At 41.9% G+C, this 71,233-nt stretch overlaps 4 protein-coding genes, 1 long non-coding RNA gene and 1 pseudogene across 15 annotated transcripts in view; 4 read left to right on the top strand and 2 right to left on the bottom strand.

The window, feature by feature from the left end:
- Positions 1-10,591: 10,591 nt before the first annotated feature.
- Positions 10,592-16,383, top strand: LOC143886578 (labd-13Z-ene-9,15,16-triol synthase, chloroplastic-like; annotated as a pseudogene). The gene is made up of 3 exons (XR_013253874.1): positions 10,592-10,810; positions 10,957-11,423; positions 15,731-16,383. The product of XR_013253874.1 is annotated as a labd-13Z-ene-9,15,16-triol synthase, chloroplastic-like (transcript).
- A 7,322-nt stretch (positions 16,384-23,705) lies between these two features.
- LOC143877500 (labd-13Z-ene-9,15,16-triol synthase, chloroplastic-like) lies at positions 23,706-29,028 on the top strand. Its single transcript, XM_077379587.1, has 3 exons — positions 23,706-24,188; positions 24,515-25,030; positions 28,311-29,028. Exons 1-3 carry the CDS (start codon positions 23,709-23,711, stop codon positions 28,935-28,937), a joined length of 1,623 nt encoding a protein of 540 aa, XP_077235702.1. The 5' UTR covers positions 23,706-23,708; the 3' UTR covers positions 28,938-29,028.
- A 4,528-nt stretch (positions 29,029-33,556) lies between these two features.
- On the top strand, positions 33,557-35,623 carry LOC143892815 (uncharacterized). Its single transcript, XM_077397694.1, has 2 exons — positions 33,557-34,684; positions 35,036-35,623. The coding sequence occupies exons 1-2, from the start codon at positions 33,557-33,559 to the stop codon at positions 35,621-35,623; spliced, it is 1,716 nt and encodes a 571-aa protein (XP_077253809.1).
- Positions 35,624-36,376: 753 nt separating this feature from the next.
- On the bottom strand, positions 36,377-45,284 carry LOC143877462 (uncharacterized). 10 transcript variants are annotated; one of them, XM_077379569.1, is made up of 8 exons: positions 45,122-45,284; positions 44,879-44,968; positions 44,735-44,765; positions 44,547-44,578; positions 42,928-43,190; positions 41,662-41,765; positions 37,075-37,481; positions 36,377-36,987 (listed from the first exon to the last, which is right to left on the bottom strand). In XM_077379569.1, the coding sequence occupies exons 7-8, from the start codon at positions 37,477-37,479 to the stop codon at positions 36,514-36,516; spliced, it is 879 nt and encodes a 292-aa protein (XP_077235684.1). In that variant the 5' UTR covers positions 37,480-37,481; positions 41,662-41,765; positions 42,928-43,190; positions 44,547-44,578; positions 44,735-44,765; positions 44,879-44,968; positions 45,122-45,284; the 3' UTR covers positions 36,377-36,513. The 10 variants fall into 10 exon arrangements, 9 of the variants coding, with proteins under 9 accessions (XP_077235684.1, XP_077235624.1, XP_077235639.1 ...); XM_077379509.1 differs by having other exon boundaries at positions 44,547-44,765; positions 45,044-45,284; XM_077379524.1 differs by having other exon boundaries at positions 44,547-44,765.
- A 15,781-nt stretch (positions 45,285-61,065) lies between these two features.
- Positions 61,066-61,627, bottom strand: LOC143886574 (uncharacterized). Its single transcript, XR_013253873.1, has 3 exons — positions 61,431-61,627; positions 61,252-61,346; positions 61,066-61,153 (listed from the first exon to the last, which is right to left on the bottom strand). It is a non-coding gene; the product is annotated as an uncharacterized LOC143886574 (long non-coding RNA).
- Positions 61,628-68,710: 7,083 nt separating this feature from the next.
- Positions 68,711-71,233, top strand: part of LOC143877452 (flavonoid 3'-monooxygenase CYP75B137-like) — a 4,202-nt gene continuing 1,679 nt past the window's right edge. The window contains exons 1-2 of the mRNA XM_077379496.1: positions 68,711-69,245; positions 69,497-70,009. Of these exons, the coding sequence (XP_077235611.1) occupies positions 68,766-69,245; positions 69,497-70,009 (993 nt within the window). The 5' untranslated portion in view covers positions 68,711-68,765. The remainder of the gene's footprint in view (positions 69,246-69,496; positions 70,010-71,233) is intronic.

Below are 71,233 nucleotides of genomic sequence, written 5' to 3'. Positions count from 1 at the left end.
TGAGCAAGGCTAATCCATAACTAGTTATGGATAGCCAATTCAAGGTTGGACAAGTGTTTCATGACCAAAGAGATGCAATGTTCATACTCTTTACATCCAAAATCATAAAAGATTTCCAATGAAGCATAAATGATGAGTTTTATAGAAAACCAAGTATGCGAGAGAAAGAGGCTCTCACTTTCACATAAATGCAACAACCATTGGATGAATATAAGCCCAAACATTTTATCTAATGGTATTTCTCATTTGACTCAAATGCCATTTGTAGGGTTTGCTACATATGATTTCACTTTCATGCTTTAAATTCATTTTATCAAACTTGTGTCATTTGTCATGCAAAGATAGCTAAGTTTTATAAGCCAATGCACTTTCTTTTCATCCCTTGCTTTAAAGGCATATGATTTCATCTAAAATCATCAAGGATTTTATGTCATAATAGAGTATGCATATTAAGACAATATAGACATACATAATTTAACTAGTTCAATGAATAGTAATCAAGTCATGTGAGTCTGATACATTGAACCTAGTTTCAAGGGATAAACTAAGGATTTTGAAAGGTTTTCATTATAAACGAACATTTGGCTAATAAATTTCAGCTTATGGTTCAATTTTCAAACTAAGATTTTGAAATCCATATATATATATATATATATTTTTAATCCATCATGTTGTTCTAGAATGGATTTCAAAGACATTTAAATGCATTGGTTTCTTCAAAGATTTTTAGACATGTAAATCTTAAAGGATAGTTTTTCCCTTTTTTTGTTTTGTTTGGACATATCCTTTACCATGGCACATTATGTATCATCTTTCTTCTTTTTCCTATCTTAGATATGTAAATCTTAACAAAATTCTATTCATTCTAATTTGACTTCAAATTTCAAGGATCATTAAAATATATCAGTTGAACTTATGGGCAAGAAGTAATGTTGTTTGACAATTTGATTCAATCATGGTTTTCTAATGATTTTCTCATTGAATTCAATTGTGGATGTTTGTTCACAACAGCTAAGTGCATTCGTCAAGGTTCTATGAAATTCATGTGCACTTAGACAAATATCATCAAGTAATGATTTTCTATTAACCATAAGGACAAACATATAGTTTTTGTTCAATAATATTATCAAAGTAATGTATATATTTTGACATATTAATATATGTAAATCAAATAACACAAGTACATGTATAGATTTTCTAATGATATGGACAATTTATGCTCAAATATGGTTTCTTTTATGGATTTCACATTTAATTCCTATTTATGGATGATCGTAAGTGCATAGAAGCAATTGACACTTAGAGCTAATCTCATATCAAACTAAAAAGAGATATGTATCGTAATGATCAATCAAAAGTAAGCATATGGAATTTATTCAAACATGCTCTCAAAGAGATATAAACACGTTAAGGTACAACATATATCATTGCATGGAAGACATGCACAGTATTAGGGTATATAACCGTTTGATACACAAAAGGCAAGCATAGTTAAGCATATCTATCAATTTCATTACTTTAAAATGATGTGTTCATTTAAGCTCATCCCCTAGATCTAAGATTTTTAAGTTGGGAATTTTTGAACCCAAACCATCTTGGTTCCAACCATGTTTGTTCTATATAAATCATCTTTCTTAACCCAAACAAACTTTCTTGATTTTACAAATTTAAGCTTGCACCTAGATTTGTAATGTCCTAGTCTACCACAATAGTCACATGAAAATGATGCGTAGGTAGATGGACAAGATGATCTACAAGAATGATGATGATGAGCATATTTTACACTTTCTTGTAGCTCATGATTTTCTAATTCTAATATTTTATTCTTCAATCTCATCTCTTCAATTTCTTTTTCTAAAAGACTTATGTCATGAGATGAAGATGTTTTTAATTTTTCTTCTTCCACTTTTAGGAGTTGGTGTTCTTTTTCAAGATTCTTAATCTTTTCATTTAGCTCATTAATTTCATCACTAAATTTATCATTTTCTTTTGTGACTACTTGATGCTCTTTTTCCAGACCCTCATATTTCTTTTCAAGGCTAGTAATAATATTTTTAAGGATTTTGTTCTTTGATATTTGACTTTGCCATTGTTCATGTAATTCTTCAAAGCTACTAAGGAGTTCCTCATAGTTTTCATTTTCATCTTCCAAGGTATTTTCATTAGATTCTTCAAGTGTTGCTACTAAACATAGATTTTTCTTCGAACAAGTATTTTCAATTTTGTTCAAAATTTCCTTAGTATTTCTACACGATGATATTTTATCATATATGTTTGGTGGTAGAGAGCAACATAGAGCAATCAAAGCTTTTGCTTCTAATAAGGATAGTTTTCTATCACGATCTCTCAAATCTCTTGATTTTGAGTTTAACATAAACCCATTTTCAATAATTTTTACCATATCTTTATCTAGACTTTTTAGAAATGATTTCATATGAATCAACCAAGATTCATAATCAAATCCATTCAAAGAGGGTAGTCTAGATCCCATCTTGTAAGGTTGTCTAAAATATTATCTTTTAGCTCTAACCGGTTAAGGTTGCAAACTTAGAGCCCAAGCTCTGATACCAAATGAAATCCCAGTTGGGCAACCAAGAGGGGGGTGAATTGGTTGGGTATTAAAATTTCTACTTTTTTAGTATTTCTTTTCAAAAGATTACTAACACTTGTTAATTACTCTTTGGTTAATAAAGGTTAGCAAAAATAAAAGTAGAGAAATGAACAACCACAAAGCAAATAAGAAAAGGGGAAGAGTAATAGAAGAGATACCACACTAAGATTTATAGTGGTTCGGTCTTATAACTCCAAGACCTACTCCACTCTTCCCAAGTTTGTGTCCTTGAGGGAATCCACTAAAAGTATGATTCTTGGTACAACAAAGAAGGCTCCGCGTCTTCAACACTTGCCCACGAAGATGGCTCTGCGTCTCCGAGCACTCTCCAATTTCAAGGGGTTTAATATTGGTGCCCTTTCCACCTTTACAATGATTTTCAAATTACAATATGTGAATGCCTTCACTTAAGGCTAATACATCACTTCAATACAAGAAATCTTCTCCAAATGATTTGCAAGTGAGCTTGATGAGAACTTCTCCAATGATGGGATTGCAAGTGAGCTTGGGAGATCTTCAAAGATGTTGAAGGCAAGTGAGCTTGAGTGATTCTTTTTCAACTAGATTGCAAGTAGGCTAAAGGAAATCTTCTTCAAGGTAGATTGCAAGATTTTGGACAAAGAAGAAGAACTTTTTGTAAAGATTGCTTGAAAACTTAAATCACACTTAGGGCTCTTTTCTCAAGCTTGCAAAAGTCATAGAATGATGAAAATAAACTCATATATATAGCCCCTTAGAAGATATAACCGTCGGAGGACATATTGGGCATTTTTGGGTTTTGAAAAATAAAAAAAGAACCAGCCGCAACTCCCAACGGTCATATTTTCCCGACGCCAGACGTCTGTCTAGACGTCTGGTTGCTTCCAGGGATTAACCAGATGATCGGGCAGACCTCTGCCGCAAGGTCTGGTTTGCAAGTTCACTTATCAGATGAATGAGTTTTTCTCTGAATTTTTGTACACATATGTATTGATATTAGGGAAGATTATGTACCAAAATTTAGCTCATTTGAAAACCGTTTGGGTCCCTTTTTGATCCACCAGATGATCGGACCAGACTTCTGCCGCAAGGTCTGGTTTGCAAGTTTGGCTAGTAAATCAATGAGTTTTCTTCCCAAATTTTGTACATATCAAAGTAGGTATGAGATAAAGGTGTTGCCAAAATTTCAGCTCAATCGGAAAACATTTGGGTCCCTTCGTGATAGAAAAGCAAATGGTCTTAATTATGGTTTTCAAAGGATGTTTGGATTTTTGCGTTAAAAAACACTTTGGAAACACTTTGAAAATACTTGCAATCTTGTTTTAAAGATGATCTCCATTTGACCTATTTTTGAATAGTCCTCTTGAGTCCGGTGGTTGAATGAGCATGCTTATCCTTCCTTGTACATGCTTGTTCTTTGGTCTTTAATTTGACTTAGCTCTTAATGACTCCATTTTGATGTTGATTGCTCTTCTCTAAGGTTCAACTTGATTTGTCTTTGTCCTTCTTGGTTGACGGATCTTCACTATGCCTTTGATCACTATGTTCTACCTTGTTGTCGATCTTGGTAATTAAAGTTTCCTGTATGAGCTTATCATGGTAGAATCATTAGTACCAACATACTTCGATCAATGTGGGTTTGTTGTCATCAAAACAATGAGTAGGGGCACACATGGGAACCCTTGGGCTAACAAATATGGGCAGAACTGAGACCAAAACATGGGCTGAATTGTGCTAAAAACAGGACTGATTTGTGGGACAGAATTTGTGTTACACAGGGACAGATTCTAATCCAAAACATGGACAGATTTGGTGGACAGAATTGTGCCAAACAAGGGACAGATTTACATTTGATTCAAAATCCAAACTCTGGAAGTTCAAGAGATGAAACATTGCAGTGTTAACATGTGCAATCAACGACACCCTACTTGTGATCTTTGTACTAGTTTCACTTTAATTTATTTTCATAAAAATGATAATCCTCAAATAACACTATAAGAAACGGTTTGGAACATGAAACACAAGCTCACCTCATACAATTACCAAAGCTCAGCAACGTTAATGTCAACAAAACAGGGAAGAAAAATAACTTCTGAATCTAGAACAAAACAGGAAGTTTAAATTGGCAAACCTACTATTTACAAAATCATATAAAACATACATACATTTTTTTAACTCTTTTAATTGAAACACACAGGCTACTCAAGGTTTGAATGCAAGAAGCAATCCAAGCATTGAACCTTATACTATTGCAATTATCTAAAACAGTAGCCAAAATCTTAAGCAAAATTTCATATCCTTCTCTTCCTTCCATCTTTCATCATCATTTCATTTTTTTTTTACTCATTTTTAGAGAACACACTGTTCAATGGCTTATCCAAGGATAAACAAATCTTATAGAAAATCTTTGAACATTGAATCATATCAATTCACAGGCAAACAAGATAATCCACGGATGATAAATCAACAAGATAACAGATGTGAAAAATGAAATAAATCTTACCTTATTTGCTTTCTCACTTTGTTTAGATCTAAATTTGAGGTGTACGGATCTGAGCTCAGGATGCACAGATTTAAATTTGTATTGTACAGATCAGGGCTCTCAAATCTCGAATCCAACACTCGGTGATGCATATAAAGAGATATGATCGAAAAAGAACAAGAATCTCTATAGCTTTCCTTCTCTTTCTCAAAATCGGAGGAAAAAAAAAGAGGAAAATTTAAGGTTGGGGTTTAGGATTTCAAGATAAGAGATAAAGAGGAGAAAAGAGCATAAAGCCACAAGAGAAAACTTAGCAAAGGAAAATCATCCGCCGGCAAGAACGACCGGAATCTAGCCGGAGAAGATGACTCTTGGCCGGAAAAGATAAGAAAGTGAGGTTAGGGTTAGAGATTTGGGATTCCTCCTCTCTCTGTTAGGGTTTGCAAGAGAAATCTAGATTTTTCCTTTTTTTTTTTAAATGAGAGCTTAAGCTCCCTTTTATAGAAAATCTCAAAACTTTTTACCCCCATTATGTTATGGGACAACCCCATTAGTAGATTTGGCCTTGCTTTTGGTATGAAAGGGTGGTCCACTGAAAAAATGTTAAATGAAAATTAGGAGAACAAATTCGTGCCTTTTTAATTGCCCCGGGACACCTTCCTGCAACAAATTACCCACGTTTTATTCCCACCAGGCCACCTCCTGGTCAGGATAATGCACACCCCTTCTGCAACTCTAAATTCACACAACACTACCTACCTCTCTCGTTTGCTATGCAAACCGCGACGGATTTTTCTGAAATTTTAGAGGGACCTAAATAGGACCCTGACCTATGCTAGGACTGATTTTGGGACATCATATTCACCTATTTAAATGATTTTTTTAACAAAAGCAAGGGTTTAGGGTTCGGTCAAAATGGGGTGTCTACACCAGGCTATGTGCACATTGCCATTTTCTTTAGAGTGAGCAAAGAGGAAGTTTTGAAGCAAGGTCTCTTTGATGACAGATCTGGGTATCTTTAGCATAAGAGTGGTGCAGAGTGGAATGACTATGAGAATCTATTTGATGAGGACTTTACTGGCTCTTGTAAGAAAGTTTCAACACCACCCTTGCAATCTGTTCTTGATGGAAGATATGAGAGGATCAAAAGCAGATCTACGTAGATTTTTGGCAACAAAGGGGAACTGCAAGAAATTTGATGGGGAAAGTGCCGAAAGGCGTATACAGTAGATCTTTGATGGATCTTCTACTAGCTGGATTTATTTTGCGAAGATATAGCTTTTGGACTTGCTAATGAGCTGATTTGCTGCCATTTAGTAATGATTCAAGGTCAAGTTCCACTCAGGGAGCGCCACAGGAATACAAGCATATTGTCTGCTTTTGATATGTCTATCTCGAGGCAGAGAGACCTACTCGGTGCTTCATATTCATTCGATGTGTCAGTTCTTTAGCCAGATCAATATTGTCTCCAAATAATCAACCCTTTACAAATGGTAATTGGTTAGGCTGGGTGAGCTTTGGAAGTAGAGAAGGCATGCGATTTGCTAAAATTGTTGAGATAATTGCATAAACTGATCGGTCTGTAATCAGGTAAGTGATTTCCATTTTCTTTGGAATCAGACAGATGGGAGATGGCATTCCATACTTTGGCAAGGTGCTGATTGGTGGAAAAACCTTGGACTTCAGCATTGATGTCATATTTGATAAGAGGCCAGCAATCTTGACAGATTGATGTTGGGAGAACTTTTAGGATTGAGCTTCCCTTGCTTCTCGATGCCATTTTTTCTCGCATAAATTCTGACATTTTGATATATAAACAGGCCTCCAAGGTACTTTCAGAGGGCATGTCCCATTTGACTCTCTAAGTCTAACATCTCTAAATGCGATCCTCAGCAAGCTCAACACTGCAAACTGGTTAGCTCAATCACATTGCTGCCCGATGCTCCTTATGTAAATCGTTGTCAGAAACTCAGAATGCAATGATCACCTCCTCCGTACTTGAGTTTCTTAACTTGGATTTGGTGTCTTAGTAAATGAAGAAAGCTCCAAGCGTAACCTGAAGGAGGTCGAGACTCCTAACAGCAAGTAAATTGCCACCAACCTTGGTTATATGCTAATCCTCCTAAGCAAAGAGCACAATTTCTGCTCATGGATTAAGCCAGAACTTGGGATGATCAAGCTTAATTCAGATGCTGCTCTAAATAGGTTTTCGCAAGGCAATAACTGCTTACACTCTGAACCTCTAACATCTCTAAATGCGATCCTCGGAAATCTCAACACTGCAAACTAGTGAGCTCAATCACATTGATGCCCGGTGCTCCTTATGTAAATCGTTGTCAGAAACTCAGAATGCAATGATCACCCCCTTGTGTTTCTTAGCTTGAATTTGGTGTTTTAGTAAATGAAGAGAACTCCTAGCTTAACCTGAAGGAGGTTGAGAATCCTAACAGCAAGGAAATTGCCACCAACCTTGGCTATATGCTAATCCCCTTAAGCAAAGAGCACAATTTCTGCTCATGGATTAAGCCAGAACTTGGGATGATCAAGCTTAATTCAGATGCTGCTCTAAATAGGTTTTCGCAAGGCAATAACTGCTTACACTCTGAACCTCTAACATCTCTAAATGCGATCCTCGGAAAGCTCAACACTGCAAACTGGTGAGCTCAATCACATTGATGCCCGATGCTCCTTATGTAAATCTTTGTCAGAAACTCAGAATGCAATGATCACCCCCTCGTGTTTCTTAGCTTGGATTTGGTGTTTTAGTAAATGAATAAAGCTCCTAGCTTAACCTGAAGGAGGTTGAGAATCCTAACAGCAAGGAAATTGCCACCAACCTTGGCTATATGCTAATCCTCCTAAGCAAAGAGCACAATTTCTGCTCATGGATTAAGCCAGAACTTGGGATGATCAAGCTTAATTCAAATGCTGCTCTAAATAGGTTTTCGCAAGGCAATAACTGCTTACACTCTGAACCTCTAACATCTCTAAATGCGATCCTCGGAAAGCTCAACACTGCAAACTGGTGAGCTCAATCACATTGATGCCCGTTGCTCCTTATGTAAATCTTTGTCAGAAACTCAGAATGAAATGATCACCCCCTCGTGTTTCTTAGCTTGGATTTGGTGTTTTAGTAAATGAAGAAAGCTCCTAGCTTAACCTGAAGGAGGTTGAGAATCCTAACAGCAAGGAAATTGCCACCAACCTTGGCTATATGCTAATCCCCTTAAGCAAAGAGCACAATTTCTGCTCATGGATTAAGCTAGAACTTGGGATGATCAAGCTTAATTAAGATGCTGCTCTAAATAGGGTTTTGCAAGGCAACAACTGCGTATACTCTGAACGCTCCTACTGAAATGCACTTGCTAGAGTTAGTGGTGTTAATGTGCAGCAGAAGCGTGGTGGAATGCTGCAGTCCTAAGTGGGGGCCTGTCTAAGTATGGGAGTAGGTGTGACCCATCCTGCTATGGGACATGTTTAAAGGGCTTAATCTAACTCGTTCCGTCAGTCATGGGGCTTTTGGAGTATTGGTTAGGTTAGACCTTAAACCACTTACAATTGTAACATTCCACCACGCTTTGGAGTTGATGTCCTCGGCAGCTCACCCTTTGGTGGCTTTCACTCTAGTTGTTCGGCTAGTAGCCCTTTTCACAGGTTGACCCTGCCCTTTTCACAGGGTGACCCTTCCGTGACTCGAACACAAGATGTGGTGTTGGCTTTGATACCAAATGTTAGGTATTTAACCAATACGTCAAAAGCCTATGAACGCAGTAGACTAAGCCCTTGAATCACTTAGGGTCATAGCATTCCCCAAGATCGCAACATTCCCCCACACTTTGTAGCCAATGTCCCCTGCGGCCCGCTCTGTGACGGCTTGTACTCTGGTTGTTCTCCAGGTTGGCATTTTCATAGGTCTCCCCTTCCATGACTTGAACACAGGACATGGTGTTGGCTCTGATGCCAAATGCTAGGCATTTGCATACGTCACCCCTTTCATATACCCATTACCTGGGCTCCTGATATTGACATGAACTCACATTGTTTTATGTGTTTTAATCAACAGCCAAAAGCTGCATGTATAGAACTTCTGGGGAATTGTAATAGCTTTTTGACTACTGATTAAAGCATATAAAACGAGGAGAGTTTGATTATCAAAACATGGTCAGCCAACATCAGTAACCTGTATTTATAAGCTACTAATATTCTCACCACCACGTTTTGATAATGAGACAAACTCACCCTTTCCTTTCTTTTATTATTTAATCAGCTGTCAAAAAACGGTTACAGTTCCCAATTAAAAAATAGATGATTTTAAGGGCAAGGCCTATTTATATGATGTCCGCAGGTAGGTTCACGTGTTTAAAAAATAATACAGTGAGGCTTACCTTGTCCAAAGATCTAAACCATTCAGTTGTAAGGCCTCACCAAGCGTTTGCGTGTGTGTGTGAGAGAGAGAGCACTACAAAAGGTAAAAGAGGGGCTAATGGGGATTAGTAGGGGTGAATATATTAGCGACCTAAATCAACACCCTAGATGTATTCCTCTTTTCAATCGAATTATAGTGTTGAACTTTGACAGCCTTGATTAGGGCCTTAAGTCATATGATGAGGCAATTTGGTCCCTAAATCAGCTGATGCCAAAGAGTCATTGCTTTCCACTCAAATGACTTGTGCATCAACTGCAAATCGATAGAGGGCCCCTCTAATCGGAAAATCCACACCATCCATATATCTATTCTCTCCAAATCCCCATAAATATCTCTTTATCTTCTGCCTCTCTTTTTATTAATCTAATGTTATGAATATGGCTAATTTAGAGGGATATTATCTTAAATTGAAGGTCAGTCTAAGTGAAAATTGAATAGGATTGGTTTAAGCTATCTCTTTTCATGGGTAAAAAAGTAAGAAATTGTAGAAATAATTTCATTTCCAAACTTTCCAATAATTTCCACCAATCCTAACAGCTCTCATCACACCACACATCCGATAATGCCTAACATAATATTAAGCTTAACAATATAGCCAGAACAATATTACTTGGAAGGCCTGTCATTTAGTATAGTATGACATCAAATGGTTCATACATTTCCCTGTCATTTTTCATTTATGACAGTTAATAAGAGTTTTTTATGAGATTATTTCATTTAGTTCTGTTGTATATTGTGGCATGTTGCTTGGTTGATAGTATGTTATTGGACCGAGATTCGTAGACGTACAAAGCTGTCTCGTGCTTGGACTGGTTCTTGGTTCGGGGTGTGACAAGTTCCTTTTGCTTTTAGTTAATTTTGTCTTTTGTTGAGGATGGAAGATAGAAATCGTTGGGGTAGTCACATATTTTATAGTGTTTTCTCTTTTCATTCTTAGATTGAGTTACGATGACTTTCTAAATGAGATTAAAAATGAATTTGAGGGTACTAAAGTAAGCAATATTTTTAGTAAACTCTTACTGGTATTTAATTTTTTTTTTTTGTTCAGTGTAAAATTTTCTGTGTTTATACTGAAAAAAAAATCTCCTTTCATCAGACAGTTCCAACATGAATTTATTGCATGGTTGAAAAGGTGGTCCATCCTAAAATAGGGACGGGCACTTTACCCCTTTTCACAATTTGCTCACTAACTCTCGTGTTAATGTTACCAACCAAAAACATAGCTGATATTGACAAGGTCTCAGGTGTATGATTTAAGCATTTTTCACCTTTCTAGAGGCAAAGAATTCAGACAGTGTGGCGGATAGAACTGGTAACTTTCTCATCCACAAATCCCAATATTCACCTTGAAGTTGGATGATCAAATTTACTAAGCGAAGAGGGCTATAAACATCACATACATTAATTGCTTCGTGTATCTCACATAATAACCCATTTTCCATTGCATGAACATTGTAGATATGGGATCCAACGTTGCTGCTAAGCTTAGAGCCAGTGTTTCTCAAGGGTGTTCATGGTTGTGGGAGGAAATCAATTAGAAAGAGGAAACAGAACTCACGGTTTGTGTGGCACTAGTCATCGCGATTGTATGGTATGCAAGGATGGCGAAAAAATCGATAAAGGGGAAGTTGAAATTGCCGCCGGGTCCGCAAGGGTTGCCGTTGGTCGGAAACCTTCCTTTTCTCGATAGCCAACTCCATATCTACTTCACCTCCTTAGCTAAGAACTATGGCCCAATCATCAAGCTCTGGCTCGGGAGCAAGCTCTGTGTGGTGGTAAGCTCCCCATCTTTGGCCAAAGCCATCCTAAAAGACCATGACACCATCTTCGCGAACCGTGATGTGCCCGCTGCACTAACCTTAAGTTTTGGAGGCCAAGACCTTGTATGGGCTCCCTATGGACAACACTTTACCATGCTTCGAAAGGTGAGTATTTTGTGTGTTTGCCCTTTTTATTCATTTTTTTTTGTTTTTAACCTAGAATTTATCTAGGAACTCCAGCCGCAACTGAATTTTTATAGATAAAAAATAGGGAGATGATATTTTCACCCCACAGTAAGCATTCGCCTTCCTTATAACGTGAACCGTGGGCAACTTTAACAAATTTTGACATCAAATCACGTTAAAATACGGTAGTGGTGATCATGGTTTTAAATTTCGGATTTCGGTGGGGACCGAAACCGAAATTTCCCGAAATACCATTTTTCGCTAAATACCAAATTTCGACCGAAATTTAGGAAATTTCGTTTTTGGGACATTTTTTTTTAAAAAAAAAATTGTTACAAAATTTCGGTCCAAAATTTCGGTCCAAAATTTCGGAATTAAATAAATACTCTTTTTAATTTCTTACCAAATTTCGTTCGAAATTTCGGTTTTCCCAGGGACCGAAACCGATATTTTAAACCATGGTGGTGATATCATTTCCCTAAAATTATAAGAAATACAAGAGGAGACAAGTTACTCGACCACTTAGACCCCACTAAAATATTAAAGAAAACCACAATAGAACTGTATCTAACTCGAACATTAGGATTACTGAGAGAGTCAACAAATTTCAACAAGTTTGGTTAAGTCTAGTAGAACAAGCATGATTTGCCAATGAATCTACAACGTTCTCCCCTTCTCTAATTATTCATTTTCTTCGCATTTAATGTAAATATTGTCTATGCCTAGGGGTGTAAATGGATATTCGAAAATTCGAATACCGTCCGCATCCGAATTCGTTTAAAGCGAATATCATCCGAATCCGTTTCAAGCGGATATTATCCGAATCCGTTTATGAGATATCCGGCTCTTAGCGGATGCGAATCTGGTGAATGGTATATCCAATCCGTTTAACATCGGAATCCGAGAAGTACATCCTTTTTATTTATTATTAATAATATCATTAATATTTATTTTTAGTAATCACATACTATCGTTTGTTTCCAAAAGAAAAGTGAATTTTGTTTTGAATTTTCTTTCTAGAAAAAAAAAAGACAAAAAAAAAAGTGTTTTGAGTGGGAAATGGAGTTATCTCTCATTTTAACGGCATTCTTGGAGTTTGACATGGCTTCTTTATGAAGTAATAAATGTGGGCTGTAGGATGAAAGAGGCAAATGGATGATGGCGATTGAAAGATGATGGCATAGCTTCTAGAGAATTCTAAAGCAAAAAGGCCATCTAGGTCATTGATGGTAAATGGACGGCGCAGATTAATTTTTCAACTTAGGGTTGTATAAAAACCCAAAATGCAATTAAAAGAAGGGACTTCTAAGGTTTGCAAGGAGAAGCAATAGAGAGGAGAAAGGAAGAGGCCGAGACACCATCTCCGGCATTCCTTGGTGCCCCCACCTTCCACCAAAATCCACCGCCGCCCCTCTCCACCTCCTTCTCACGGCCACCTCCATCACCGCTAGTCACCTCTATCTCTAACCCAAACTCCATCTCCATCCCTATTTCTCTTCATCTTTGACCATCAGCACTCCTACTTCCCCTGTTCAAAATAGCCCAAACCCATTCAATCATATACAGCAAAACAAAAGAACAAAAATCCAAAGATCACTGCCAACACCATCTCTCTCTATACCGACATGAAATTAGCATAATCAGGAATGATAATCACAGCACAATCCGTTGTAGTCTCTGTTTGTTTATGCCAACCGATTGTGAGCCCAAAACCAATTATTGGGCTCAAAACTGAACATAATTTTCAGTCCAATAATTGGTTTCGGGCTTACAATCAATTGTCAAAATATTAAACAAATAGGGCTTTAGATTTTCATTTAGAGCCCAATACTAGGTTGGGGAGTGATAAATCGACTCCCCATGTGTCTTTCTCTCTCCTCTAGGTTAGAGAGAGAAAGAGGAGAGAGATAGACACATGGGGAGTTGATTTATCCATTAGGGGAGTCAATTTATCACTGCCCTACTAGGTTTTGAACAAACAATCTGTTGTCATAATCTTAAACCAACTGGGCTAATGAACCTCTTCGTTTAAGATTATGACAACCGATATTGTAAGTGCCAAACCGATTAGTGGACTCAAAATTACGGTTTTGGATAGGGGTGCAACTCGGGTTGGGTTGGATCGTGTTGAGGCCAACCTTAACCCAGCCCGAGATTGCATTCCCTCAACCCAATCCGAACCCAACCCAATCCGAGCCTATGGTTGAGGATGGTCAACCCTAACCCAACCCGCCTCTAAAATTTTCAACCCTAACCCAACCCATCAACCCAAAATCGGGTCGGGTTGAGTCAGGTTCACAGTCCGCCTTCGGCCATACAGAAAAATACAGTAATCCAAAGAAAATCAAGATATAGTTAGAGGATTCGGGTCGGATTCGGGTCGGATCATGTTACCAAGGCCTCAACCCCAACCGAACTCGAAATTAAATCGGTTTGGCTTTTCTCAACCCTAACCACTTGAGAAAATGCCAACCCAATCCGAACCAAAATCAGGTTGAACCCGTCGGGTTGGGGTTGAGCCCGACCCAAGTTGCACCCCTAGTTTTGGACACAATCCAATGTCAAAATCTAAAACGAGCATGGCCTTATATTCAAAACCCATTGAACATAATAACGAATCTGATGATCCTAAATACCGTACGCCGAAATGACGGCCTCTCAAATTCGTGACAAGGTTTTCTCTCTCTTTTTAACGGATCTTCTTTCAGACTACTTTTTGGCAATATTTGTTGCGAGAAAGTATACAGTGCAAGGCCGTGCATGCAGGTGCAGCCCAAAATAACAGTGGGGCCTACATTATTTGGATTATCCAAACCATTCATTTTTTGGGCTGCATGTGCACGCACGGCCGTCCACCATATAAATTCTCAAAATTGCAACTTTTTTCCACTCGCTATCACCGTTCAAGAAAACAACCCTTCAAAGAGTTTTGAGGTATTATTATTTGTGCAACTGATGCCAGCTTGAGTCCCTAGTAGTAGTTTTTGAACCATGGTTCACCCTGTTGTGGCTGTCCTCAATGGGGAATAAATATCCTTGAATAAGTTCTTCCTGCCATTTGCTATTTGCTTGGATAATTTTATCTTGAAATTTTCTTGTCCTTAACCGAGTTTTCCTAGTAATATTTTAATTATCCAAAAACAAAGGTCAACACCAAATGTGGATAAACCGATAGGGGTCCCCGCCAAACCCCGGCCAATTTACCTATAAAAAAACATGAAATGTGGATAGCAAGTCCATCCAAGAAGAATTACTGGCGGACCACAATGACTCCGAAGGTGAGCCATTGCAGAAGGTTCCAAAGAAGAAATACCTCGTACTCCCTACCGAAGATGTACCCAAAGATCCCAATATGCACCTAACTCAAAAGCCATTGTTGTTTCTCTATTTCTCCTAGTTACTGTCTCTAGGGTTAGTTCGAAGAATTTGGATCACCTGGATCCTTTATTCCCCTTTCTATTATGGTCTCTAGGGATAGTAGGGGTGGTGCTTTGTGCTCTTGATTGTAATGTCTTTTTTTTTATATTAATACATTCGTAGAGGTCCTACCTAACCCCAGCTTACCTATAAAAAAAGTTCATCCAAGAATTAGGGCTGTTACTCGGGTCGATTTTTAGGAATTTTGGTTGAGATTTTACAACAAATTTGGGTCGGATTCATGTTGATTCTTATAATGGGATAACTCACTAGATTTACCATAAATATAGATAATGGTATCATCATTAGAAAAGGGGAGTGGTAAATCGACCCCCGTATATTTTAAATCGACTCCCATGCGTCTTTCTCTCTCCTCTGGGTTAGAGAGAAAGAGGAGAGAGATACAGTCATGGGGGGTCGATTTATCGCTGCCCTTAAAAAAAACATAGATAATGGGATAACTCACTTTGCTTTACACTTCTTTGATTGCTGTTGAGATCTTTTGGGAATTATAATAGCCTCTCACAGCTGGTTACTTAAAACATAAAAAACAAGGTGAGTTCATCCTATAAACAAAACATGGTTGCGGGTGACACGGGTTCTAGGCTAGCTACCTTCAGCCCCATTATTTTTGCACTGTTAATATATATGGTGAGATCTGACCGTAGTAGTTAGGTTAGATTAGGATTGCTATCTATTTTTCAGTTCATATGATTATGCTAATCTCTTTCTATGTTTATCCCTTGGAGTGTTTTATATAAACACTCATTAGGGCCAATTGTAATGCACCCAAGATTGGCAAATCTTTTATTCCTTTACACTAACAACCCTAATTTTCTTATTCACAACTATATAAACGTGGTTGACAGGACCTCCTGATGGGCGCGACTGATACAACATCGACGACAGTGGAATGGGCCATGGCTGAGATGATGAAGCATCCTGAGATTATGAGAAGAGCTCTAGAAGAATTGGAGGAAGTAGTTGGGAAAAATAAGGTAGTAGAAGAGTGTCATTTGCCTAAATTGAGCTATTTGGGTGCAATCTTGAAGGAAGTTTTACGTTTGCACCCGTTAGTCCCGTTCTTGGTCCTCGTAGACCTAGCCAATCATGCGTGGTAGGCAGTTACATGATCCCAAAAGGAGCCCAAGTTTTGGTGAATGTATGGGCCCTGCATATGGACCCCAAAGCTTGGGAAAACCCAGTAGAGTTCCAGCCAGAGAGGTTCTTGAATGCTACTAACAAATACGAATTCGGCGGTAACAACTTCAGTTATCTTCCATTTGGGTCTGGGAAGAGGATGTGCGTAGGGGTCCCCATGGCAGAGAGGATGCTCATTTATGTATTGGCTTCTCTGTTGCATTCCTTCGAGTGGCGATTACCGGAGGGGGAGAAGCTTGATCTTTCAGAAAAGTGTCCAATTATTCTAAAGAAAGAAACACCACTAATTGCAATTCCCATGCCAAGGCTATCCATTCCAGAACTCTACTCTTGAAGAACAGTCATTTCAATCAGTTTCTATATATATATTCTTCTTCTACATTTCACTGTGTTAACTACCATAGGTAAATTAAGCTTTGTTCCTGTATGCTGAAATCCATTTCAGAATTCATACACTACAATGCTTGTAATAAGAAATGTAGGCTTTTAAAAACCTTAAAATGTAGCTTTTTAGTTGAACATTATCTATGTACCTTTTTACTTGAAAAAGTATTCTTTCAAAAGACGAAAATTAACTCCAAAGTTCTTTTGGCAGAAAAATGTTGTGAAAAAACCCCTCAGTAACAACCTTTAATTTCAATTAGGGGGGGTTTTGGGCAAATCCCGCTTAATCATTTTTGGGCTTGGAGAAAATACTCCGAAAGTAAGATTATACAGAGATTATACAGGATGTGTGGGCATAGCTGCATATAATGGGGGTACGTACTACGTACAACATAATTGCTTCCCTCGGTGACGGTCACTTGGGGCTTCTATTTCTAGAATGTTTTTCTTGCAATCCAAATAGGGCCTTAGAAAATTCTAAAAAGTAGTTGCCTTAATCCCATCGATAGTCATCCACCACACTCATTTCTCACCCCTTAATCATCCACTCCCCAAAGTAGAACTTGTAGGAAATAGTGTGATTTCAGATTTTAGCAATGAATCTGATGTAGTTGCAGAAATAAACATGCAGAAAATAAAAAACTTACCATGTACAACCCATAATCTGTGAGAGATGGGGAGACATGAGAGGGTGGGAGGGGAGCATGAAAGGATCTAAAAACCAGGAAAACAAAAAAAGCATGCAATTCTAAATAGGAATTTTATTTTCACTATCTCTACTCCACCCACTCCTTCTTTCCCAGCCCCTCATATAGATGGGGCCATGAATATTCCATGGAATAATTTTTCATGGTTGAAAAAGTGTGCCCATGCAAGAGGGAAAGTACAGATACTTTTTTTTCTAGACTCACTGTAGATAAATCCGCATTTCTAAACCTTAATTAATATCAGCTTCCCTATCTTCTTTTCAAAGATTTTGGAGAATCCCACATAAATATCCTTTTTTGCTCAAAGTAAGATTTAGGCACAAAATGTCATATCTCTCTCTAGAGATTCTTCGAAATCCCTGCTTTTCTTCACTACAGACTTTCAATTCATTACAAAAGAATTCATATGATAATGCATTATTTTAAAAGGGCGCCCTTATTGGCCACACGTCACCATCCCCTTTGACTTTTCTCCCAGAATAAATGCAAGATGGGGACGTGCAGCCAATAAGGGCGCCCTTTCACCCCTTTTTTACAAGGGCGCCCTTCAGTTTAGAACCCCTCTTCTATAAAATGTATTTATAGAGGTGATTAACAGGCTTCCATAGTTGGCTGATTTGGACAAGCTTAAGGATGGAAAATCTAATTTGGACAGAAAATCAAACTTAAGTGGTAAGCACCGACTTTCATAATAGCCTGGTTTTGACAAATGACCAAGTAGCTAGGTGACCCAACCAAGTTAGGCCCCCACCACAACGGCCTTACTAAGCTTTTCCTGTGAGCTTTAGCCACACAATGCACAATGACATCTTTTCTGATATTTCTTGTGTTGATAATTGAACTTGTTGCTGTCATGTTAACGTTTCAGAGCATCCCCACATTACCTACATTGCCACCTAAAGTAATTGACCATTTTTTCCCATCGACATTAAATCGAGGACTTTGGATTCAACGTTAGAAAATATCAAATATTAATCGATACAACTTTGAGGGGAAGCTATATACTTGGCAGTGATTTTTTTCCTTTACATGATTAAAGGAAATTCAGCCTACGGATACTTCAGCAAATTTCATGTCATTTGATTTGAAGAACCTCAATGTATTGAGATTCCTCTGTAATCGGCGAGTAAATGTCATTTAGTCGTTGGAGGATCTTTCTTATCTGTGCTGCATGGTAATTATATTACACTATGGGGCCGTTTGGATATGCGGATTTTAGAATCCAGGTTTTAGTTTGAAAACAGTGTAAAAGAGGGTTTATGATCAAGTTGCTGCAAGCTATCACGACAACGTTTCTTGGATTTTAAGTAAGAAATTCAGGTTTTAGAAATCTACCCCGCATCCTGAGATTTCAAAAACTTGGAAACATCGGATGATTGTTAGATTTTGATTTTCAAAATCTTATTTTTTGGTCAAAAGAAACTGTTGGAAAATGTTTTCTAAGTGTGTTTTGGAAAAGAAAAACTTTTCTTTGGAAAGTTTTGTTTTTTGCAAGAGAAAGAGAAGAGTGCAAAAGTAGTGTGAAAAAAATTGTCCCGTACCGACTCATAAGAAAAGAAAATTGGGCTTATAAGGCTTTACTCTTTTCTCTTCTTAATTATGGTGCACAAAGGGTCTTAGCCATGAGTTGAACTGCAGGACGGTGCAATCCACCTTTCGCACACGCGCACGCGCACTCGCGCGGCGTGGGCAATGGGCAATGGGCTATAGGGCGCATAGTGGCGCTTTATTGGCGCACGCCGTATCGTAGCGATGGTTCGATCAGGTTGGGCCTGAGTTCGGGCCCAACGGTTGGCCCAGCAGGCCTAGGGGTAGGGGTGGTTATTCGGTTATAACCGAACCGAAATAACCGAAATTTGATAACCGAAATAATTTCGGTTATCAAATTTCGGTAACCGAAACCGAACCGAAATTTTAAAGAACCGAATCGATTAAAAATTCGGTTATTCGGTTATAACCGAATAAACCAAATAACCGAATAGTGGGAGAAAAGAGGGAAAAAAGAAAAATCTTTGTTTCGATCGGAGGGCTTGGATGATCCAATCGAAATGATTTTTTGAGCATAACCTAATTAAGTTGTGATCAATCAAATGGACGGTTTGATCATCCTTTGGAGTGCCCATATTACATCTTTTTTTGAAAAAATAATGGTTTTTATCATTAATTCGGTTATTTCTATTAACCGATTTTTTTTGGAGATAACCGAAACCGAATTGCCAAAAAAAAAAACTGAAACCGAACCGAAATGGAAAAAAACCGAATCGAACCGACCGAACCAATTCGGTTCGGTTCGGTTATTCGGTTTTAACTGAATAATGAACACCCTTACCTAGGGGCTCAAATGGATAGCGCATGAGCATGTGCGATCCGAACCATCGGATCGTGGTGTAACAGCTAGTGGATGATGACCATTGGATTGTGTCTCTTCTACACAACCCTCAAGTTCCTAAATGGTGCAATCTGCACCGTGGATGGGAGATCTAGCGGTTACGGAGTTAGAAGGGTTTTTACATAAGCCAACGGTCACTCCAGGATTGATCTGAACCGTAGAGTCGCGATTAGACGCGATCTAACGGTCAGAATTCAAACCTGTTGAAAGGATGCAGAAAGGGTGTTTTCCAATGGGAAAAGCCACCACAAGCTCTCTAAAAACAGTATAAATTGTCCATTCTAACAGAATTCGGATTTCTACTTTGGTATTCCCAAAATTGCTATTTCCAACACAATTCTCTCTCTCTAATCCCCTACAAAGTTTCTGTTTTACTGTTTTAGAAGTTTTGTTCAAGTGTTCTGTTTTCTGCAGAAATAAACATTTGTGTCTCAAATACTTTCAAAATTCAAAGGTGATTCAGGGCTTGATTCCGTTCAGTGCAGAACATCGTCAAACAATCGGTTTGAAACCGGGCTTCATTGTTTCTTGGAGGCGAGTTCGTGGTCCCCTTTGCACACTACTGGTGGGGGGCGAATATCGTCTTAAGGAGAGCGTTTACGCGCCTTGAAGCATCTTCTTATCTTCTTATCTTCTTCTCAACCACTTCACGGATTTTCTCCAACAATGATCGCCTGCTGATGGAAAGAAGGGCGAGAAATCAGAAAACAACGGCGGGTCCACTTCTTCTCCTACAATTTTGAAGAAATCCCAGATTCTAGAATCCGTGTATCCAAACGACCCTATAGATGTAGCTAGGATACTAAGAGGGCGAGCCTTGGCTCAACGGTAAGGTTGCTCCATTGTGACCTGGTGGTCTGTGAGTCACGGGTTCGAGTCATGGAAATAGCCTCTCTGCAAAGCCGAGGCAAGGGTGCATACATCTAGCCCTCCCTAGACCTCACAATGGCGGGCGCCTTGTGCACTGGACTGTCCTTTTCTTATGTAGCTAGGATACTGATGTTGGCATTGTCGTGTTTTGATAACTGCACTTAGTCATCTTGTCTTTTAAAATAAGAAAAGATAAGCTGATTTTGTGCAATTATTAAAACATGGTAGTGCCAATATCAGAGATGATGGCCATTCACACTGTCAAGAATCTGTTCAATCAAGTCAAGCCATTAACTAATCTTCTAGGCCTAACAATGAACTGATAAAAAAAAATCTCTTTTCATTAGCAGTCCCGATGTAAAGATTTCAAATGCAAATTTGATTAACATTTCTTCCTTTCTAACTTTCTTAACATTCTACACCATAGGGTGGTCACCCACAAATGACGGTTTGCATCATTGAAAAGGCCTAAAATACATACGAGCACTTGACATCGACAAGGTCTCATGTGTTCAATTGTACCTTTCTAGAAGCAAAGTGGGCTATAGAGGTTGTATTAGGCAACCATCATGAAAGCTATTTTCCCCTCTTCTCTTAGGTGCGGCGAGAGTAAAAAGATAAAATGCCAACCCACAAAGCCCCTAAAATGTGTTTGATCGAACACCTTTCTAGAAGCAAAGGGGGGCTATATGTAAACCAAAACGTAGGGCTGACATGCCAAAAGGTCTCATGTGTTTTGATTGGAACATTTAGAACCTTTCTAGAAGCAAAGGTCTTCAATCTCCAAATAAACATGATGTGTAAAATGGTGGACCACACCCATGCTTGGGTTTGGGTGGAGATTGTCGGGATGTTTCTATCTAAGAAAAAAGTTTTATAAAAATAACACTGTACATAAAAAATTCAAAATCTAGTGGGTTTGCTATTTTCCTTGAAAACATAATATTTTCTTTGTTTTTAAACTTTATAAAACAATTTCCATAGAAATAATTTTGCAAAATGCTAGAAAAATTATTTTCAATGAAAAATTCAATAAAATTTATATGGAGATATATGGGCCCACCCCTGCTATATGCATTCGAGCACAGGCTATCTGCGCTCGAACGCAGAAACAGTTTTCCAAGGGCTTATTGTTCCTTTGCGCGCTCGAGTGTAGAAACAAGGTGTGCCCACATTTTTCTGGGGATCCAAAGCATTCTTTTGATAGATCCTATCATAGATAGGGTGTCCACAAAAAATCAGCTTCAATGGATCATCATAACCCTTCCATTTGAGAGAGGAGGGGGAGATGGATGGACAAATACTGTGGGCAAACTCGAAACAGCGTTCAACCTAGCCCACTAACTGGTTCAGGGACTTACAATCTCAAAAATAACTTAGGAACTCACAAACACATTAGTTAGTCTAGGAATTTATTGACACAGTCCACTAGAATAGTCATATTTGACTAACCACTTGTCTGATTTCTACGTGCCTATACTCGTTGGAAACAAATTTTAAAGGGCTACAACTTTCTAGCCTATCATTTTTCCAAATTATTTCACCTAATACTCCAAAAATTATCTTGAAAATCGGGCAGCAACATTGCAGCGGGAATGCACCTGCAGCATAAAGGACGATGATGTAAATGAATAAAATAATAAACACGAAGGGCTTGATGCTTCTCCAATCTATGCGATTCGTTGCTCCAATCGTTGATGGTAGATCCATCACGAGTGGATAGAGAAATGAGGTGGGCTACGAGTGACGCTGCCCCCGATTTGAGAATATTAAAAAGAATAAAAAGAAATGTAAAGTAGAGGTCGTAGACCCTTTTTTCTCTGTGGAAGAGAATTAGAAGAGAAAAGTTTGGTTTGCTAATGTATTTTTTTGGTTTTGTTGAGGTTAGAAGAGAGAAAATGAAACGTTGGAGTCTCTGTCTTAGAAAGACAGAGAAGAGAAGAGAGCAAGAGAATCATTTGTTGTTGTTTTTTTGGTAAGTAAGCTGGGGTTTGGCGTGGACCCCTACGGGTTTACTTGATTAATAAAGATGGTACAATTAGCTCACAAAAACTAACCCTATCACAAGAATAGGGAAACAGACCAAGAGTACACCGTCAAGACGCTATCAAGTGACGCAGTATCTAAGGACACGAAGTCTCGAGAACTCTTAATAACCATGGGCATTTATCATCCTCTAACTCAGCTTCCTAGCTCTCTAGCTCTTTCGCAAATTTACCTCCTGCCATTGGTCCCTTTGCCAAGAGCCATTATCCTGATGGTGTCCATTCCTTTTTCAAATGAAATTGGGAATGTCAATCGAGGTTGTACTCCTCCGTGCGATGGCTGAAGTCTTTGCATGTGGTACAAGCTTCTGGCTTCCAAACGTAGACTATTGGTTGAATAATCTCTCCTGAAGAGGTCATGAGTTTGAGGGATTCCGGAGAGAGATTGGTCGGCACTTATTTGAATGCACATTTTGGCGTAATTTAGTCCGGACGATTCTGCAGTATGGGTATCCATATATAACGACTTTCCAATCGAACTAGCAATCCTACTCAAACAATGTTTTGTCCAGAATTTGAGGTGAAGCCTAAGGAGCCTAATCCAAATAGGGATTTCTGGGAGAATCTTCTTTTCCAGGTTGGAATCAGGGTCCCATCTTTGTAGGATTAAGGGTCTGCCTCCATAGCTTTGTCCCATGTCTTCTAGGACTCGTGTACAGTCATCAGCTAAGGAGAACTTGAAAAGAATAAAGCCATGCTCCAGAGTGTGCATTTGGAGGGATCCGGTGAGTTTCCATTTGCGCGTGAGCGTCTCTCTTAAGGAGATGACGTAGGGTGGGAACCACCAAATAAATGGTTTGCATAATTGTCACGGTGGTCGGTCCATGGCTCTTGTCCCTTTGCACAGCTTGATCTCTAACTCTTGTGTTAATGTTACAAGCCATACTTAAGGGCTGATTTTTTTTTTTTTTTTTTTTTTGACCAGGTCTTGTGTGTATGGTTGGAGCATTTACCGCCTTTCTAGAAGGAAAGAATCTAGACAGTGGAGGATGGATCTTGTAATTTTCTCATCCACACAAATCCCAATATCCACGTATAAGTTGGATATGAGCAAACTTCTTGAAGTGAAGGGTGCTAGTGGCCGACCGGGAAGTTCCGTAAGTGGCACGTCAAACGTACCACCCTTGATATTTAATCCAACAGCAGCATCTTAAAAAGTGCGCTGCTCTCGGATCATATATCAAGGGTCGTACAAACTTCTTGAAGTGAAGAGGGCTATAAATAATCACATACACTGATACACTTGGCTTCATGTATCTCACGAAATACACTTAGAAACCCTTTACATTTCATGGACGTAGATATGGGATCCAATGTTGTTGCCAAGCTTAGAGCCAGTGTTTCTCAAGGGTGTTCATGGTTGTGGGAGGAAATCAATCAGAAAGAGGAAACAAAACTCATGGTTTGTGTGGCACTAGTCATCGCGATTATATGGTACGCATGGATGGCGAAAAAATCAAGCAAGGGGAAGTTGAAATTGCCGCCGGGCCCACAAGGGTTGCCGTTGGTCGGAAACCTCCCTTTTCTTGATAGCCAACTCCATATCTACTTCACCTCCTTAGCTAAGAACTATGGCTCGATCATCAAGGTCTGGCTAGGGAGCAAGCTCTGTGTAGTAGTAAGCTCCCCGTCCATGGCCCAAGCCATCCTAAAAGACCATGACACCATCTTCGCCAACCGTCATGTGCCCGTGGCTGCACTAAGCATAAGTTACGGGTGCCAAGGCCTTTCATGGAGTCCCTATGGCCCACACTTGACCATGCTTCGAAAGGTGTCTATTTTGGAGATTTTGTTGAAGTGAATTAATATGCCTTTTGTATGTTTGCCCCCTTTTATTCGTTGTTTTTATAACTCGGAATTTATCTAGGAACTCAGATCGGCACCTGAATTTTTATTGATAGTACTAGTGAAGGGCACTAGTACTAAAGAAATCCACAATACAATCACACCACCATATAAAATAATTATCAAACTCGAACCTTAGTAGGAATGCTGAGCTTAGCAAATTTAAAAGCCACTCTGTCTTGAGCAAGTTTCATTAAGTCTAGCAGAACAAGCATGATTGTATGCGTTTTGTTTCTAACACCTTTTGAACAGGTCTGTGTTCGGGAGATTATGAACAAAAGGAATCTCGATTCCTTTTACACTCTCCGCCGACGGGAGGTTCGTCAGATGGTGAGTGACATCTATGCAAAGATCGGCACTCCGGTGAACTTCCATGAACAGATGTTTGTAACATCACTCAACGTGATAATGAGCATGATTTGGGGAGGCACCCTAGATGAGGAGGAAAGGCATACGGTCGGCCTCGAGTTTCGAAGAGCGTTTGAGGAGGTCGCTGAGCTTGTGGGAACACCCAACGTATCGGATCTTTTTCCAGTTTTATCATTGTTCGATTTGCAAGGGATCGTACGCAAAATGAAGAAGGTTTCGTCGTGGTTGGACAGGATCTTGAATTCGGTCATAGATCAACGGCTGAAGAAGGATAGATTGGCAGAGAAAACCAAAAAGAAAGAAGGGAGGGAGGATTTTCTACAGTTGCTATTAGGTCTTATAGAGGAAGGAGACCCCAAAACTTCCTTCACTGTGGCCAAACTCAAGGGATTGTTGGTGGTAAGCCACTAAGCCTTCTATACCTACATGAAATTAGCGTAATCAGGAATGATAATCACAGCACAATTCGTTGTAGTCCCTGTTCTTTTAAGATTATGCCAACCGATTGTGAGCCCAAAACCAATTATTGGGCTCAAAACTAAACATAATTTTCAGTCAAATAATTGGTTTTGGGCTTACAATCAATTGTGAAAATATTAAACAAACAGGGCCTTAGATTTTAATTTTGAGCCAAATAATAGGTTTTGAACTAAAATCGGTTCTCATAATCTTAAACCAACTGGGCCTAATGAACCTCTTCGTTGAAGATTAATTAAGACAACCGATATTGTATGTGCCAAACTGACTAGTGGACTCAAAATTACAGTTTCGGATAGGGGTGCAGCTCGGGTTGGGTTGGATCGCGTTGAGGCCATGCCCAACCCGAGAAACCATTCCCTCAACCCAAACCCAACCCAACACAAGCCTCGAGTTGAGATGGTCAACCCTAACCTATCAACCCAAAATCGGGTCGGGTTGAGTCGGGTTCACCTTGGGCCAAACAGAAAAATACAGTAACCCAAAAAAAATCAAGATATAATTAGAGAATGAAGGTCGGATTCGGGTAGGGTTGCCAAGGCCTCGATTCGAACCCAATTAGAAATTAAATCGGGAAATTAAATCGGGTTGGCTTTCCTCAATCCTAATCCTACCCAACCTGAGAAAAATGCCAACCCAACACGAGCCAAAATCGGGTTGAACCCGTCAGGTTCGGTTTGAGCCAGACCCAAGTTGCACCCATAGTTTTGCAGACAATCCGATGTCAAAATCTAAAACGAGCATGGCCTTATATTCAAAACCCATTGAACATCATAACGATCTGATGATCCTAAATACTGTACGCTGAAATGACGGCCTCTTAAATTCGTGATAAGGTTTTTCTTTCACTTTTTAACGGATCTTCTTTTTTTTGACCACTTTTTGCCAATATTTGTTCCGAGAAAGTATACAGTGCAAGGCCGTGCATGCAGGTGCAGCCCAAAATAACAGTGGGACCTACATTATTTGGGTGATCCAAACCATTCATTTGTCGAACCCTGACCTAGATAATGAGTGCCTACAAAATCTGCTCCAAGGATGATCTTAACCTTCTAATTTGTGGAGGTTTAAAATGGAGGGCACATTATATAAATCTCCACGGATCGGAGGGTTAGAATCATCCTATTGAGAAGATTTTCTTGGCTTACCTTATCTGCGTCAGGTCCCAACAAATGAATGCTTTGGATAACCTAAAAAAGGTGGGCCCCACTGTTTTTTTGGGCTGCACGTGTATGCAGGGCCCGTCCACCATATAAATTCTCAAAATTGCAACCCTTTTCCACACTTAAACTCGCCATCACCGTTCAAGAAAACAACCCTTCAAACAGTTTTGAGATATTTGTTGTGCAACTGAGGTATGATTCACCCTGTTGAGGCTGTTGAGGCTGTTCTCAATGGGGAATTAAAATCCTTGAATAAGTTCTTCTTGCCATTGGTCATTTGCTTGGATAATTTTAGGGCGATGAATTTTTCACCCCCTTTAGGATGATGCGCCCCCCTTTTAACGTGATTTGACATAAAAAAGCGTTAAAGTCTGCACACAATTCCTGTTAAAAGTGGGGCGCATCATCCTCCGGGGGGTTGCAAAAATCATCTCCCTAATTTTATCTTGAAATTATCTTGTCCTTAACCTTTTTTTCCCCGTAATATTTTATTTATCCAAAAACAAAGGTCCACACAAAATGTGGATAAACCGATAGGGGTCCCCGCCAAACCCCAGCTTACATATGAAAAAAATAAAAAAATAACACGAAATGTGGATAGCAAATCCATCCAAGAATTATTAGCGAACCACAATGACTCTGAAGGTGAGCCATGGCAGAAGGTTCCAAAGAAGTAATACCCCGTACTCCCTACTGAAGACGTTCCCAAAGATCCAAATATCCACCAACTCAACACCCATTGCTAATGAGTGTTGAGCTACATCCACAACATATATCGGATCCATTGTTTCTCCTATTTCTCCTAGTTAGTGTCTCTAGGGTCAGTTCGAAGAATTTGGATTGCCTGAATCCTTTATTCCCCTTTTCTATTAGTCATGGCCTCTAGGGATAATAGGGGTGGTGCTTTGTGCTCTTGATTGTACTATCTTTTTTTATATTAATACATTTGTAGGGGTTCTACCTAATCCCACCTTACCTATCCAAAATAATGCTCATCCAAGAATTAGGGGTGTAACTCGGGTCGATTTTTAGGAACCACAAATTTGGGTCGGATTTCCAATTCATTTATTATAAAAAGCTCGACCCGACCTGACCCAAATCACTCGTAACGATGTTTGGATAAATGGGCAATGATAAACCCCTTTAATGTGAATTGACGTTAAAAAGCGTTGAAGTCTTCCACATACCCTCCTTTAAAGGGGTGCGAATTTATCATTGGCCTAAAAGTAGTACTTGTATTCGTTTGAAAATGGGAAACTCCACAGAGGCTATCTTGGCTTGGCAATTAGCCTAGTACAAGAAAAGAGGGGGTATAACGCTTGGCCTCGGTAATGTTTCGAGAGATGTGCATATGTCTCTTCAATTTACGCCTCTCTTCTAATTTCAATCTTGACTTCTATTTTGAGAGATGTACAATACTTGCACATTTCTAACTAAAATAATTTCTCCTATATTGCAGCTTTCATTGTTTTTTTTTTTTTTACGAGAGAGATAAGCAAATCTTACACATTTTTTCTTTAATATAGATAGTGGGGTCATCATTAAAAAAAAAAACATAGATAACGGGATAACTCACTTTGTTTTACACTATTTTTTTAATGATGTTTTACACTTCTTTGATTGGCTGTTGAGATCTTTTTTGGAATTGTAATAGCCTTTAACAGCTGGTAAAAGCATAAAAAACAAGGTGAGTTCGTCCTATTATCAAACCATGGTTGCGGGTGATACCGGTCCCCAGCTTGCTATCTTCAGCCCCATTATTTTGCACTGTTAAAATATATGGTGAGATTTGACGGTTGGATTATGATGGTATCAGATTAAGCATCTAAACCAGACATAGTAGTTAGGTTAGATTAGGATTGCTATCCTTTTTATTTCATATGATTATGCTAATCTCTTTCTATGTTTATCCCTTGGAGTGTTTTATATAAACACTCATTACGGCTAATTGTAATGCATCCAAGATTGGCAAATCTCTTATTCCTTTACAGTAGCAACCCTAATTTTCTTATTCACAACTAAATAAACTTGGTTGACAGGACCTCCTGTCGGGCGCGACTGATACAACATCGACGACAGTGGAATGGGCCATGGCTGAGATGATGAAGCATCCTGAGATTATGAGAAGAGCTCAAGAAGAATTGGAGGAAGTAGTTGGGAAAAATAATGTAGTAGAAGAGTTTCATTTGCCTAAATTGAGCTATTTGGGGGCAATCTTGAAGGAAGTTTTACGTTTGCACCCGTTGGTCCCGTTCTTGATCCCGCGTAGACCTAGCCAATCATGCGTGGTAGGCGGTTACATGATCCCAAAAGGAGCCCAAGTTTTGGTGAATGTATGGGCACTGCATAGGGACCCCAAAGCTTGGGAAAACCCATTAGAGTTCCAGCCAGAGAGGTTCTTGAATACTACTAACAAATACGAATTCAACGGTAACAACTTCAGTTATCTTCCATTCGGGTCTGGGAAGAGGATGTGCGTAGGGGTCCCCATGGCGGAGAGGATGCTCATTTATGTATTGGCTTCTCTGTTGCATTCCTTCGAGTGGCGATTGGCGGAGGGGGAGAAGCTTGATCTTTCAGAAAAGTATTCAATTATTCTGAAGAAAGAAACACCACTAATTGCTATTCCCATGCCAAGGCTATCCATTCCAGAACTCTGCTCTTGAAGAACAGTCATTTCAATCAGTTTCTACATATATTCTTCTTCTATATTTCACTGTGTTAACTACCATAGGTAAATTAAGCTTTGTTCCTGTATGCTGAAATCCATTTCAGAATTCATATGCTACAATGCTTGTAATAAGAAATGTTGGTTTTTAAGAACCTTAAAATGTAGCTTTTTAGTTGAACATTATCTATGTACCTTTTTACTTGAAAAAATATCCTTTCAAAGGACGATAATTAACTCCAAAGTTATTGTGGCAGCAAAATTGTTGTGAAAACCCCCCTCAGTAACAACCTTTAATTTCAATGGCAAAGCAAAACAAAACCGGCAAATACAAGCAAACACATGAAGACACAAAGATTTACGTGGTTTGGCGTAAAGCCTACATCCACGGCAGAGGCGACAAGAAAATCAACTATAGGAACTAGAGATTGCAAGAGAAAATCGGTATCTCTCTGCAAACCCACCCTAAAACCCTTGTTCACCCTTTTCACCCTTTCTGAGCTCTCAAATTTCTTCTCAGTTAAAAACTGGAAAATACGAAAATAAACTGATGGGGTGCGACAGCGCAGCAGCCTGTTAGCTTCCAACACGTGGCTAGAGGAGGGCCCACCGCAGGACCCTCACCAGCGGGGGTAGTTTGGTAATTACACAGAGTAGGCGAGCTTGAGCCTATAGCTGGTCGACACCTGTCTGGGAGCATTAACTCCCCAACTACCCCAATTTCTCCCTATAAAAGGGCCTTCAAAGCTCATAAATCAGGGTATCAAATTCTCACCCACCACTCTTAAAACACCCTCTTCACTCCGGCTCATACTGACTTGGGTGTCGAAGGGCCTGTCCGGAGTACACTCCGGGTCGGTCATTCTGACCTCGTTTGCTCCTGTGCAGAACACGATCTCATCCGGACTCTACTTCCCTCCAGCTCGGCTCTTACGTCACTGCCATATCTGTTAACCGATTTTGGGCCTAACAGATTGGCGCCATCCGTGGGACCCCAGAACTAAAGGCTGTTCCAACCACTTCACAAAAATGGCAGGACGCAAGAGTGCGCGGGTGCCAACCGCACGTACCACCCGAGCCGTGCTACCCGGCAGGACTCGGAGTGAGCGACTCGCCTCGCTGGTAGTGGCAGCCTCCGCCACGGCTGAACAAAACCAGCCTCGCTCCGTAAATCTTAACTCCATGCCGACTCCAGAGCAAGTCCAAGCTCTCTTCCACCAGATGACCGCTCTCGTTGGCCAGTATCAGCAGCTGCTCCAGGCACCTCCCCAACCTCCTCCGGAAGCTCCACAACCTGTCCTCGAAAGGTCAGAAATTCATAGGGGAGGGTCGTCGCGTCGTAGTGAAGACCGGACTCGCCATTCCCCCGGACAAGTCCGTCACCCCATAGCCAGGCATGCTCAGACAGAGCCGCACCGCCGTAGGAGGTCTAGGTCTCGCTCTGCGCAAAGGCGCCGAGCTCATGAGGAGCGCGCGCCACGGGCGAAATCAGGGTCCCGTCGTCGGAGCCCGGAGAGCCACTCCGGCTCTGCCGCAGGCCAATCCGTGGGGAGAAACAGGTCGCCAGAACATAAAGACGACCCGGTGATGCGAAGGATAGAAGAGATGGGTCACAGAATCGAAGAGCTGGCTAAGGATCAAGGCCGGCCTGTGTCCAGGGCGTTCTCGAGCAGAACGCCGTTCACCGACGATGTGATGAGTGCCCCAGCACCAATGGGGTTTAAAATGCCAGCTATCCCGCAGTATGATGGGACCACTGACCCCGTCGACCATTTGGAGACGTTCCGGACATTGATGCTCCTCCACGGTGCGTCAGACGGTTTCCTCTGTAGAGCATTCCCGACAACCCTCACAGGTGCAGCTAGGGATTGGTACTCAAGGATCCGACCGAACTCCATCAATAACTTTGAGGACTTCGGAGAAGACCTAGTTCGTCACTTCATGAGCAGCCGCAGGCCAAGGAAAACAGCAGCATCCCTGATGACCTTGCGGCAGGAGGATAATGAACCTCTCAAAGCCTTCGTCAGCCGCTTCAACAGGGAGGCGCTCCAAGTGCCAGATTTGGACCCCTCGGCCGCTACGAACGCGCTTCTCACGGGCGCTAAATCGAATGATTTCCGCCGAGCAGTGGCCCGCCGGAATCCTCACTCCCTGGCAGACCTAATGTCCGGGGCAGAGGAGTACATATCAGTAGAAGAGACACTGGCAGCTCTGGACTCGAGTCGGAGGAGAACCTCTGACGACAGGAACCAAGACAAGCCCCATGCTAAGCAGCGCAGGGACGACAAGGTCGTCAGAAGGGACAAATCCCCTCACAGGAGGGAAGAAAACTTCACCCCTCTCAACACCTCCCGGAGGCATATACTGGCGGCCATCAGCGGAGAAGAGTTCATAAAATGGCCAACTCCAATGATCTCCAAGGGAAACAGGAGAGACAAATCGAAGTACTGCCGGTTCCACAGGGACCACGGACACGATACAGACGATTGCCGACAGCTGAAGGAGGAGATCGAGCAGCTAATCAGCAGAGGCTACTTGAAAAAATATGTCCGGAGTGACACTCGCGGGAGTGACCCCAAGGAGAAGGGTCCCCAGGGCCGAAGCCCTCGGCGGTCTCAACCGCCCCCAGTCCGAAGACAGTCTCCATCGCCGCCCAGTCCACCACCAGAAGCACACGGCTCCCAACCAAGAGGAGTCATTGGCACAATCATGGGAGGCCCGGCGGCTGGAGGCACCTCCTCTGCTGCTCGGAAAGCATATGCGCGCCGGGTCAACGCCGTGCATACATGCAGCAAGAAAGCGAAGACGGAGAATGAGATCTCCTTCTCGGACGCGGACCTGGACGGCGTGATATTACCACATGACGACGCCCTAGTCCTGACTATGCTCGTCGCGAACTGGGAGCTGAGGAAAATCCTGGTAGACAACGGGAGCTCAGCCGACATTCTGTACTATCACGCCTTCGAAAGAATGATGATAGGTGACGACCGCTTAAAGCCTGCAAACTCAGATCTTTTCGGCTTTTCAGGAGAAGTGATCAAGGTTGAGGGACAAATCGAGCTCCCTGTCCTCGTCGGAGAACCGCCCTGCCAGGCCTTCGCCATGGTCAACTTCCTAGTAGTGAGGGCCACCTCGGTCTATAACGCTATTTTAGGACGGCCTGGCCAGAACCTGATCCGCGCCGTCGTGTCCGCCTATCACCAGAAGATGAAGTTCATAACGCCCACTGGCGTGGGAGAAGTTCGAGGAGACCAGCCGCAATCTCGGGAATGTTATGCAATGGCGCTTAAAGGCAGAAATGCGACGGAGTCGTTGCCAATTGAACTACTGGATTTGAGGGACGAAGCTCAGGGAACTCAGCCCGCCGAAGACCTTGTCCCCGTTCCCCTGTGCGAGAAAGATGACGAAAAGGTAGTCCAGATCGGCTCCTCTCTTGACGACGACGTCCGGCACAACCTCACCCAGTTCCTCCAGGACAATGCGGATGTCTTCGCATGGGCCCCCACGGACATGCCCGGCATCAACCCGGAGGTCAGTTCGCACAGACTAGGTGTCGACCCGACCTGCAGGCCGGTGAAGCAGAAGAAGAGACACTTCGCCCTCAAAAGGCAGATGGCGATCAGAGAAGAGGTGGAGAGACTCCTAAGAGCTGACTTCATCCGAGAAATCCAGTACCCGGACTGGCTGGCAAACGTAGTCCTGGTGAAAAAGGCCAATGGGAAATGGAGGACCTGCGTCGACTTCACGGATTTGAATAAAGCCTGTCCAAAGGACAGCTACCCGCTCCCAAAAATCGATCAGCTCATCGATGCCACAGCGGGTCACGAAGTGCTCAGTTTCATGGACGCCTTCTCCGGATATAACCAGATCAGAATGTATGAGTCAGATATCCCGAAGACCTCCTTCGTAACGAATCAGGGGACTTACTGCTACCGTGTCATGCCCTTTGGCCTGAAGAATGCTGGGGCCACGTATCAGAGGCTTGTAAACAAACTCTTCCGGAATCAGATTGGCCGCAACATGGAAGTATACGTCGACGACATGCTGGTGAAGAGCCTAAGCTCGCAAGACCATGTCGCCGATCTAGAAGAAACGTTTCAAGTCCTGAGAGACAATAAGATGAAACTCAATCCCACCAAGTGCACTTTTGGGGTCAGCTCGGGGAAGTTTCTGGGGTTTATGGTCAGCCAGAGAGGGATAGAGGCCAATCCGGAAAAAATCAAGGCCGTGGTGGAGCTCGCTCCCCCGAAAACCATCCGAGAAGTGCAGCGACTGACAGGGATGATAGCCGCGCTGGGGCGCTTCATCTCAAAATCTGCAGAGAGGTGTCTCCCTTTTTTCAACGCAGTCAAAGGCCTCAAAACCTCGCCCTGGACAGAGGAATGCCAAACCTCCTTCGAGGAGCTGAAGCAGTATTTGTCCTTTCCACCGCTGTTGACAAAACCGGAGCCCGGTGAGGAGCTAATCTTGTATCTATCTATAAGTACCCTGGCTCTGGCTGCGGTCCTAGTTCGTGAAGAGCGCAGCCAACAGAAACCGGTTTACTACGTTAGCAAAGCCTTGCACGACGCCGAAATAAGGTACCAGCGGGTCGAGAAATTGGCTTACGCGCTGGTAATGGCAGCCAGGAAGTTGAGACCGTATTTCCAAGCTCACACGATAAAGGTCCTAACTGACCAGCCGCTTAGACAAGTCCTCCACAAGCCAGATACTTCGGGACGATTGGTTAAATGGGCCGTGGAATTGAGTGAATTTGACATCCGGTACATGCCCAGGCCCGCGATCAAGGCTCAAGTATTGGCAGATTTCGTAGCTGAGTGCTCCATCCCCCAGCAGATCGCCGAACCTGAAATCGCCCAGGCCCCAGCAGCGAAAGGTACTACCACAGCCGGAGAACTGGCAGAAGATGAAGCCAGAGCAGGAACCATCCCCATGCCGCCAGTTGAGCATGATTTTTCAATCGCCGAAGCACTGTGGGAAGTGCACGTGGACGGATCCTCAAACAAGGCTGGTTGCGGAGCCGGTCTGGTTTTAACCGGGCCCGACGGTTTCACACTAGACTACGCCTTGAGGTTCGGCTTTCGCGCTTCCAACAATGAGGTTGAGTATGAAGCACTCCTCGCTGGAATGAATCTTGCAGTCCAGACCGGAGCCCAAAGATTGAAAGCTTATTGTGACTCCCAGTTGGTCGCCAACCAAATCCAAGGTATATACGAAGCCCGCGATGAGCGAATGATTAAATACCTCTCCCAGGTCCGGCAACTATCCTCCAAGTTCAGAAGTTTCGAGGTTGTCAGAATCCCCAGAACGGACAACACAAAGGCAGATGTACTGTCCAAGCTGGCCGCATCCGGATACACGACTCTCGGGAATATATGCATGGAGTTCCTACAGGCCTCCAGTATCGAAAGAAAGGCTGCTGAGATAATGCAGGTGGAACACGAGCCCTGCTGGATGGATGAGATCGTCGACTACCTGCGTAGTGGAAAACTGCCTGAGGCCAAAAGAGAAGCGCGCAAGGTGATCCAAAGAGCAGCCCGTTTTTCACTTGATGGCGAGAACTTGTTCAAAAGATCCTATACTCTCCCATACTTAAAGTGTCTCCGGCCCAGCGACGCCACGTATGCCCTGCAGGAGACACACGAAGGTATTTGCGGGGAGCACTTGGGGGGCAAAGCCCTGGCAATCAAAGTCCTCCTTAGAGGTCTGTACTGGCCAACGTTGAGACAAGACGCGCTGACCCTGGTAAAGAGATGCGAGAAATGCCAAAAGTTCTCCCCCACCATTCATCAGCCCGCCGTGTCTATGGCCCCAATTGTCAGCCCGCTACCCTTCGCTATTTGGGGAATGGATATCTTGGGCCCCTTCCCACCGGCCTCCGGAAGGCGCACCTTCGTAGTGGTGGCGATTGATTACTTTACCAAATGGGTGGAGGCTGAACCTCTAGCCCAGATCACCGAACAGAATGTGCAGAACTTCTTCTGGAAATCAGTAGTCTGTAGATTCGGGATTCCTCGCGTCCTGATAACAGACAACGGCAAACAGTTCGACTGCCGAAACTTTCGGAAGTTTTGCTCCGACCTGAAAATTGAGCAGCGGTTCACCTCTGTAGCACACCCACAGACCAACGGGCAGACAGAAGTCACAAACCGAATCCTGCTACAAGGGATCAAGAAAAGACTAGACGAGAAAGTTGGTCGATGGGCAGATGAGCTGTATCACGTCCTATGGGCCTATCGCACCACCCCGCGCACACCAACGGGCGAGTCCCCATTCAACCTGTCCTTCGGAACAGAGGCGGTAATACTTGTCGATGTAGGCACCCCGTCCGCTAGAATTTCCAACTTCAACGAACAGCTCAACGGTGACGGGCTCCACGCGAATCTTGACTTATTAGAGGAGGCCAGAGAAGAATCCCGAATAAGAGTCGCCGCCTACAAGCAGAAAGTATCTCGCTACCATGACTCGAAGATACGCCCTAGAGAGTTTCGAGTTAGAGATCTTGTCTTAAGGAAAGCTGCTATCTCCCAACCCAAGAAGGCTGGAAAGCTTTCCCCAACCTGGGAAGGGCCTTACCGAGTAAAAGAGGTGATTCGCCCGAGCAGTTATAGACTGGAAACACTCGAGGAACAACTGTTACCACATGCCTGGAACTCGAAGAACCTTCGCAAATATCATCAGTAGCAAAGTAGCCGACACACAAAAAAAAAAAACTTTGTAAATATCTCCTGAATGTGAATGAAAGAACCTTCTCTTTTTGCAAATGCCTTCGTGTCTGTCAGATTTCTAAACCCAGTTCACTAAAACTAGGGTACTCAACGTTTGGTTCGCCACGGCTCGTCTCCGCAAAGACCGGGAGCCCACTCCTGGTCCGGAACCAGCCCGGATGCAAAAACCAAAGCTCCTTCGAAACCCAGTTCACTAAAACTAGGGTACTCGACGTTTGGTTCGCCACGGCTCGTCTCCGCAAAGACCGGGAGCCCACTCCTGGTCCGGAACCAGCCCGGATGCAAAAACCAAAGCTCCTTCGAAACCCAGTTCACTAAAACTAGGGTACTCAGCGTTTGGTTCGCCGCGGCTCGTCTTCGCAAAGACCGGGAGCCCACTCCTGGTCCGGAACCAGCCCGGATGCAAAAACTAAAGCTCCTTCGAAACCCAGTTCACTAAAACTAGGGTACTCAACGTTTGGTTCGTCACGGCTCGTCTCCGCAAAGACCGGGAGCCCACTCCTGGTCCGGAACCAGCCCGGATGCAAAAACCAAAGCTCCTTCGAAACCCAGTTCACTAAAACTAGAGTACTCGACGTTGATTTCGCCATGGTTCGTCTCGGCAAAGAATTAGGAGTCCACTCCTAAGTCCATGACTCCTACCTGGAGCGATAGTTACGCATCGTACAAAAAGAAAACAGTATAAACTAGAGACGGACAAGCATTGAAGAGTTAAACAAACAAAAACTCTTTCCATGCATATGTTGGGGCCTCAGAGGACCATTACAAAAGGGAGTTGGGCCTCCAAGGGGCCATTACAAAAAGGAATCACGCAATCGCCAAAAAAAAAAAGGGGAGGAGAAGAACTCAAGGCGCCTCATCGCCCCCATCCCGCGCTGGATCTGCCCCCGGGGGCAAGAGTGCGTCAGCTGCGGCCGGCTCCTCGCCAGTGAGCGTCGGTGGATCAGGTATAACCATCCTCGACAGGTCAACGCCCGGATTGGAATCCTTGACCTGCCCAAGGCAGTCAAAGAACCCTATCTTGTAGGCCTCACTGGATAGAAGAAGGAGTTCGTCCTCCTTCTCCTGAACGGCAGTCGCCTGCCTCGACAGGGCTCTCTCCCTCTGATCGTTGAGGGCTTCCGTCGCCTCCTCCTTCTGCGCGGCCAGCTGAGCGGCAAATTCTTCTCCCAGCCGCTTGATCTCTTCGGCAGATTTTTCCACGGACCTCTTCAGCTCCTTCGCCTCCTTCTTCAACTTCCCATTCTCCTCCTCAGACTTAGTTATTGCATCGGAGAATTTCTTACTCTTCCCCCGCAGATCATTGAAGTACACTCCGATCTGTAAAAATGCAGAGGAGCAAGTGTTAACACAAGCAAACAAAGCAGAAGGGAAGCAAAGAGTAAGCGTACTCGTCAGCCATCTTACCTGATAAAGAGAAGAGAATACGGCCTCTTCGGCCGTAGCCGGCGGCTCGTGGAGAACCTGCTGCTTGTCTTTGTCAAGAATGCATTTAGTCTGAATCTCTACAGCCACCCGGTTCTCTCCAAGGCCGGAATCAGTCTTTTGGACGGCCCAGTTCGGCCGAAAAACGTTATCACCGTGCCTCGACGGGGGCGGAAGGGTGCCAGCAGACGTCGCCACGGTCTTCGAGGATCCTGCGCCCCGGCCGGATGAACTCACCAGTTTCACCGAACTCTTGGGCTTGGGCTGGGGCGGTGCGTCCTGGGTCGGAGCCGGACTCGCCGTCTCTGGAGCCTTCCTTTTCTGGCCCTGACGGACAGTCCCGAAGGCCCCCTTCCTCATCTTATCCACTAGCGACTGCTGCTGCATCTCTGAAAGATAGGCGAAAACGAAACCAGTCAGGGACAAAAACAAAAAAAAAAAAAAACAAAGAAAAAAAAAAAAAAAAACAAAGGGGCGGAGAGACGAATTTTAAAGGAGGCTATCTACGTACGTGCCCGGGTCGCAGTACTAAGGCCCAACCCAACCAAAACCTCTTCCCCTTGGAAGTCTGAACAATCAACAGGCCCCTCATGGTCCAGCACATCCCGAAGTAGAGCGAGGGTTCTCGCATCTTCACCCTCGAGAAACGGTTTGCGACTCATCGCGACTGTATCCGGGGTTCCCCATTTCAAAGGGACCGGCCAAGGCTCGCTGGACTCCGTGTCCTCAACATAAAAGAACCTGTTCCTCCACAGGTGTATGGAGGTGGGAATGCCAGTGATCATTTTTATCTCCGGACGCTGGCTAATGTAAATCCAACCCCCACCCTTGTGCTTCTTCAATTGCGCACACGCGCGGAACAACGGTACTGACAAGTCCCTCCGAAGCCGGCCCCGAATGAGGTATACAAACCCCGTAAGCAGCCTCCACGAGTTCGGCGCCACTTGGGCCGGAGCTAGCCCGTAATGCTGAAGCACCGAAGCGAAGAAGGGGTGTAGAGGAAATCGGAGTCCGGCCCTCAGTGACTCGTCATATATGCAAATGTCGGAGCTCTCGTTACAGGCTCTATCTCCCTCCATCGCCTCCCTCAGTCCAAACCTGGATGGGATGCAGTACTTATCCCTAATCACTGCCATGGCGGACTCATCCAGGTAGTTCTCCTCATTGAGAGCCTGTATGTTGTAGGTAGGGTTGGCATCCATACGGGCCCGTGCTACGACCTCAACGGCCCGGCCTGGTTGAAACGTTGTGGACGCCTCGCCGGCGTCACTACCAACACTCCCACCTTGTGGAACGTAACTATCCGTTAGAAGCGGAGCGGTGTTCAGGTCTAATATCGCCTCGTCCTCCCCCTCCTCATCACTACCTATAACAGTCACACTCGCCATTTTCGGGGCCGGTGACCAAGTAGGCCTATCCTCGATCCTAATCAACGATCTAGACCCTGAACTACTAGAAGACGATTCCCCCGAACCGGACTCAGAACTAGAGCTACTAGACATGAAAGCAGGAAAAGAAATGAATGAGACGCGCTCAAGAAAAATTACCGGATCACACTGAATGCTCCCGAATCCACCGCCGTTCACAAAAACTACACGGCCCGAACTGACCTTCGCCGAACTGGACTTCGCCGAACCGACAGAGGAAAAAGAAGGGAGAAGGAGGAAAAGTAAAAAGTGAAAGTGAGAAGGCAAAACCCACTCTTATATAGATTTCTCTGAGGCGGTGTGCATTAAATGAAGGGCGCACGTCTCGAGGACGCCCGAGGGGTGCCACGTGTCTCGTATTAACGGCGGGCACAACTTTCGAGATAAGTTCCAAGCAGCCCGGCCCAAGCCGGACTGGATATGACGCGTTTCGCAAAACGACAAAAGCAGCCCGGCCCAAGCCGGACTGGATATGACGCGTTTCGCTAAACGACAAAAGGCAGTCCGGCCCAAGCCGGACTGGATATGACGCGTTTCACAAAACGACAAAAATCAGTCCGGCCCAAGCCGGACTGGATATGACGCGTTTCACAAAACGACAAAAATCAGTCCGGCCCAAGCCGGACTGGGTCGCTAAACGACAAAAGGCAGTCCGGCCCAAGCCGGACTGGATATGACGCGTTTCGCTAAACGACAAAAGGCAGTCCGGCCCAAGCCGGACTGGGTCGCTAAACGACAAAAGGCAGTCCGGCCCAAGCCGGACTGGATATAACGCGTTTCGCTAAACGACAAAAGCAGCCCGGCCCAAGCCGGACTGAATATGACGCGTTTCGCTAAACGACAAAAGGCAGCCCGGCCCAAGCCGGACTGGATATGACGCGTTTCACAAAACGACAAAAATCAGTCCGGCCCAAGCCGGACTGGGTCGCTAAACGACAAAGATTAGCCCGGACTGCCCCAAATTCCGGACTGCCTCTAAAATCCGGACTGCCTCCGATTTCCGGACTGCCTCCAGATTCCGGACTGCCTCCGATTTCCGGACTGCCCCATTTTCCGGACTGCTTCAGATTCCGGACTGCCTCCAAATTCCGGACTGCCTCTAAAATCCGGACTGCCTCCGATTTCCGGACTGCTCCATTTTTCGGACTGCCTCCAGATTCCGGACTGCCTCCGATTTCCGGACTGCCCCATTTTCCGGACTGCTTCAGATTCCGGACTGCCTCCAAATTCCGGACTGCCTCTAAAATCCGGACTGCCTCCTATTTCCGGACTGCTCCATTTTCCGGACTGCCTCCAGATTCCGGACTGCCTCCAATTTCCGGACTGCCCCATTTTCCGGACTGCTTCAGATTCCGGACTGCCTCCAAATTCCGGACTGCCTCTAAAATCCGGACTGCCTCCGATTTCCGGACTGCTCCATTTTCCGGACTGCCTCCAGATTCCGGACTGCCTCCGATTTCCGGACTGCCCCAATTTCCGGACTGCCTCCAGATTCAGGACAAGCCTCGACCACTCTCGATCGGAAGCGTACCCCACCATATTTCCCCAAGTCACCATAATAACTTGGAGAACTGGGGGGCAACTGATGGGGTGCGACAGCGCAGCAGCCTGTTAGCTTCCAACACGTGGCTAGAGGAGGGCCCACCGCAGGACCCTCACCAGCGGGGGTAGTTTGGTAATTACACAGAGTAGGCGGGCTTGAGCCTATAGCTGGTCGACACCTGTCTGGGAGCATTAACTCCCCAACTACCCCAATTTCTCCCTATAAAAGGGCCTTCAAAGCTCATAAATCAGGGTATCAAATTCTCACCCACCACTCTTAAAACACCCTCTTCACTCCGGCTCATACTGACTTGGGTGTCGAAGGGCCTGTCCGGAGTACACTCCGGGTCGGTCATTCTGACCTCGTTTGCTCCTGTGCAGAACACGATCTCATCCGGACTCTACTTCCCTCCAGCTCGGCTCTTACGTCACTGCCATATCTGTTAACCGATTTTGGGCCTAACATAAACCATAAAAATCGTTATACAAAGCGGGTCAAAACAAGTTTACCTGAACCGGCGGAACCCACTTAAATAGCTGCTCAGGAACAAAAATAACACCCATTTTACCGACGTTTTTAATAATAAATAGGGAGATATTTTTTCGCCCCATGTAGGATTATCGCCCCCCCCCCCCCCCCCCCCCCTTCCCCAAGAAAAAAAACCCACGTCCCTTTAACGTGACTAGTAAAAGTGCACGTGCAACTGAGGGGATAACAAATGAGGAACTTTTAAACATTAAAAAGAAGATTTATAAGGATTGAAGATCAACAAAAAGAAAATAATCAACATCAATGTTCTAACTTTCATGCATCACTAATAAATTGAATCACTCGAGGGTATATAGCATCCTAACTTTCATGCATCACTAATGCATTTAATCACTCGAAGGCATAGTATTTATGAATTTCCAATGGTTGATTCCTAACCTGAAAATGACTTCTATGGAGAAGTTTGAGCTTCTGTTAGTGGGCCTTGAGGAAGCTACACATCATTTAATTTAGGAAATCAATACCTTCCAAAACTTTCAAAGTTTGTTACAATTTGACCCTAATACACTAAAGCATGATATCATTTGGAAAAAACAACCCTCATGTGACTCTGATTTCATTGGATCCACCATGTACCTTGTTACTTCACTTTACTTTTATTTTCTTACAACATTTCACTTTCCCTGTAGAGATGTTGAAGTTCCTAATTAACATTTAGTTACTTAGATGCATGTTGGTTATATGTACAGTCGGTGCTTTGCCACAGTAGCTTCAACTAAGAAACATCCAAAAGGCTACATCTGTACGCACAAAAGTTCTTACAAGAATTCTACAAGAGACAAACCAATAATTATATCCAACTCCTGGGCAAGTTGAAAAAGGAGGTTGAGAAGGAACCATGCAACTAAAAAAGTACTCTTTTTTATTAAATCAAATAGCATCCTATGAGAGTGAAACGCATGATATTAAACTAAATAATAGCAGGTATATGTGTATTATAGTTCGCAAAATTATCACCCAATGCAGAACAAGACTTAAGATCCTCGTAAATACAAGGCTTGTCTGAAGCAAATTAGGAGACATGGGCACTTGACTTCCAAGGGAACTCACTGCTTCTATTAAGTTGTAGTGAGGAATCAGTGGGAGAGCGAGAGACGACATATCACATGAATTTCAATATCATGGTGTACGTTCCTCTTAGATTAATTCCATTCCTGTTAGAAACAAACAAGCCCATAATTAGCATGCCGATATTGTATTATTGGAAAACAAATTCCAATTAAATACCTAAATGTATCCTTCAAATACGAATTTACCCTTGCCTACTTGTGAAAGATGGGGCCTTTTCTAGAAAATCTCATGGTAGAAATACTTGTGGCATAAATTGGTATAGGCAAGTGAAGGATGGGACCTTTTAAAACCTTCATGAAACCTTCGAATGAAGTCTATCTTCTATGTTTGACTACTGATTGGTTGTAAGTTTAAGAAACTGTAGTTTTACTTGTCATTCCAATGAATTTTTAGTATTGGTACTTCTCAAGGTGCAAAATCAGAACCTCAAAGGCAGGTTCTTAATTGCAGTCATCAGCTTCATTCAAGCCAGTTTATGAGAATTTGATTAATCGAAATCATTGGGCAAGTCTTGAGCCTTCATCTCCTTCAAGGAGAGTTAATGAGATTATTAAGTGTATAGGTTCAAGCAGGTTATTCCAAAGCAACACACATTTAAACAACATTGGTACTAAGATCTCAAATCTTGCGTCAAGAAAACAATTCTCATTCAACATTTGGCTACAAATGCACCCATCCTGGAAAAAAAAGAAAAAAATCCATAAAAATTGCAGCACTGTCCTATCATCAGAAAAATAAGAACATGCAAAAGAACGGTGAAATAGCAAAATTAGCATACCAGAAAAGGAAAGAAAATATTTCAAACAAAGTGCAACTCTTTGGGTCCTTTTTTTTTTCAAAAAACAAGTATTGATTTCCTCATCGAGTAGTGAAAGTTCACGATATGATTTTATGGCCTTTGTCAAGCATTGTATTTTGAGGTTTTTCGATTTATGGACAAAGCTTTGTGGACACAAGTTGTCTATGGAGGAAACTCGCTCATGTACAATTAAATTACAATAACTACTAATTTCAATAACTAATATTGTATGAAATAAAATAAAATATCATAGAAAATAAGGAAAACTATATTAATTAAATAGAAATGAAAGGTGAATATTCATGAGTAACCCAAGTCTAGAAAATATTTGAATATGTAAGCAAATAAATGTAAGTGAAGACAAAGGAAAACCCGACCAAGCATGGATTATAAAGCAAGAAGCATCGAAACAAGCGTTAGTATTACAAAAGGGTATTGAAATGTACCTGCTGGTTCTTCCTCCAATCTCCGATGGCCTATTTCGCCATGGTAGCGCCGATTACAACAATAAAAAAAAGTAGAGCGCTGACAGCAGCTGAGGACCAGTTTTGTGTGATCCAGCAAACAGTCCTCCATAACACTTACTGAATTTGAGAAAAATAAATAAAGGAGACATGTTGGACCCTGTAATGATGTTAGCATCTCATCAAGGTGACCCTACCAAACTTCTTAGATCCCTTGTGAAGTTTTTGGCAGCTATCTTTTAACTCTGCATTTTGTTAAAAGAGTATGAAACTACACAACAAATGGAAGAAAAAAAATGAACATCACTGATGTGGGTACCCAAACATTACAGAGAAGAAATAAATTTCATTTTAGCACTTTTAGAGAAAGGACCTAGACATCACACCAGATGCAAACCCATAATTTGAGTCAACTTAATAATAATCATAAAAAGCAATAACCTTACAAGATATTGATGGGTCCTCTTAATGCACTGAGAACAAGAAAATGTGATTAAGGGGAGCCATGACTTAGTTTTAGGCATTTTAATAATACTAAGAACTATGCCTATCTGATTTTCAAAATCCCACCATGTTTTCCTTCCATTTTCACCATTATTTATATTATTGCTTCACAGCTTCCGAGGGTAATTTGCTATCAAGTCATGAGTGTTGAGAAAGAGGTAAACATATAATTCTCACCATTATTACAGATGAAAGTCACAATAATCATCAAACTACTTCCTTTCTCAAGGAAAAAAACATCATTTTTCTTAATAACCAAAAAGAGAAGTCATCAATTTTATTTTTCACGGCAAACTGGTGACCCAACAATCTCAAGTTCAAATCTAAGTACCAACTTAGACTCATTAAAATTTGCACAAACTAACAACTACCATAGAAACCCAAAAGAATTTAAAGAGAGAGGGAGAGGGAATCACAATAACCATCAAATAGCATTCTTTCCTGCAATTCTACAAGGGAGATGATATTTTCACTCCCCCTGCATTAGACATGCGCTCCCCTATAATGCGATTTGACGTGAAAAGTGGGCAACTTTAACACTTTTTGACGTCAAATCACAGGGGGGCGCATGCGTAATGCAAGGGGGGTGAAAATATCATCGCCCTTCTACAAAATTCCACAAAAATCTAACCACTACCATGGAAACCCAAAAAGAATTTTAAAGAGAGAGGGAAAGGGAATCACAACAACCATCAAATAGCAATCTTTCGTGCAATTCTACAAAATTTGAACAAAAAATCAAGTAACATCTTCAACTTTCGATAGATTATTCAAAAGCTTAGATTTCCATAGAATGAGTTTTTATTCCTTGTCTTCAGCTATAGATTTCCTCCTTAGTCCATATGATATGCCAAGTTTGATATTTCAAAAGTTCAACATTTGTTTAAGAGGAGATATTTCAGTATCTAACTTGGTCAAAACTCCAAAATTTCTTGGATTTTAGTTCCTGAATCTTGTTGATAGCTTGTCTAATTTCTCTATTAGTAAATTGCTTTGCATTACTATTCCTTCTAAAAAATAAAATTAACAGTGCTCTTGTAAACAGTAACTTGTTTGTTTAATAGCAAACTGAACACCATGCCTCTAGGTTAACTGACCTTTGAAGAATGCAGCACCACCCAAAACGCCCCTGAGGAAGACCATATATTAATCATCCCAACATCATGTAAGACCCCTCTGAGTGAGTCCACTACATGTCTTTTTCTTATTGCTTTACTGAAACAACATGTGCATACGCAAGCACATACATACTATTGACAACATGTGCATACGCACATCAACATACCTTTACATCAAAGAAAATGCCAGGGGTTTCCCTCCAACAAACAGACGAAATTTAAATCAGTATTCAAAATGTAAAGCTAATGCTTCATGGCAAAACAAAGTGAAATTTTCAAGAAATTGTAGGCGTTGATACCTTTCAACTTACCCCAAGTCACCTTGTGTTCTATATTTTCGTTCACTTGGATGCATGTTCTATTATAATTACTCAATTGGTTTTTCTGGTTCAAATCCAAATCTGCAGAACAACAAAATAAGAGAAAAATATCACAAATCCTAGAAATTTTAAAAAGAGATCAGAACGAAAAATGACCATTTCCTTAAAATCTCAGAAAGGTAGCCAATGTAAGTTTTTTTTTTTTAAAAAGGGTGAGAGTTAGAGAAATGAAACCAGAAGATGTAGAATTAAGAAGGCGGAATCCATTTCAATTGAAACCCAATCCAGCACCGATCTCAATAAAAAGGAAAGTTAGGGCACGATTGGGCATTTGGATGAAAGGCATAGAAAAGTTTTTTACACGTAAAAGGAAGGAGTGGGCAGGTGGAACGCTGGAGTCGACAGGTGTGTTGCTGTGAGGGACAGGTGGTGGGATTTGCCGACATAACTTGAGGGAAAAGCAGTGTTGAAAGGACAAAAATACACTGGATAAACGGGATAGAGTCGGAAGATATAGGTATACAATTGAAAGGAATTAGGCAAAAGATGTTGACCAAACTGGAAAGCATTGCAAGACAACTGGTGGGATTGTTGGACGTATCCCAAGGGCAAATCATAAACCAAAAGGACGAAAAAGCCTTAAGAAAAAGGACATCAAAGGAAGTTTAATAAAATTAGAAGTGGGACGAAAATGGGATTTGTGGGAAAGATGATTGACGAAAATACATGGGTTTACGCTTTTAGAATAGTAAGGATTTGTGCGCAGACTTTAACGTTTGACGTCAAATCGTGCTAAAAGGGGTCGCATAATGTGTGTGTGTGTTGGGGGGGGGGGGGGGTGGGGGGGGTGTAATCGCCCCAATAAATATTTTATTTCCTTTTATTGGTAATAAGCTGTAATGGATCCCACAAAGCTTCAGCTTAGTTACCCAAAAAAAATGAAATAACAAAGATCAGGGGCATATTTTGTTAGCAATTAGGTGGGGTTTTGGGCAAATCCCACTTAATCATTTTTGGGCTTGGAGAAAATACTCCGAATGCAAGATTATACGGAGTTTATACACGGTGTGTGGACATAACTGTACATAATGGGGGTACGTACAACATAATTGCTTCCCTCGGTGACTTTCACTTGGGGCTTCTATTTCTCTAAAATAAGGAGATGTGTCACCTCTTTTTCACAAGGTCCAGTATGCCCCTCTGAGTACCTATAAAATGCATCTCCTCATCACCAAGGTAGGACGAACAATCGGTTGTCATAATCTTAAACAAACATGCCCGTACGTTGAAGGTTATTCGACTCACAATTACATTTAAATTTGAGTCTAATAATCAGTTTAGCACTCACAATCGGTTGTCATCATGGTTTTAAATTTCAACTAGATTTCGGTCAACACCGAAACCAAAACGTTCCAAAACCGAAATTCCCGTAACGTACCAAATTTCGGTCGAAATTGCAATTTAGTAATAGTATTTTATTCCTTTACAGAATTTTAGCCGAAATTACTGGAATTTGGGAGAAAATTCGGGATTTCGTTGACTTGTACCAAATTTCGGGATTTCGGCTGAAATTTTAGTTTCGGTGAATCCCAAAATTACAGCCGAAACTGAAATTTAAAACCTTGTCATAATCTTAAACACACAGGCCCTAAGCTTTACTATACACAATCCGTGGTAAGGAGAGAAGACAAATCCTAGCGCTCCCTTTGATCTTTTTCCTAGGGCTAGGATTCATCCACCAAAGGACCAAATCGCCCTTTACTTTGCTTATTGGGTGGTGACGCCTCATTTCTTCACACTTTAAAGTCTTCTAATCACCTCTATATATACAGGTGAACCTTCTCTAGTCCGCCGGCCTGAAACACACTGTCATTTGATAGGCCCTGATATAGATAGGGTGTGCTAAAAAAATCAGCTCCATAGGATCATCTAAACCCTTCGATTTGTTGAGCTAAAAAATGGACAGATTTGTGTAGGTTTATAGCCGTCCATTTTATCGTACACAAACGTAGGGTTGGGATGATCCTATTGGGCTGATTTTTTTGGCACACTTATCTATGTCAGGGACAGGGACGCGCTCAAATGAATGGTTTGCATCACCCAAACAATGTGGGCCCCCATTGTATTTTTGGCCGATGGATTAGAAAAGTTCTCTAGTCGGCCAACTAGAGACACTTTTCTCATCTATATATAATAAAGATGAAGGAGGTTTACTGTTCACCGCTGACGTGGCAGCCCTCCCTTCCTCCCTCACGTCTATGTGGCGATTTATTTCCTACGTGTCATTCTAAAAACAAACAAATTGATTCCAATATGCATAAAACTATTTACTGTTATTTGCAAATCCTTCCGTTTTCTACACGTTCCGATTAATTGCGAAAATATGTGCTCATTGAAAACGACACTCCTAAACTGTTACGTTTCCCATCCTTAAAAAAAGCCTAATACCCCTCTATATTCGTTTTTTATTTGTATCGAACCCAATCGTCTCTCTCTCACCTCTTCATCCCACATACGGACGGTAGAAGCTTCAACTCTTAAATTATTTATTAGGGTTGCAACTTGGGTCGGGCGGGTCGGGTTTTGGAGAACCCAACCCTACCCGAGAAATATCTCGGGTCGGGTCGGGTCGGGTTTTTTTTTAGAAAACCCACGATTCCCAAACCCAGCCCTACCCATGATAAATCTCGGGTCGGTTCGGGCCGGGTCGGGTTTTTTCACGTTGACGCAATTTTTTAAGGAAAATTCTTGTTTGGCAAGGCAACTCAACTCATAGAAGCAGAAATTACACTTGAATCAAACAATGATGTAATTACACTCACATCACACTTGAATCAAACAATGCTATAAACAAACAATGTTGTAATTACAGTCAAACAATGCTGAATCAATCACTTGAATCAACTCAACTCATAGAAGCAGAAATTACACTCACATACAGTAACAGTGGGTGCGTGGGTTTTCACTTTCAACTTTTAACTAACAATAGAAAAAAATGTACATACTATAACTTATGTAACTCGGGTCGGGTCGGGTCCGGCCCCTTCAAACCCGGCTCGACCCGAGATTCATGCGGGCTTTTGAATGCTCAACCCGGCTCGACCCGAAACCCATGAAACCTGAACCCAACCAAGGCTATTTTCGGGTCGGGTCAATGCGGGTCGGGTAAAACCCGGCTCGAGTTGCAGCCCTATTATTTATTATTATTTTCCGTTTAATGTATGATTTTGTCCCATTTTCTTCGATGTTTCAAGGATTCAGTTAATAATTGGTGGAAGTTCCTGGGTTTACATCTTCTGTATTGGGAGCAGGAGGAGAGGTAAGCCTATTACGCTATCTCAGTATTTTGGATTCATTGGGTATACTTTTCTTACATTTAGTAAACGCCATGGGCTATTTTGACCTTATCTTCATTTTGGACCAATCGTTATCCAAAATTTTCATTTTTTTTTTACTTTTGTATCGTTTTAATGCATTTTCTTGGTTTTTCATTTAATTATTCATTTGGGGTTGATGAGAATTAATATTTTCCAAATCGGATTTTCTAGCCTGTCTTCTCTACATTTAGATCCCGTTCATTAACATTCGGATTCGGATGATCCATCGGACTGTCTGGATCCATTGACACCCCTAACCATAATATTGGGATTTTAATTGTATCGATAGTATATTTTTATTCTCTTTCCTACTTAGGAATCCTTTGTAATTTTATAATTGTATTTATATAGGTGATGAAGGGGCTTCCATAGTTGGCTGATTTGGACAAGATTTACGATGGAAAATCAAACTTAAGTGGTAAGCACCGACTTTCAGAATAGCCTGGTTTTGACAAATGGCTGAGTAGGTGAACAAACCAAGTTAGGCCCCCACCACAACGCCCTTAATTAGCTTTTCCTGATAGCTTTAGCCACACAATGCACAATGACATCTTTTCTGATATTTCTTGTGTTGATAATTGAACGTGTTGCTGTCATGTTAAAGTTTCAGAGCATCCCCACATTGCCTCCTATTTAACGTGTGCCACTTGAATTCTTGGAGGGCATGACCTAGTAATTGACCATTTTTTCCCCTCGACATATAATCAAATAATCGTGGACTTTGGATTTAATGTTAGAAAATATCAAAAAATAATCGATACAACTTTGAGGGGAAGCTATAGACTTCGCAGTAATTTTTTTTCCTTTACATTATCATATTGCTCGGAGTGGAAGAATTCAGCTTACGGATACTTCAGCAAATTTCATGTCATTTGATTTTAAAAACCTCATGTATTGAGATTCCTCTGTAATCGGCGAGTAAATGCCATTTAGTCGTTGGAGGGTCTTTCTTATCTGTGCTGCCGTTTGGATATGCGAATTTTAGAATCCAGGTTTCAGTTTGAAACCAGTGTAAAAGAGGCTTCATGATCAGGCTGCTGCAAGCTGTCACGACAGCGTTTCTTGGATTTTAAGTAAGAAATCCAGGTTTTAGAAATCTCTCCACATCCTGAGATTTCAAAAACCTAGAAACATGGGATGATCGCCTGTTGTCTTCTTGATTGAAAGAAGGGTGAGAAATCAGAAAACAATGGCTGGTCCGCTTCTTCTCATGTCTTCTATCTACAATTTTGAAGAAATCCCAGATTCTAGAATTCGCGTATCCAAACGGCCCTTATAAATGTAGCTAGGATACTAAGAGGGCGAGCCTTGGGTCAACGATAAGGTTGCTCCATTACGACCTAGTGGTCTTGGGTCAACGGTAAGGTTGCTCCATTACGACCTGGTGGTCTGTGGGTCACGGGTTCGAGTCATGGAAACAGGCTATCTGCAAAGCAGAGGTAACAGTGCATTTATCTAGCCCTTCCTAGACCTCACAATGGCGGGAGCCTCGTGCACTGGACTGCCCTTTTTTTATGTAGCTAGGATACTGATGTTGGCATTGTCATGTTTTGATAACTGCACTTAGTCATCTTGTCTTTTAAAATAAGAAAAGATAAGCTGATTTTGTGCAATTATTAAAACATGGTAGTGCCAATATCAGAGATGATGGCCATCCACACTGTCAAGAATCTGTTCAATCAAGTCAAGCCATTAACCAATCTTCTAGGCCTAACTTTTAACTGATAAAAAAAAATCTCTTTTCATTAGCAGTCCCGATGTAAAGATTTCAAATGCAAATTGGATTAACATTTCTTCCTTTCTTTCTTAACATTCTACACCATAGGGTGGTCACCCACAAATGACGGTTTGCATAATTGAAAAGGCCTAAAATACATATGGGCACTTGACATCGACAAGGTCTCATGTGTTCAATTGTACATTTCTAGAAGCAAAGTTGGCTATAGAGGTTGTGTTAGGCAACCATCATGAAAGCTATTTATATGGGGATATATGGGCCCACTCAGCTATATGCATTCGAGTGCAGATAGGTTATCTGCGCTCGAACGCAGAAACAGTTTTCCAAGGGCTTATTGTTCCTGCGCGCGCTCGAGTTTAGAAACAAGGTGTGCCCACATTTTTCTGGGGATCCAAAGCATTCTTTTGATAGATCCTATCATAGATAGGGTGTCCACAAAAAATCAGCTTCAATGGATCATCCTAACCCTTCCATTTGAGAGTGGGGGGTGGGGGGGAGATGGATGGACAAATACTGTGGACAAACTCAAAACAACGTTCAACCTAGCCCACTAACTGGTTCAGGGACTTACAATCTCAAAAATAACTTAGTAACTCACAAACACATTAGTTAGTCTAGGAATTTATTGACATAGTCCACTAGAATAGTCATATCTCACTAACCACTTGTCCGATTTTTACGTATACTCGTTGGAAACAAATTTTAAAGGGCTACAACTTTCTAGTCTATTAATTTTTCAAATTCTTTCACCTAATAGTCCAAAAATCATCTTGAAAATCGGGCAGCAACATTGTAGCGGGAATGCACTTGCAGCATAAAGGAAGATGATGTAAATGAAAAAAATAATAAACGCGAAGGGCTTGGTAATCTATGCGATTCGTTGCTCCAATCGTTGATGGTAGATCCATCACGAGTGAATAGAGAAATGAGGTGGGCTGCGACGCTGCCCCGATTTGAGAATATTAAAACGAATAAAAAGAAATGTAAAGAAGAGGGCTTAGACCCCTTTTTCTCTGTGGAAGAGAATTAGAAGAGGAAAGTTAGGTTTGCTTATGTATTTTTTTGGTTTTGTTGAGGTTAGAAGAGAGAAAATGAAACGTTGGAGTCTTTGTTTTAGAAAGACAGAGAAGAGAAGAGAGCAAGAGAACATTTGTTTTTTTTTTGGTAGGTAAGCTGGGGTTTGGCGTGGACCCCTACGGGTTTATTTGAATAATAAAGATGGTACAATCAGCTCACGAAAACTAACCCTATCACAAGAATAGGGGAACTGACCAAGAGTACACCGACAAGACGCTATCAAGTGACGCAGTATCTAAGGACACGAAGTCTCGAGAACTCTTAATAACCACGGGCGTCTATCATCCTTTGACTCAGCTTCCTAGCTCTCTGGCTCTTTCGCAGATTTACCTCCTGCCATTGGTCCCTTTGCCAAGAACCATTATCCTGATGGTAAGAATTACTCTTCGTACAATGCCCAAGATGGTCCTGAATCTCGATGGTGTTCTGCCCTTGACGCTTCTGTAGCTGAGATTGCACGTCATTGGTGATTGGGTCAGGATCCAAGTCCTCCAAAGCCGAGAATCTATTGCCTTTGAGCTGGTCCTGGGCAGGGATCACAATAGTGTCTATTGGATTTCCATTTGAGGAATTTCCTACTATTTTCATATCCTTTGAAGGGCTTCGAGGCACTTCGGATTGCTTCCCAATGTTCAGGATTGCTTCAATGGGATGGATCTCATTGGATTGGGAGCTTCTTTTGACAATTTCCATTCCTTTTTCAAATGAAATTGGGAATGTTATGGAGGTTGCACTCCTCCGTGCGATGGCTGAAGTCTTTGCATGTGGTACAAGCTTCTAGCTTCCAATCGTAGACTATTGGTTGAATAATCTCTCTTGAAGAGGTCATGAGTTTGACGGATTCCGGAAGAGATTGCTCGGCACTTATTTGAATGCACATTCTGGCGTAATTTAGTCTGGACGATTTTGCAGTATGGGTATCCATACATAGTGACTTTCCAATCGAACTAGCAATCCTACTCAAACAATGTTTTGTCCAGAATTTGAGGTGAAGCCCAAGGAGCCTGATCCAAACAGGGATTTCAGGGAGAATCTTCTTTTCCAGGTTGGAATCAGGGTCCCATCTTTGTAGGATTAAGGGTCTACCTCCATAGCTTTGTCCCGTGTCTTCTAGGACTCGTGTACAGTCATCAGCGGAGGAGAACTTAAAAAGAATAAAGCCATGCTCCAGAGTGTGCATTTGGAGGGATCTAGTGAGCTTCCGTTTGCATGTGAGCGTCTCTCTTAATTAAGGAGATGAAGTAGGGTTGTTTGCGGTAAAAAATATCCCATTAGGGAATTTGCCCATTTGTTCTCTGATTTGAGCATTTGTTCATCCTCAAAGAATAGCATCCTCCATTTTTCCTCTTCAGTGGGAGAGATAAGGTCAAGCTTTGTGGGGATAGGAGGGGAAGCTTGGTTTGTGATGAGATTTGTCCAAGGGTTCTGGACCGAAGGGGGCGGGTCCGTCGTCTTGTTGGGCACAATGTACGTGCGAGCAGTTTCCAGCACCATTGCTGGAAGGAAGAGAACAAGAGGGTGTGAGGGCGTTGGATTTTTGTTTCTCAAATGCCTATGTAAGTCCCTAGTAGATTGGAAATTAAAGGAGACCGTTGGGAACTTATCTTTTCCAAAGTGGATGGGTTGGAAAGGTTGGCTGTTGTGACTAGTAGGTCAAAAGTAGGGTTGTAACTTGGGTCGGGTTCGACCTGAAAATAACGTGGGTCGGGTTTAGAAATCATGGGTCTTAGGTAGGGTCGGGTTTTAAACTGGGAAACCCAACTCAATCTTGGGTAGGACTGGGTTTAAAGAAAAAAAACCCGAAACCCGACCTGACTCATATGGGTGCACTGTGACTTTCTTAAATACCTCTTGAATAACATAGAAAATTATTTTCCAATATATTGATACAATTGTTTTGATTGAGGTGATCATGTCTGTTATGTGAAAATATAGTGTCATTCTTGAGGTTATACACTTGATGAAACTAATTTAGAAATTTTTGGTGTGAAGATTTGTTTTTTTTTTCTACTATCTTTAAAATTAGTCATTATCCTGCGCTAAAAAATAAAAACCCAACCCGATCTGAACCACGAGTCTTTCTTTTTTTACGTTGCTGCTGTTTTGATTTTTTTTTTTTTTTTTTTTTTGCACACTTTACGTCAACAGTAGACACAAATATATATAGTTTGCTTTGATCTAATCTTTGTGAACTTCCTTATTTGGGTTTGACTCTAAAACAACTATTTGCAAACTCCATATACTATTAAACAACTAGTGATAATACTTCTAGAAACCTAGCTCGAAAGTAAAATCGTAAACACTGACGACATACAAATATCAAAATATACTAGGATAGCCGCTAGAACCACAAGTCACCGTTTGAATTATTATTCCAACACTTCCTCTGCTTGTCATTGGGATAGGGTCTTCAGGGAGAGTGCTATTTGAATTTTCCACCACAAGCTTGTCTGTACCTTTTTCACTTTTTGATTTTTTCTTTGTGTACCATCAGCATTTAATGAAGGTAGGTCTCCGAGAAGTAGGGTCTTTCACCGAATGGGCAAAACCATCTCCACCGAAGTGATATTGAGGTCAGTTTTGGTTGTTTCTAGAAAAACGAAAGGTCTTTTAACTTTTAAGCCCCCACCAAAAAAAAAAAAAAAAAAAAAAAAAGAAGCGTGTTGCAGAGCAATCGTAGAGTGGGATAGGAGTTCGCTTCAGAGTCTATAGGGGGGATCGAATTCGGTTTTGGCAGGACCCTTGGTGTTCGTCCCATTCTCTTCAAGTTTTGTTTCCTGACTTATATATTGTATCTTCTCAGAAAGAAGCTTGGGTATCGGAATGTTTCGAACGGGTCCAAGGGCAAGTGGAGTGGATTCCCAAGTTCCGTCGAGCCTTTTTTGTTCGGGAGTTAAGCGATTACAGCGCCCTCATCTCCTTATTGGACTCTTGCTTCATCAAGTCTTCGGGCTTAGATCGTCGTATTTGGATTTGGAATCCGTCGGGGATTTTCTCTGTTAAATCTTTTTATCTCCATCTGATCCCCACTCTAGTGGAGCATGCGTCCTCCGCGGTTTGGCGCCTCGCATGCCCTCCAAGAGTTGCTTTCTTTGGGTGGTCGGTTAGCTGGGGACGAATTCAGACGATAGATTTCTTACGGAAGAGAGGAATGTGGCTGGTGGATCACTGCCCACTATGTCTATCCGCCGGGGAATCCATCGACCACTTATTTATACATTGCCAGGTTGCTTCATATATTTGGGGTCATCTCTTTTCTAGATTTGGAGTCAGTTGGGTTGCTTCCAATTCTATGGCCGAATTTATTACGAGTTGGGACTGGGCTCCGTGGAAGAGGAAAGGTCGAATTTTGTGGAAGATGTGTCTCTTAGCCTCCTGGTGGTTCTTGTGGAAAGAGCGGAATGCGCGGGTCTTTGAAGGGAAGGTCAGGTCCCCATATTGGATTTATATACAGGTGGTAGCAGCGGTCATCTCCTGGGCCCGTTCCCTTCCTATTTTTCGGTTTGTTTCTGCGTATGCCCTTTGGGAAGGGTGGTCAACCATATGCATGGAATCGGTTACCAAAGTGAAATCTCGACCCTCCTGGTCCCCCCCGCCACCGGGGTCTCTGAAGCTCAATTTTGACGGTTCCTCTATCGGTAACCCAGGAGCGGCTGGAGTGGGGGGGTTATGTCGGAACCATAAAGGGGAAGTCATTTGGGCCTATTCGGGGCCTCTTGGATTTGCCGACTCGTCTGAGGCGGAGGTTCGAGCCGTTCACAGTGGGATTCTTTCCATGCCTCGCTTGGAGTGTGACAGTCTGATAGTCGAAGGCGATTCCGTAAATGTTATTCGCTGGCTTTCGGGAGATGCTTCTCCCCCTTGGAGATTTGTGCATTTCTTTGAGGAGATAGAGGATAGAGGAAAGGGCTACTCCATGGTCTTTCAGCATGTCCGGAGATCGGCCAATGTGGCAGCCGACTCTCTGGCTAAGAGTGGTGTTTCCCGGGCCGAATTGGAGTGTTTTGACTATCTCCCCCCTTGAGTCATTGTCTTGCTATTTTATTTGCTCATTGTTCCGACAGGATCATCTCGGTTCTGCTTATTCATATATATAAATATATATTCTGTTGCTTTCTTCAAAAAAAAGAAAGATAAAAACAGAGCAATCGTAGAGTGGGATAAAGCTGCATTTTACGATTAATGTTTGCTTGAAGACGTTAAGCAGTAGGAGAAGCCGCTTTCACACTGTCCACCTTGGGAGCTGCGACTCGAACCAATCAAATCCTCCGTTTGATTTTCTTTTTTTTTTTGGAAGAATTGTCAACTGGTGACACAAAAATGCCAAAATAGTGAATGGGTGACACCCTTTTGATATTTTGTGAACAGAGGCCATTTTACCTTTTCTGACATGGCCTTTTACATAAATACCCTCAAGGCAAAAAAAACAACTTACAGTAGAAATTTCTCTCTTACTTTTCACCTACCAAAAATGACCGTCAACCTCTTCCAGGTTTCTCCATTAACGTCTGAAACTGAGGAATGGTAATAAAGGTGAGTAGCTTATCTACTCTCTTAGGATTTGTGGTTGTATTAATGTGTTTGAACCATGTCATTATTGTGGGTAATAACCTTGTATTTATTTTGCTTGATAACCCTGTCTTATAACCCTTTCAAAATGGTTAGTTAGGGCTTCTGCTTCAAGTATCTCTGTAACCCTGCTTTATAACCCATTTATTTACCAGATAAACACTTGGTACACCCCCGAAGAGGCTTAGTAACCCCCTTGGAGAATGTTGAAAAGCCCTTGTACATTGTTGGTAACTCCCCTTCTATGTACTTGGTAATCCCTTTAGAAACTTGAAAACCCCCTTGTGTAGAGAGTTGAAAACCCCTAATTTGCAACTTGATTACCCTTTACAGAAGCCTCCGTACGGACTTGAATCCCTCATTAGGTAGCTGATAATCTCTTAGAACACCTTGTGGACTGACTTTCAAACCCTCATTGAGGTAGCAAAACCCCCTTTAGAGTCCATAACCCCACTTATGAACTTGGTAACCCATTGTGTACACTTGAATATCCCTCAAGAAGATATGAAGATCCCATTTTAGCAACAACTCTGTTTAGAACCCCTATTTAGGATTTTATAAAAATGTCCGAAACAATGGTTTTTCTTCTTTTACACTATGATGGAGATTTGACGGATGATGTTTCTTGGAAATACGTCGGAGGGAAGAAGACATTGTTATCTGTCAGCCGCGGAATCAATTTCGACGAATTTCAAGCTGCAATCCGAAGAAGGATTGGTGTTATAGAAAGGCAGGTTTTACTATCGATAAAATGTCGATATGTTGTGGATCCATATATAGTCACTTTAATCGACGTCGATGATGATGATGTCCTCCAAACAATGTTAAGGATGTTTGACAGATACATGTTCAATTCTGTGATGATATACATAACTAAGAGCATAAATGACAAATGTATTAATTCCTTAAATTCGTCAATGCTTCCCCCAAACAAACTCTGCACTAGGAGACCCTCTCTTAATCGTAGCATTCCTTCTACTTCGATTCCGTCCCAAAAACGTCTTTGTTTTGAAGTGTACTTGCAAAAAGACTACGAAAGTGAATTTGATGGGAGATATGTAAGTGAAGATATTAGAGGTGCTCCAGCAGAACCTGTCATAAGGTATTGTAGTTCTTTGGCAATGTTTGAATACTTCCATATTTTAATTTATAATTCATATGGATCCAACTTGATTATATATTGCCGAACTATGCAGGTCTAAAATTGACTTAAATGAAACATTGGCAAGTGATTTGTATGGCAACCATGTTAGTGGAGGCATTGATGACTTCAGTAATGTTATTGAAGACGGTTTCTGTGTGAGGGGTTTAGATTTAGAAGAAGAAAGAAATGATGATGATAATGACGATGGTAGTGATGATGATGATAATGAGGTGGAGGAGGAGGAGGAGGATGATGATGATGACGATTATGAAAATATCGGTGTTAGTCCATGCGCTCAGCCTTTCAGTGCGGATTCTCCTATCAAAGGAGGTTCTCCTATCAAAGAGGGCTCTCAACCGGTTCCGACTAACAGTAGTCGGCCAATGAAAGCAGATGGGATGTTTGTTGGAGCCCATGATGTAGATACTAATAATCTTCAGTTTGAGCAGTTAACGGTTGGGGCAATATTTTCTAATATGCAATACTTCAAAAAGGTTGTCAAAGAGTACGCTATTCGGCAGAGGTTTATGTTCGTGAGGTCAAAGTCAACACCGAAGAAGTATGCCGTTCGATGCAAGGTAGAGGGTTGCAAATGGCGTATAACGGGTACTAATCATATGACCTATCTGTTAGTGAAGTCGTTTGTCCCCGACCATACGTGTAGAACTAAATTAAGGGGCAATGATCACCCTCTTGTCACAGCAGCTTGGGTTGCTCAGACATGTTTACGCTTATTTGCTTGCCCAGATGATGTGAGGACGAGGTTCATACGAGAATATATCAAGATGCATTGGGGTATAACTATAAGCTATTGGAAGGCGTACAACGCGATGAACATCATACTTGAGATTAAGTGTGGGAATGTGGAGGACTCTTATCGAATATTGCCTGCACTTACAGTTCAGACGATGAGAAGAAATCCCGGCAGCTATATGCGTGTTTTCAGAGCCAGAGATTTAAGACCTAGGGGAGATGATAGATTTGTTCGCTTATTTTGGACATTTGGTCCTAGCATACGGTCTTTTCATCGAACACTCAGGCCTATAATTTTGGTTGATGGGACACATCTGCGAGGGAAGTATTTAGGAATCTTATTGATTGCAATCGGGGTCGATGGTAACAACGGTTTATATCCATTAGCATTTGGGGTTGTTGAGACGGAGAACGAAGATAGTTGGAGGTGGTTTTTTATGTTGCTGAGGCAGTACGTATTGGCAGCGGAGATGAACATATTCACCATATGCTCTGATAGACCGAAGGGGTTGTTGCAGGCAGTGCCTAATATATTTCCCAATTCTCATCATAGTTATTGCATGCGTCACCTCGCCGCCAATTTGCGATCCGAGTTCAAAGATGTTCTACTTGAGAGATTGTTTTGGAAAGCCGCACGGACTTTGAGAGAGAGTGTGTTCAGAGAAACAATGGAGAAGATTAAGGTGAGGAATGAACGTGCACACAAGTGGATAAGTGACATTGCGAACGAACACTGGGCTAGTTTTTATTTTAAGGGGAATAGGTATGATGTATTGACTACAAATAGATCGGAGTGTTTCAATGCTGTCCTGAAGGATGCGAGAAGATTGCCGATTGCATCATTGGTAGAGCACAGTAGACATCAGACTACAGACTTCATTCAAAAGCGTCAGAAATTGGGTCATAGTTGGCAAACAAAGTTGACTCATTACGCAGAAGAACGTATAACATTAGCGAGGGAAGAGAGCCACCAGTATACAGCTTATCGAGTTGGGGTTCATGAATATGAAGTACGGTCCCTTGAACATACAGATGGCGTAAACTTGGAACTTCGCACGTGCAGTTGTCGTGCATTCCAAACATTTGGACTCCCGTGTGGACATGCCATGGCAGTCATTGGCATCACAGATTTTGATGCATACGATTACTGCGAGAAATGGTTTCATGTAGAGAGATATCGGGATACGTACGCTGAAGTTTTGCACCCGACACTAGACAGGACCCAATGGGAATTAAATTCCGAATCCTTGATGACAATATTACCGCCGATTGCAAAGCGACCACCGGGAAGGCCGCGTACGAGAAGAACTGATCGCGAATTGAAAGGTGGATTACATTACAAATGCACCCGATGTCGACAACTTGGCCACAATAGAAGAAGTTGCAAAGAACCACCCGTGGTAAGACAACAAGTTGACCAAACTGCTATTGGGCCTTCTGCACCCATACTCAGTAGGTCGGGCGTACCTTGTCAAGCTCCCTTCTTTGTGTAAGGGTGTAATTGAATTTTTTGAATGTTCTCAGATATTGTGATGACTTCTTTTTTGTTATTTTGTAAAGAATGGTTGTAATTAGAACATCAATACATAAACAATTTTTTTGGATATAGATATGCTATTTGTTCTCTATTTAGTTGTTGCTCTCCTACATCTAAACCATGAAAAGGGACTTATCAACAGTCAGATTTGGATTACCGGCACAATCAATAGGATTATCAACCAATTCCTTAGGTTATCAACCAAAATCTAGGTTATCGAGTCCCCCAAAATAGGTCATCAACCAATCAGAAGTGAGGTTATCAACACTCAAAATTGGATCATCAACCCATTCCCTTGGTTGATAAAGCTACTGGAATTCAAAATCCAGGTTATCGACTTCCTCAAAACGAGGTTACCAACATTCGAAAGTGGGTGATCGACCGAAAAATTAAGGTTACCAACCTCCCATTTTTCCGTCCGAGTGAAGCTGCTGGACTTGAAAATAAAGGTTTCCAACCTCCCATTTTTTGGGTCATTGACCTTGGAATGTGGGTTACCAACCCAGAAAAAGGGTCACCAACCATTTTTCCGTCCGAGGAGTGAAGCTGCTGGACTTGAAAATTAAGGTTACCAACCTCCCATTTGTTGGGTCATTGACCTTGGAATGTGGGTTATCAACCCAGAAAGAGGGTCACCAACCACTTTACTCGGCTGGAAAAATGGTCGGTGACCCTTTTTCTGGGTTGATAATCCACATTCGAAGGTTAATAACCCAAAAAAGGGAGGTTGGTAACCTTAAGTTCCAATTCCAGCAGCTTTACTCGGCTGGAGAAATGGTTGGTGACCCTCTTTCTGGGTTGATAACCCACACTCGAAGGTTAATAACCCAAGAAAGGGAGGTTGGTAACCATTTTTCCAGCCGAGTAAAGCTGCTGGAATTGGAACTTAAGGTTACCAACCTCCCTTTTTTGGGTTATTAACCTTTTTTGTGTGGGTTATCAACCCAGAAAGAGGGTCACCAACCATTTCTCCAGCCGAGTAAAGCTGCTGGAATTGGAACTTAAGGTTACCAACCTCCCTTTTGTGGGTTATTAACCTTCGAATGTGGGTTATCAACCCAGAAAGAGGGTCACCAACCATTTCTCCAGCCGAGTAAAGCTGCTGGAATTGGAACTTAAGGTTACCAACGTCCCTTTTTTTGGGTTATTAACCTTCGAATGTGGGTTATCAACCCAGAAAGAGGGTCACCAGCCATTTCTCCAGCCGAGTAAAGCTGCTGGAATTGGAACTTAAGGATACCAACGTCCCTTTTTTTGGGTTATCAACCTTGGAATGTGGGTTATCAACCCAGAAAATGGGTCACCAACCTTTTTTCTAGCGAGTGAAGCTGCTAGACTTGGAACTGAAGGTTACCAACCCAGAAAAATTTGGGTTATTAACCTTGGAATGTGGGTTACCAACCCAGAAAATGGGTCAGCAACCTTTTTTCCAGCCGAGTAAAGCTGCTGGAATTGAAAATGTCTAAAACCTGTATAAACACAAACACAAACACACTTAATATTCTGTTCACAAACACAAACACACATCATATTATGTTTTAATTTATAACTTCCCTACTCATTCAGAAACAGAAACACACATGTCTAAAACCTGTTTAAATTTACAAGTTCCAACATTCAAATTGAAACACAAACACAAATACACTTCCATAAAACCTGCTTACATTTACAACTTCTCCACATTTATAAACAAGTTCACAATTCCCTGTTTCACCAACCAAGTTCTCCACCCATTCACAAACACAAACACACTTCCATTGAACCTATTTCAATTTACAACCTCTCCACCCATTCACAAAGAAAAACACAGACCCCCTGCCAACTTCCCTTGCCATTTAACAAATCCCCTGCCAATCTCCATTAAAAAATAAAGTTTGATCATCAGAAAAAATAAACATCCATCAACATTAGAAGGTGTTCCTATATAAGTGTGCAGTCCCCAAACTCTCCTCGTAAAAATCTCTCACAGAGTTGTAGCCAAAATTCAGGAATGTCTGTCGGCCCAAAGTTCAGTGGTTGACCATGGTAGAGATGCTCAATCGCTTTTAGGACAAAAGCGCCGCAATCAACCCTGTATAAAAGCATGCATTGAATAGAGTTACTTTTAAGCTAACTACGAATGAGATAGGAATACTAACAAAAATTCAAAAGTTTTAAGTTTGAACCCACCCATTGTTCTGCTTTCGGAAGCCATCCATCTGTGAATATGGAAAGTCATCAATGTTGCAACCCCGGCCCTTCAAATATTCCTTCATTAATGCTACCTGAATTTAAGACAACGAAGGAATATTGAGTGTCATACATATGGAAGTAACTTTAAATGTTACGGAAGATGTTAATTTACTTACAGTGGGAGATGCTCGCTCCTGAAATGAGTCCCCTTCCATTGAGTTGAACTCGACCATCTTTTTATTCACCATATCAACAAGCACAAGAGCCCAATGAAAGTCTTGACAGCATGGGATTAAAATCATCCCAATATCTTCTGACGGGATATGGTCAACTGTACGATGCAATAGCTCGTTCGCCAACCGATCGGACTCCAACTTATGGTTGTCATCCATTAAATCACGCCCTGAAGTCTTATATCCCTGTACAATGAAATGAATTTTGTGGAAAACTAAATCATGGATAAGTTGTAAAGTAACATGTATAGCTACAAAAAAGCCTCTTACATGTACTGACGAAGGAATATATACAATCCGTCCAGTCAAGGCATTGCTGGAGGCGCACAAATACTTCCCATATACATCCAACACCTACAACTCAAAAAAATTTCTTAATTACCTCAACAATGGGTACTGAAGACAACACTTAATTTAAAAAATGACACTTACTTGGCCACTGAGGACTCCTTTAAGGTTCCACAATGTTTCGAGATCCTCGGCCAAGACTTTTACCCCGTCAACGGTCATGACAATACGACTGCAAAAATATACAAAGGTTAGAGGAACCAAGTATCTAACTTTGAATAATGGTTAATTGAAAACAAGTGTACTTGCCTTTGCTCTTGTTTTTTCAACTTCTCAATGAGATCAGTTCGCCTCCGTGTTACTTTCTTCGTTGCCCTCTCACTTTTTTTCTTTGTCACTGGGGGTACTGTATAGGGGCTACTCTTGGCGTAGCTTGGTTTCCTATCCCTTCTCTGATTTTTCACTCTCCTCTCAATGCTCCCTAATTTTTCCGTCCCCTTCCTCTTCGCTTTACCCTCAGGGCTATCGAGAATGGTAACAACATCTGACGCTCCTGTTACAACTGCTTCATTTACGAAGCCAACATCTTCAGCCTGACTCATCACATTTATGACCTCCATATCTTCCTCCTCTCTTCTTTTTTCCCCATCTTTCCTCAATTCTTCCTTCTCCATTTCAGCTTTGTCTCCCTCCTGTCTTCTCATCGCTTCCCACTCCTTCTGTATAATTTTCCTCTCAGCTGCAATCTGTATTCGTAAATTCTCTTTCTCCGCCTCCATCTCCACCCTGACTCTTCTTAACCTCTCCTTCTCCTCTTCATTTTGTCCCCTCTCTTTTTTTATATTGTCCCATGCCTCTCCTATCTTCTCCCACTCTCTTTTTATCCTCCTATCCTCACTGGCCTCCTCAGCACCCTCCTGACCACCCTCCTCAACTACAGTATCCCTTCCTTCAAACGCAGGTGTGGCGATCAATGTTGGAAAAGTAGGTGACTGCCCTAATGGTTCTCCCTGCCCAATGATTCCTTCTTCCTCGGCTTCCTAATATACAAATAAGGGATACAACACACAAAATTTGTAAACATTACCAGGTTAAATAAAACATAATATAAAAAGAGGTCCATTGCGATACCTGCTCAGGAATGTACTGCAGTTCGTCCTCTCGTGGCGTCAATGGCACCACTACCTAACGATTTGAGAAAGTTGTTAGATCAGAAAATATTACAGACTATCTAAAATGGTATCTAGTAGATAGGGTCTCACCTCAGATTTCTCTATCTTCCCCTGCTCAATCATATAGTACTTATTCGCTTCATTTCCTTTCGACTTCCACTTCAGAATACGTGGACAAGCATCTGGATTTTTTGGTATCCACAACTTCGTGTGCTCGAAAAGCCACACCTGCACACACAAGACAGACTTTGTTAATATTTTATTAATAGGAAGATAAATAAAAAGGCAAACTATTGCAGAGGCCATGATACCTGCAATGTCAGGGAGCAACCTCCAAGATATTTTCCCCCTGCGACGGATGTGTTTAAATACTCGAGTAACCAATTGTATACTGCTTCCCCCCAGTTATAGTCGCACATCTTCTCTAAATCATCAATATAGGGCCAAAACAGCTGGTCGGCCCGATGTGCAGCCTGAGTGAATAACACAGTAGCGAATAGGTGTAGCACGGCATATTTCACACAAGTCTCTATGGAGGGTTGATCCTCTAGACCAACTAAGGCCTTGATTTGCACAGAAAGGTCAGATGCCAGAACAGATCCTCTACGAAATGGCCACCCAGGCAGTAAAGGAGTGGGTTTACTCTTGTCCGTCCACGGAACCCTCGCCAAATTAATTTTTTTCCCTCTAAGGGGAAGGCCTAAAGCCAATGCAACATCGCTAGCCCTAAATGGAACTGCGATACCTCCTAGCATGAATGTCTTCGTCGCCGGATCCCACTTACTGTGTAGTGCTCTAATTAGAGGCTTATGCATGACAGCCTCTTCTAGTGGATTCTGTTCTAGGCGGATGAAGTCCTTGAAAGGGGTCTTGCCTATAGCATCATAGTGGGACTGCCTGAACTGTGTACTCCGCATCTCCTTAATAAAGCACGATGGAGAACATCGTGCAGGGACATATGGATCCTGTAAAACAACATACATAATCAGAGCTTCAACTTTTATCAAGTAACTTAGATTAAAACTGTAAAAATCAAATACACTTACATGTTTCGCCTTCACTTCACTCTTCTGACCTTTCACGTTGCTTTTCATCTTCTGACCTTTCACTTTTGTTTTCATCTTCTGACCTTTCACTTCAACTTTCTTCTTCTGGCCTCTATTTTTCATTTTTGCCTTCCCAACTTTCAATTTTATTTTCCCCTTACCACCTTTCATTTTAATCTCCTCATTCTTTAAACCCATTCCGGGCTTCCTATTACACTTTCGACTCCGGCTCTCATTTGCCTATTAACACAATTAGAGAATAAAAGAGCATTCTATTGAGTAACAATCTAAAACGAGAACAAAAAGGACTACACTTACACGCGTCTTCATTGTAGACTTTGCCTTCTCCCAATCCAACTATATAACTGTCACAAAAAAAGAACATAATCAATTGTAATGTAAGTTCCTGTTTCTTAAAATGGGGTTCGCAACTCAAATATGTGATTCTCAAGTGTACAAACCATACCAAAAATTACTATATGAACAATGATCTAAAAGAGGATTGGCAACAATCTGAAAATGGGGATTATCAACCTCCCTTGAGGGGGTTTTCAACACTGGAGAAGGGGGATTATTAACCTCAAAAGGGAGTTCTCAACACTACAAATATTAATTATCAACCTCAACCGGGATTCACAACACTGGAAATGGGTATTATAAACTCCCTGAGGGGGTTTTCAACACTAGAGAAGGGGGATTATCAACCTCAATAGGGAGTTTTAACACTGGAGTAGGGGATTATCAACCTCAACAGGGGGTTCTCAACACAGGAAATGGGGATTATCAACCCCTCCCTTGAGGGGGTTTTCAACACTGGAGAAGGGGGATTATCAACCTCAGGAGGGTGTTATCAACACTGGACAATGAGGATTATCAACCTCAACAGGGGGTTCTCAACAGAAGAGAAGGGGGATTATCAACCACAGGGGGTTCTCAACACACGAGAATGGGGATTATCAACCTCAACAGGGGGTTCCCAACACTGGCAATAGGGATTATCAACCTCCCTTCAGGGGTTTTCAACACTGGAGATGGGGGATTATCAACCTCAATAGGGGGTTTTTAACAGTGGAGAAGGGGGATTATCAATGTACCTAGAAAGGATTCTCAACACTGAAAGTGGGGGATTATCAGCCTAAAAAGGGGTTCCCAACACTGCAAATGGGACATTATGAACTACCTAGAGGGGGTTCTCAACACTGGCAATGGGGGATTATCAACATCCTAGAGAGGGTTACTAACACTGGAAATGAGGGGATTATCAATCTACCTGGAGGGGGTCCTCAACACTTAAATTGAGGGATTATGAACCTCAAAAGGGGGTCCCAACACTGGATATAAAGCATCCCAACACTGGAAAAAGGGGGTACCAACACTGGAAATGGGTTCTCAACACTGAAAAAGGGATATTATGAATCTCAAAAGGAGATTCTCAACACCGAGAATGAGAGATTATCAAAAGGGGGTTCTCCACAGTCAAAATCAAAGAAAATAGGGAACAAAAAAAAAATTTAAACCCTAGACATGTAAAGACTTCCAAATACTGATAATGTTACACCACAAAGCACAAAGGTAGCTTAATAGAACGGAAAAAAAAATGTAAAAAAATATGAAATACGACACCCTAACATACCTGCACGATGGGGATGGGGGAAAAATAAAGCCCACGCCGGAAAAAATGAATCCCTCGTCAGAAAAATGAAGCCCTCGCCGGAAAAATGAACCCCTCGCCGGAGAAAAATGAACCCCTCGCCGGAAAAATGAAGCCCTCGCCGGAGATAAATGAACCCCTCGCCGGAATAAACTTGATAACAGAGGAGAGAGGTTCGGAATCATGCAGGAAACCGCACCACTCCAGAGAAAAATGAGAGTCTTCACGCCGGTCACACCTCACGCCGGAGAAGATGGGTTTCAGGTGGTTAAAATGGAGTAAAAGTGAAAAAAAAAACCCTCTCTACAGTTAAAAACGAAGAGACAAAAAGCCTCTCTACAGTTAAAAAAAAAACCCTTTGTACAATGGGTTTTTCGTTCTTAAGGGTATTTACGTAAAATGGCATGTCAGAAAACGTATTTCGACCTCCGTTCACAAACTTTCAAAAGGGTGTCACCCATTCACTATTTTCCTATTTTTCTGTCACCAGTTGACAATTTTTCTTTTTTTTTTCTTCAATTAGATCTTGTAGATGATAAATTCGCACCCGTGTAGGATAATTCGCCCGCTGGAACTTATACGCCCAATATGTTCCTTTTGGATGCCGGAATTTTTTTGGTTCTTAAGACTTTTGTGGAATTTCTGCAAGAAACCCACGTTTGGTTGCTGGTGACATAGTGGGCACAAAAGTATCCCATGAACCAAAATAACCCCGTACGAAACCCAAAGCTGAAAAAAAAAGATCTCAGGAACCAAAATAATCCCGCACGAGATCCGTTGAACCAAAATAACCACAAGAAGAACTTTTTTCTTCCCAATGGTTCAAGCAACCAAACAAAGCAGAAGGGATGTGACTAGGGGTGGCAATGGTTCGGTTTCGGTTCGACCCCCAAACCGGACCGAACCGAATTTTGAATCAGTTTGGTTTTACCATGTTTGGTTTCGGTTCGGTTCCGCCAATTTTGCCACCCTTGACTCATAATAATTGGAAATATTCGGTTTCGGTTCGGTTTGATCCCCAAATTGAACCGAACCGAAATTTGAATCCGTTTGGTTTAACCAAACCGAAAAAACTAAACCGAAACCGAATTTTCGGTTCGGTTTCGGCTGGGTTCTGGTGGTTCAGTTCGGCTAATTTTGCCACCCCTAGATGTGAGCGGAAGAGAATCATTTGTTGCTAAAAAAAAGGCAAAACATCTTTGAAGCCTGTTCTATTTTTGCCAGGTGCTTGGATAGGGTAATGATGCGATTTTCTAAATATGCAAAATGAGATTATTAGATTAGGATTTCGGCTAGTAAAGTAAGAAATACTTTAGTAAACTCTTTTTGATATTTGAATTTTTATTTAAAAAATTCTTTATTTAGTATAAAATTTTCGCTGTTTACACTAATAAAAAAAAAATCTCCTTTCATCCCAACATAAAGATTACCCAATGCAAATTTACACCAGTTGTTTTTTTATACATTTTAAACCCTAGGGTGGGGACCAACAAATAAATGGTTTGCATCATTGTCACGGTTGTCGGTCCATGGCTCTTGTCCCTTTGCAGAGCTTGCTCTCTAACTCTTTTTTGGTTTTTGTATTTTTGTGACAAGGTCTTGTGCGTATGATTGGAGCATTTACCGTAGGATGGATCTTGTAATTTTCTCATCCACACAAATCCCAATATCAACGTAGGTAATAAGTTGGATATATGATCAAACTTCTTGAAGTGAAGAGTGCTAGTTTCGGTTCGGTTCGACCCCCAAACCGGACCGAACCGAAATTTGAATCAGTTTAGTTTTACCAAGTTCGGTTTCAGTTCGGTTCCGCCAATTTTGCCACCCTTTACTCATAATAATTGGAAATATTCGGTTTCGGTTCGGTTTGATACCCAAACTGAACCGAACCGAAATTTGAATCGGTTTGGTTACTAAACCGAATGCATTTTTTACACCAGTTGTTTTTTTATACATTTTAAACCCTAGGTTGGGGACCAACAAATAAATGGTTTGCATCATTGTCGCGGCTGTCGATCCATGGCTCTTGTCCCTTTCAACATCTTGCTCTCTAACTCTTGTGTTAATGTTACAGTGGAGGATGGATCTTGTAATTTTCTCATCCACACAAATCCCAATATCAACGTAGGTAATAAGTTGGATATATGATCAAACTTCTTGAAGTGAAGAGTGCTAGTGGCCGACCATGAAGTTCGGTCAACCCTTGATATTTAATCCAACAGCAGAAACTTAAAGAGTGCGCTGCTCTTGGATCAAATATCAAGGGTGGTACCATTTTGACGGTACTTGACGGTCGGACACCATATCAAACTTCTTGACATCTCACTTTCTTCGACTAAGTTCTTCCATAACCTTAGCCTCGGCTCGGCTAAGTGACTTCGTAACCTAAACGTATTTTTTTTCGTACTTTCTCAGGTCTGGCACATAAGATCTTTGATATAACCTTGTAAATCACATTGCAACAGGCTATAGGCCTGAACTCTTTCATTGTGTTAGGATTAGGACTTTTAGGGATGAGAGATAAGCTAGTGCAATTCCATGATCTGATAGATTTCCCATCATTTAGGAAAAGTGAGCCACCGGTTCAGGTACAAGAGACTCTCATTACCGCCTGGACAATTAGACATCCAACCCGTAATCGCAACGACCCAATTGCAAGAGCGGAGCTCTACCAACTGAGCTATATCCCCCCGTTAGGACCATGGTAGTTCGAATGAGGCTAGTTGAGACTAATTCGTAAAGTAGGTAAAGTAGGCATACGAACTAGCTCGAGCTCTTTGTGCTTGGCTTTGTACTGGTCTTTGCTTGGCTCTTGCTTCTTAAACGATTGATGCTGGATAAACTTCAATCTCTTCGACGGTTTCAGCCCAGCAGGCTGTGGGCCAGAACCTTGGTGGTGTGGCTGAAGAGCCGTGCGAGGACCTAGCTTGTGCGTCCTTCCTATATTGGAGAGGTCGACTCCATGCCCTACCAAGGGACTTAGTCATATTTTTAGCCTTTTGCGGTACTGATTGATGTTCTGCGGGATTACAATATGCGGTTTTGGCGGACTGTTTGTTTGTGCTATAAATACACTGCTTAATGGATCTCACGAATTACACTTAGAAAACCTTTACATTTCATGAAGGTAGATATGGGATCCAATGTTGTTGCCAAGCTTAGAGCCAGTGTTTCTCAAGGGTGTTCATGGTTGTGGGAGGAAATCAATCAGAAAGAGGAAACAAAACTCATGGTGTGTGTGGCACTAGTCATCGCCATTATAGGGTACGCATGGATGGCGAAAAGATCATGCAAGGGGAAGTTGAAATTGCCGCCGGGCCCACAAGGGTTGCCGTTGGTCGGAAACCTCCCTTTTCTCGATAGCCAACTCCATATCTACTTCACCTCCTTAGCTAAGAGCTATGGCCCAATCATCAAGCTCTGGCTCGGGAGCAAGCTCTGTGTGGTAGTAAGCTCCCCGTCCATGGCCCAAGCGATCCTAAAAGACCATGACACCATCTTCGCCAACCGTGATGTGCCCGTGGCTGCACTAACCATAAGTTACGGGTGTCAAGGCCTTGCATGGAGTCCATATGGCCCACACTTGACCATGCTTCGAAAGGTGTGTATTTTGGAGATTTTTGTTGGAGTGAATTGATGTGTCTTTTGGTATGTTTTCCCCCTTTTATTCGTTGTTTTTATAACCCAGAATTTATCTGCGAACTCAGAGCCGCACCTGAATTTTTTTTTATAGTATTAGTAGGAATGCTGAGCTTAGAATCTTGAGAGAGTCAATCAGTTTTAACAAGTTCCATCAAGTCTAGTAGAACAAGCATGATTGTATGCGTTTTGTTCCTAACACCTTTTGAACAGGTCTGTGTTCGAGAGATTATGAACAAAAGGAATCTCGATTCTTTTTACACTCTCCGCCGACGGGAGGTTCGTCAGATGGTGAGCGACATCTATGCAAAGATCGGAACTCCGGTGAACCTACGGGAGATGATGTTTCTAACGGTGCTCAATGTGATAATGAGCATGCTCTGGGGCGGAACCTTAGATGGGGAGGAAAGGCGTAGCGTGGGTGCCGAGTTTCGAAGAGTGTTGGAGGAGATCATTGAGCTGACGGGAACAGCCAACGTTTCGGATCTTTTTCCTATTCTATCCGTGTTCGATTTGCAAGGGATCGTACGTAAAATGAAGAAGCTCTCGTTGTGGTTGGACAGGATCTTGAATTCGGTCATAGATCAACGGCTGAAGATGGATAGATTGGCAGAAGGTGAGGAGAAAGAAGGGAGGGAGGATTTTCTACAGTTGCTTTTGCGTCTTACGGAGGAAGGAGATGGCAAAACTTCCTTCACAGTGCCCAAACTCAAGGGATTGTTGGTGGTAAGCCTTGTATACCGACATGAAATTAACATAATGAGGAATAATAATCACAGTCCAAATTGACTAAGGTCCTTTTTCGTTTAAGATTATGCTAGCAGATAGATTGTGAGCCCAAAACCAATTCTTGGACTCAAAAAGTAAACATAAATTTGAGTCCCATAATTGGTTTTGGGATGACAATCGGCTCGCATAATCTTAAATGAATAGCTTGTAAGGCCCTGTTCATTTAAGATTATGACAACTGGCCCTGTTCATTTAAGATTATGACAACTGATTGCAAGTGCCAAATCGATTATTTGACTCAAAATTATGTTTAAATTTGAGTCCAACAATTGGTTTGGCGCTTACAATCAGTTGTCATAATCTTAAACAAGGGCACTGTTCGTTTTATACTATCACAACCGATTGTGATCGAGTCCAAAACCATTTATTGGACTCAAAATTATAGTTTTGGACTAACAATCAGTTGTCAAAACTGTTTGTTTCAGATTGTGACAACCGATTGTGGCCCCAAACGGATTATTGGACTCAGAATTAAATTTAATTATGAGTCCAATAATCGATTTTGGGCCCACAAACGGTCGTCACAATCTAAAACGAACAGGAAAAACGTAGAATTCTAATTCATCGAATGATTTGATGATTCTAATTACTGTACACTGAAACGATTTTTTAACCCATCTTTTTTCAAACGATTTTTTAACCCATCTTGTAGTTTGTAAATTAATTAAAATCATCGTTCTAAATCATCCCCTCTTTTTTCTTCCCTACCAATAGTCCAACAAAAGACAAATCAATGATTTTGGAAAAGAGGAAACCAGAGTTGCGAGAATGGGAATAGAGAAGTTGGGATGATCACGAATGTGAAGTGAAAAAGAGAGGAGAACCAAATATTGCCCCAAATATGGCTCTGTTTGGTTGCGGGTGTTTACCTTTTAAGAGTCATGATATAAGTATCAAAAAGGAGGAACACTCATTGGTTTTACCAGGAACTTACATAGCTCTTAGAATAGTTGTAAGTAGTGTTTGGTTGTCAACCTCGCAGAGTAGTGGTAGGGAGTGTCATTACCAAAATAGAGAGAGCATCATTCCCAAGAAATTCACGCAAAATTCTACAATTTTTGTGGTTTTTGGCTTGAATTTTATGAGGAGGAGACAAGGGGGACATATCAGCAGACATTCATTCAATGAATAACCAGGAGACATCCCTTGCTGTCTCCAGGA

The sequence above is a fragment of the Tasmannia lanceolata genome, unplaced genomic scaffold (genome assembly GCF_043159265.1).
Source record: "Tasmannia lanceolata isolate RefF3 unplaced genomic scaffold, GAP_Taslan_0.1 ptg000002l, whole genome shotgun sequence".
NCBI classification, from domain to species: Eukaryota; Viridiplantae; Streptophyta; class Magnoliopsida; order Canellales; family Winteraceae; genus Tasmannia; species Tasmannia lanceolata.
Note: the sequence above shows the minus strand (reverse complement) of the source record. Positions and strands in the feature narration are given on the sequence as shown.

What these genes read in the sequence shown, in the direction of transcription:
- LOC143877500 (XM_077379587.1), top strand. Translation starts at nt 23,709, where the DNA reads ATGGACGTAGATATGGGATCCAATGTTGTTGCCAAGCTTAGAGCCAGT. An exon ending in ACTTGACCATGCTTCGAAAG is followed by an intron (nt 24,189 to 24,514) that starts GTGTCTATTTTG and finishes CCTTTTGAACAG; the next exon opens with GTCTGTGTTCGGGAGATTAT. An exon ending in AACTCAAGGGATTGTTGGTG is followed by an intron (nt 25,031 to 28,310) that starts GTAAGCCACTAA and finishes CTTGGTTGACAG; the next exon opens with GACCTCCTGTCGGGCGCGAC.
- LOC143892815 (XM_077397694.1), top strand. Translation starts at nt 33,557, where the DNA reads ATGGCAGCCAGGAAGTTGAGACCGTATTTCCAAGCTCACACGATAAAG. An exon ending in GACAAGACGCGCTGACCCTG is followed by an intron (nt 34,685 to 35,035) that starts GTAAAGAGATGC and finishes AAAATTGAGCAG; the next exon opens with CGGTTCACCTCTGTAGCACA.
- LOC143877462 (XM_077379535.1), bottom strand. Translation starts at nt 37,479, where the DNA reads ATGCAGCAGCAGTCGCTAGTGGATAAGATGAGGAAGGGGGCCTTCGGG. An exon ending in TATTCTCTTCTCTTTATCAG is followed by an intron (nt 36,988 to 37,074) that starts GTAAGATGGCTG and finishes GCATTTTTACAG; the next exon opens with ATCGGAGTGTACTTCAATGA.